Source organism: Adiantum capillus-veneris, chromosome 13 (genome assembly GCF_014529385.1).
Source record: "Adiantum capillus-veneris isolate H3 chromosome 13, ASM1452938v2, whole genome shotgun sequence".
NCBI classification, from domain to species: domain Eukaryota; kingdom Viridiplantae; phylum Streptophyta; class Polypodiopsida; order Polypodiales; family Pteridaceae; genus Adiantum; species Adiantum capillus-veneris.
The window spans coordinates 47,986,331-48,058,419 of record NC_140943.1 but is presented as its reverse complement, the minus strand read 5'-3'; the positions used below and the strand labels follow the sequence as shown (position 1 = coordinate 48,058,419).

Below are 72,089 nucleotides of genomic sequence, written 5' to 3'. Positions count from 1 at the left end.
AGGATTGGCCATGTCATGGCCAATTGCCCCCTCAACCGCCAACGTCCCAATCATGTGGCCCAACTTCATCATCTCCACACAAATACAGAACTCTACGATGATTGGACAAATGATCCCCCACCTACCGATCTCACTGCTGCCAATGCAACAGGTACTCATATCACCATACACTCTTTGTTGCGCATGAATACTTATATACATGATACAACAGTTTCTCTTTTGCACGACGACGGCAGCACACATGATTTTATTCTGAACGTCTTACACACAAATTAAATCTCACTAAAATAAAATCACCATTTAAAGTGAAGAGTGCATTCCAAGTCACATGTTTTAATGGTATTTACATGGTTAATGACGTTGAAATCACTCTAAATGCATACACCCAAAAGCGCAATTTTCTCGTTGCACCACTGCAATCCACCTACGTAATTTCAGGCATGCCTTTTTTTCATGAGCATAACCCCAACATTGACTACAAGACGCACACAATGTACTTCACTTTTAACGGTCAACATATCACTCTCACAGCCGACCCAAAACTTGATACACCCCCACTCCGTTCACACACTCAAGTTAAACGTGCACTTAGGTAAGAAAAAAAACATATATGGTATATGTGACAGACGTTGAGGAAGAGCAGCAACCCCCTCTCTCTCTTCAACAGAAATAGTTTTTGCACGCGTATGATTGTTGTTTTGCCCATGATTACCCACCTCACTTACCTCCCTCTTGCGGCGACATAGACCACACAATAGAGATCATCCCTCGCAGTCAACCACCGCACCGTCCACCATATCAGCACAGTCCCATGCACCAACATGAGAATCAATGGCAAGTGGCTGACCTCCTACCTTCTCTCCTTTTGGCGCACCCGTCCTATTAGTCCAAAAGAAAGATAAATCATTTAGGATGTGCATTGACTATAGGGCTCTCAACAAGGTCATTGTGAAGAAACGCTATCCCATTTCTCGTGTCGATGACCTCCTAGACAAGTGAAAAGGTGCCTCAGTGTTTAGCAAGATACACCTAGAATCTCGGTATCATCAAATTCATAAGCACCCAAATTATATTTTTAAAAGCGCATTTTGCACAGAGTTCGACCACTATGAATTTATTGTACTTGATTTTGGTCTCACCAATGCACCAGCAACATTCTCTCGCATGATAAACAAAATATTTTTGGAGCTCTAGTATTTTGTCATTGTCTTTTTCAATGATATTTTCATTTTCAGTAAATCACAAAAAGAACGTGAACAACATTTGCACATTTGTCTTTGAGCTTCTACATGACCATGATCTCTATGCTAACCCTAATAAGAGTTATTTCTTTTAGACAAAAATAGAGTACTTTGGTCACATCGTCTGTAGTGACGGTATTCACCCAGACCCCAATAAGATAGAGACCATCCAGACTTGGCCAACCCCCAAGACCGTACACGAAGTTATATCATTTCTAGGTCTCTCTGGCTTTTATCATAAATTTGTAAAGAATTGCTTTCGCATTGCACTCCCTCTCACCCTTCTCACACGTAGCATAGCGGGTGAACATAATTGAAGGTAACAACGTAGGCATAGCAATTAGTTAATTTGGCATGAATAATACTTTTGCAAGAGAGAGAATTTCAAGAACATGACAATAGTTGAGGACCGGATTTATGTGGCCCGGTCCCCCGTCCAACAGGCATTTGTATTATGATTTCTCCCATTAAGAGAGACTTTTTACAATACAATCTTTGTGTTCCTTGTGACCTAGGTGATGAAATGAAGATGGAAAGCTTCATGCATCAAAAGCATAACATAAAGTTTGAAGAAAGCTTTAACTATCACAAGCCTCAGTCCCAAGACCTCAAACACCTTCGGAGGTGGAGAGAGCTACCACAGAATGAGGGCAAGGAAGAGGAAGAAGAAACATTTCATAAGAGAAAGAATTAGCTCCTCACTTATCATAACTCTTCTTGCTAGCATACATAATAGCATAGTAATGAAGAAGGAGAATATGGCCAGCTTAAGCATTGAATCATGGATCTTGGTTGGATTTGCACTCCATAGCCAAGAGTGTTGGTGTAGGCTCTCAACTTCTACTTGCTTGGAGAAGGAGAGGGAGCTCTTACACTTTGCACATTGCATAATGAGAGTGTGTGTGACTGTGTGTGGGAGAGTATACCCCCTAAGCAACCCCCTAGCTTGCTTTGGTCGACCTCCCCTTGTAGCTCATGCTTGAAGCTCATTGGACCCCTCTAGGCCTAGCCAATCACAAGCAAGAGGTATTACAAGCAACAAGGGTAGCCTTGGGACAAGTGTCACCCTTTCCCCTTTGAGAGAGAGGACTTGATAAATGCAAAGATAATTAATTAAATCTCTTAAATTATCATTGGACCCCTTAGGTGGCCAACCAATAGGCTTCAAGCACACCATGAGGGCAACATGAGGAGGAACTTGACAAGTGTCCCCTTTGCTTTCTTTGTACCAAGTAGTCCTTGTGTGAGTGTGTGGGTGTTCTCTCTCATCCCCTCATGTAGGGCTCGCCCCCTCCTTGTAGGGATTAGATATATGACTTTCAACACCTCAAGCCCCTCAAGCTTAGGCCCAGTTCCCACCATGAGGGGCTTAGGCCCAGTTCCCACCACAAGCTTGGCCCTTAAGCACTTCAAGCTTGGGCTTGGTTCTCACCTCAAGTACAGCCTTAGCATCTCAAGCACCTTAAGCTTGGGCCGGGTTTCCACCTTAAGCACAGCCCTAGCTTACCTAAGTTGAAAGCACTTTTACACTCATTATTGGAGGTCTTCAATGAAGCCAACCCTAAGGTCTTATGCTCCATTAGTTAGCTTTGCTCTTTGATAGACCATCTCTCATTTGGGCCCCTTTACCATTGGCCCCATGTTGAGATAGGTCTATAAGCACATGTCTATATCTTAACCCTTGTTCCCGTTTATTCTCCCACATTAAGTGATCAGTTTAATATGAAAAAATCATTTGGGTGGGTTAGATATTATATTTTATGACATTACCTCTCTCTTGAAATCATAGTCGTCCTCGACTACAAGGTAGAATAGATAAAGCCTTAGTCATTAGTCAATTTTACTTAGCGGGTACAGGATTCTTTTTTACCCTACGACATCTTTCCAAGATGGATGACTGATCCATTTAATGCTTGGGAGACATAGCTGCCGCAAGCATGTCTGCTCTTTAGTCCATTTCATTCTCCCAAAGTAGAGTGACAAATTCTACTTGATGTTTGAGAGACTTCGTCATCACAAACATGATTCTAAGCATGCATACTATTTAAATTTGTGCACAATTAAAAACAGAACTAGTCTTATAAGACAAAAACATGGGTCATTTAAAAGAAATTTGTACATTTGCTTACTCTAATGTAGCATTGTAAGCATTGACAAAGTTCATACTATCCTTAAGTTGTATCCATCTAGCATCTTCAAAAGGATAATTTTTGAACTTATTAAGATATCGTCGGATAATCTTACCATGTCGTAGTACCTTGTCTTCATGCCGAAGGATAGCTTCGGGTTGTAGCACCTCTTCTTGGTCTTCAACTTTGGGAGGGTCTTCAATAATTGGTTCACTTGGTGGCTCTTATTTGTAGGGCTTATCTAGGCTCACATGAAAAGCATTGTGTATGAGCCAATCGTTGGGCAACTTGAGTTGGTAAGCCGTCTCATTGATGGGCTTCAAAATTTGAAAAGAGCCATAGTATATTTTTGCTAGCTTAGTATAATACTTTTGATGGCCCGTAGGATTTTTGCCCGTGCTTTGCCTTAATTGAGCCTTAGGAAACTTCAGCAAGACCCAATCATTTTCTTTGAATGTTAAGGCCCTTCTGTGCTTGTCAGAGCAGCTTTTTGCCTTTGTTGATAAATGGATATAGCCTCCTTAATCTTTTGAAAAGATTCTTGTAGGTCAGGGCTATACTCATCGACGACGAATATCTTCCCATGTACTTCAAATAGCAAGGGACTTTTAGGTCTTCCCTCAATGATCTCGAAAGGTGCTTTTCCCGTAGAAGTATGTATAGTATTATTGTACGCATATTCTACAAGAGGCAAGTATTTTTTCCATTGTGAGCGTTGATCTTGTAGATCGAGTATCGTAAGATTGGCTATCTCACTTTGGCCATCCGTTTGTGGGTGATAGGATGAAGAGAAATTCAATCTTATTCCTAGATTTTCAAAGAGATCTTTTCAGAAATTACTTGTCATTCTAGGATCTCTATCTCACACGATGGATGTTGGTAATCCATGGTGTTTGAAAATCTGTGATATGAAGAGAGTTGCCATTTGGTGTGCCTTAATAGTCTTTTTGACAGATATAAAGTGTGCTTGCTTGCTAAACCTATCGACTATTGTCCATATTCTTGTATTCCCATGGATAGAGTTGGGCAATCCAAAGATGAAATCCATGGATATACTCTCCCATGGATGGTTGGAGTAATCTAGGTTGCTTCCCTCTATCATATTTGGTCTTTTTGCATACTAACACCATTTTGAAACATACTCTTGTATGTCCACTTTTATGGTAGGTCAATAGAAGTATGTCTCTACTCCTCGAGGAGTAGGTTGAATCCCTCTATGCCCCGCATAGGGAGGAGCATGGGATTCATGCATAACTCTCTCAAGAAGGGAATGTGTAATTGCCGTGGAGAAGATAACCATCCTGCAAGGTGAATGGTTCCTCTTTCTTTCCCAAAGCAAGGGCTGACATTATGTCTCTAAAGTCGGGGTCAGTAGCATACTCATCTAGCATAGAGGATAAATCATTGTGAGTAGCTATAGACACCGCATTACTTTTGGTCGTCGTCAAAGTGCACGGCCACTTGATTATGCTCACAAGCTATGTGAGCAATATGCAAATTAAATTGCGAAGGAAAATTTGCCCACCTCATTTGTTTGTCGTCGGAAAGCTTGGTTTGCGTCATGAAATACTTGAGACTTTGGTGGTCCCTTCGTAGAATAAATGGAGTCCCCAATAGATAGTGCTTCCATCGCTATAAGCTCTTTCTCATAAATTCCCAAGACTCGTTCATCTGTATTGAGCCTTCGGCTCTCATATGCTATGGCATGCCCTTCTTGAAGCAAAACTGCTCCAACATAATCACCACAAGCATCACATTGGACCTCAAATGGATTTGAAAGATCCGGAAGCATGAGGACTGGTTGGGAGGCAAGTTTCTCCTTGAGCTTATCAAAAGCATTTTTCTCCTTAGCAATCCATACATACTTAACGTTGTTCTTAGTTAAGTCATGTAGTGGTCCTGCTATTTGAGAGAATTTTGCTATAAAGTGTCTATAGTATGCACACCTACCAATAAAGCTTCTTAGCTCATGTAGATTCCTTGGATTAGGCCATGCTTTTATTACCTCTAACTTCAATGGATCCATACGGGTGCCATCTTGAGAGATAATATGACCTAAGTATTGAATCTCTTGAAGCAAAAATTCGCTTTTCTATTGGTTGAGAAAAAGCTTTTCTCCCTCAATGCTTGAAAAATCACATGGAGATGTTGCTTATGTTCCTCCAAAGACTTGGAGTAGATGATGATATCATCAAAGAACACTCCAGTGAATTTACGATAAGGTCTAAAAAATTTCTCCATTAGACGATTGAACGTAGCTGGTGCATTAGTCAAGCCAAAAGACATGCCTAGATATTTATAAAGACCAAAAGTTGTGCGAAACGTGGTCTTTGGGATATCTTCATCCACTATCTTTATTTGATGATAAGCCACTTTCAAGGTTAATCCTACTGAAGTAGGTAGAGCCTTGTAGCTTATCAAGCAGATCTTCTACCCGAGGCACGGGAAATCTGTTTTTGATAGTGATATGGTTTAGTGCTCGATAGTCAACACACATACGGTATGTACCATCTTCCTTTAGCACTAAAAGGACTAGAGAACAAAAGGGAGAGAAACTAGGCCTCACTATCCCTTTGTTTACCAATTCCTGTACTTGCCTCATGATCTCCTCTTGTTGAGCTTGTGAGACTCGATAAGAAGGCTTGTTAGGAGGTGAGCTTCTTAGAAGGAGCTCAATGCGATGGTCATCATCCCCTCGTTTTGGAGGTAAGTCCATAGGGATATAATCGATGAACACATCTTGGAATCCTTTTAGAGACTCTTTGACAAAAATCATATACGCAAAAACTGAGCTCTTCATTGACTTATCAAAAGCAAGAGGATTTACAAGTAGAATAGTGCAACCACGCTCACTAGCATCTATATACATGTTCTTTCCCCTATAGGTGAAGTAGATTCTCCTTTCACGGAACTTCATATTTGCAGCCATGCGATCAAACCACGGCACCCCTAAGATAGCATCCTCATGTTGGAGAGGAGAGATGAAAAAGTCTTCTTTGTCGTCATAGCTTTGGACATGAAGCCTCAACCTTCCAATCAAGGGAGTAACGGAGGCTTGTTGTCCCTTGAAAGCTCTGTCAATTGTTACCATACCTCCCATCTCGAAAGCTTGAATGCCCAACTTGGTGGCCAACTCCGTTGATATGAAGTTGTGAGTAGAGCCAGGGTCAAACAAGATGAAGGCATCATGCTCTGTTACCTTTCCCAAAGCATAGGAAAGTGATGATCCTTTGCAATGAGCGTCCTCTTTTAGAGCTTCGATGGTGGAAGCCCTAGGAGTCTCATTGCGAGCATTCTTCTCGGGGCAAGAACGATAGCCATATTCTTGCTTCCCACACTTGAAACACTTATGGTCCTTGCGAAAAGCTTCAAGCTCTTCAGGAGGAGAGTTTGTTTTTACCTTTGTAAACTCCCTTCTCCTTGGACCGATTGTTGTTGTTGTTGTTGGAAGTGCCTTGGGAAGAATTTTGAACATTGGTTTTCCCCTTTGCATCATTTTTGTCTTTGTCTTCCATGGGCTTGACATTACGTCTAGCCCCTTGATGCAAATTGATGCGTGAAGCAACCATGGTGTGATGGATTACTTCGCTAATAGTACTAGGCTGTTGAGAGTTAATGTATTCGGCCATCTCTTCAAGTAATCTTGCACAGAATTGCTACCTTTGCTCGGCAAAGTCTATCTTTTGAAAGAAAGTAGCCTTGATATGGAAATCCCAAAACTTGTCTACATACTTGTGGATAGATTCATGAGAGAGACGCTTCAAGCTGCGCCATTCGGTAAGCACTTTGTCCTTTGCATCACTTACAAGGAATTGCTTCATGATGGAAACTCGTAGAGCTTTCCATGTCTTTGGGACTTTGCCATTGCCACGAAGGCTAGCGCACCATTGACGAGCTGATTTTTGAGAGTGCATAGCTACATGCCGTAACTTGGAGGACTCCGTAAAGCCCTCGTCTCCAAAGGCCCCATCAAATTGTTGGATGAAAGTCAACATTGTGTTGGTAGCACCAAAGGTGCCATGATAGGTGAGAAAAGAGATACTCTTTCCTCCCTCCTTGAACTTCTTTAGCTTTTGTAACCTTCACCATGCAGAGAATGATTTGCAATGTCCTCTCCTCTTGTATTCTCTAGGAGAATAGCCATAGCTTTCATCGGATGAAGAGGAAATGGAAGAAGAAGGAGAAGAGGGTGATCTCTTTCTAGCCCTTTTCTTCCTTTGTTTCCTCTCTTCCCTTCCAGAATGACGAGGAGAAGGACTGTGTGTTGATCTTTTCCTCTTGGGAGGAGTGGGCGATCGGCTAGACCGTCATCTTCGTAGAGCCACATCTTTAGAGGAACATAGATCTTTGGATTCCTCCTCTGGAATGGGAGAGTCTTCTTTTGGGGATCTCTTCAAGAGACCTCCGAAGCTCTCTCTCCTCTTAGAGAGGAAGGGAAATTCCATAAGCACGAAGTTGTTGAGTAACTTCGGCTTGCAAATCAGGGTTGCCCATAGCTTGCTGCAACCTAGTGATGAGATGATTCACAAACATTGAGGCATCATCATTACCAACTTCATCTCCAAAAAAAAAGCTATCAATGTTCATTCTACTCTCTTGATTATTGTCAGCAATCGTGACAAAATTTATATATGTACTTAGTGTATGCTTTGGAAATTCAAAACCTTAGTTGTCACTTCTCTTAGCCTTTCAAAATTGGCTCTTAAGTATCTACACTCACGGCTCGAAGTGATTAATTATAGAGAGTAGTGGAGTAGGTCTAACATAGCAGAGTTGCCAAAGGCTAGCTCCTTTCGGACTTCTTATGGCTCAATAATGGTAAAGCCGTAGGAAAATCTAAAAAGACTCGATTAGTAAGTCCAAAGCTCCCAAGATGTGCACCTATCCCACATAGTGGACTCAACAAAACCGATAATAATCCCAGTCTCACTTGCCCTAATATAATTAGCAAAATAAACCATTTATAGACTACTTAAGAACCTCTCTTCTTTAAGTAAGAAAAGAAAAACCAAATGTTCTCATACCAATGTAATGGAATTGGCCTATTAACTTGAGAGTAGCGGAAATTAATTAGAGTACTTTTGAGAAATTACTTTGTCAGCATAGCAGGTGAACATAATTGAAGATAACAACATAGGCATAGCAATTAGTTAACTTGGCATGAACAATACTTTTGAAAGAGAGAAAATTTAGAAAACATGACAACAGTTCAGGACCGGATTTATGTGGAGCCGCCCCCCCTCAAATAGACATTTGTATTATTATTTCTCCCATTAAGAGAGACTTGTTACAATACAATCTTTGTGTTCCTTGTGACCTAAGTGATGCAATGAAGATGGAAAGCTTCATGCATCACAAGCATAACATAAACTTTGAAAAAAACTTTAACTATCCCAAGCCTCAATCCAAAGACCTCAAAAACCTTCGAAGGTGGAGAGAGCTAGTAGGGATGAAAGTAGGGAAGAGGAAGAAGAAACATTTCATAGGAGAAAGAATTAGCTCCTCACTTATCATAACTCTTCTTGCTAGCATATATAATAGCATAGTAATGAAGAAGGAGAAGATGGCAAGCTTAAGCATTGAAGCAGGGCTCTTGGTTGGATTTGCACTCCATAGCCAAGAGTGTTAGTGTAGGCTCTCACCTTCTACTTGTTTGGAGAAGGAGAGGGAGCTCTTGCACTTTGCACATTGCATAATGAGAGTGTGTGTGTGAGTATGTGTGGGAGAGTATACCCCCTAAGAAACCTCCTAGCTTGCTTTGGTCGACCCCCCCTTGCAGCTCATGCTTGAAGCTCATTGGACCCTCTAGGCCTAGCCAATCACAAGCAGGAGGTATTACAAGCAACAACGGTAGCCTTGGGACAAGTATCCCCCTTTTCCCTTTGAGAGAGAGGACTTGATAAATGCAAAGACAATTAACTAAATTTCCTAAGTTATCATTGGACCCTTGGGTGGCCAACCAATAGACTTCAGGCACACCATAAGGAAGAACTTGACAGGTGTCCCATTTGCTTTCTTTGTACCAAGTAGGCCTTGTGTGAGTGTGTGGGTGTTCTCTCTTATCCTCCCTCATGTAGGGCTCGCCCCCTCCGTGTAGGGATTAGATCTTTGACTTTTAACACCTCAAGCCCCTAAAGCTTAGGTCCAATTTCCACCACAAGCTTGGCCCTTAAGCACTTCAAGCTTGGGCTGGGTTCTCACGTCGAGTACAACCCTAGCATCTGAAGCATGTCAAGCATCTCAATCATCAAGCACCTTAAGCTTGGGCCGGGTTCCCACGTCAAGCACAGCCCTAGCTTACCTAAGGTCAAAGGACTTTTACACTCACTATTGGAGGTCTTCAATGAAGCTAACCCTAAGCTCTTATGCTTCATTGGTTAGCCTTGCTCTTTGATAGACCATCTCTCATTTGAGCCCCTTTACCATTGGCCCCGTGTTGAGATAGATCTATAAACACATGTCTATATCTTAACCCTTGTTCCCGTTTATTCTCCCACATTAAGTGATCAGTTTAATATAAGAAAATCATTTGAGTTGGTTAGATATTAGATTTTATGACATCAAGAGACACCATGGTAAAACTCATGGACTTCTTATACCCCTACCTATTCCAAAGGGCCCTTGGAAAGAGATTTCTATGGATTTTATGACAGGTTTTTCACCCACCTCTTTGCACAATGATATGATATGGCCTATCATAAATAGATTTAACAAGCAAGCAAATTTTAATCCATGTAAAAAGACTCTCACTGCACTTCAACCTACAACAATGTTTTGAATATTCATTTTTCATCACCATGATTTCCTAGAGTATTAACTTGTGATCGTGATGGTCGATTTTGCAATCATTTTTTGTCAACATTGTGCATTAACCTATGCTCCAAAACGGACTTCACATCTACTTTCCACCTTGAAAGTAATGGCCAAACCGAAGCTGTCAATATTGCTATCCTTGACCTCCTTAGAGCCTACACGATAGACAATATAGCAAATTGGGACCAACACCTTCCTCCTCCAATTTGCTCACAACAATACTCCGCACTCTGCCACTAACAAAGCTCCCTTCGAGATTGTGTATGGTAAGAAGTTGATTGTCCCTATGACCACCATCACTAGTAATGTTCATGCGGCCAACACCCTTGCACAAGACCACGTTCGCATTTTGCAAGTCACCACAACTCTCCAAAAAGCTCAAGCATGCTTTACAGCACAAGCAAACAAAAGGCGTAAGTTCGTTGAGTTCACATGATTATGTCTGGTTGTGTATTGAAAAGCGTCATTTGAAGAACATTGAAAAGCACCGCAAAGTCAAGTTAGCCCCTAGATTTTATGACCCCTTCAAGATCATCAAAATCATTAACCCCAATGTATACAAGCTTGACATCCCAAATCACTAGTGCATACACAACACCTTCCAACCTTTTAAGTCACCCCACCTATTGCACCTGTTTTTGAAGACCCACCATTACTCGATGATGATGAAGAATTATTAATTCCAAAATCTATCATTGATCGTGATCTCACACTAATACACGCACCGGTACACAATATCACAGATACCTTGTTAAAGATAAGAATCACTCTGTTGAAGAATGTCAATGGCTTCCGACAACCACTTTAAGTCACATGTACCAGCACTTGATTTCGTCATGCATTTAGGAGTGACGAGGCACCACTAGGTAATTGCATAGCGTCAAAATTTGGTGAATGGTTTAGTTGTCAATGAATAGAATGGAATACAAAAAATGGACTAGATTGGTACATTGGTTGGTTTTTATGGAATTGATTCAAACACATGTTAGAGCTCCTACGCCTGAAAAAGGCCGATCTCTTCGTTGTACAAGTTGTTTTGAAATTTATTGTTGTTACATATGTGTGAATTAAAGTTCCTACACGTAGTGAGGCAAGACTATGACATTTTACATGTAGAACTAGCCCACCATTTTTTTTTCAATTGTTATGTTCAATTGAGGTCAATTGCTTTTGTACTCCCAGGGCATGTTATGGAATGGATGTAGAGAAGGTTGAGACTTAACATTTATGGTCATATGTGTATGATGTAGCAAGTCAAGGCAACTGAGTCGTGAGTAAGTAACTGACAACAATTAGCTGGACATTGAATAATCTAATAAAACATAGGTTTTGTAGTTAGGTCAATAAAGTCCCTTTATTTCCAAAGTGGAATGTAAATGAGCTGATCCTTTTTATCAATAAATATAAATACATACCTAAAGGAAGCCAGCTCTCTCTAGACAGAAGGCAATGATTGTACCCAATTCTCTCTCTCTCTCTCTCTCTCTCTCTCTCTCTCTCTCTCTCTATGCATGGCACCCTCGGTCTAGAGGGGTGTGCACACAAGTATGAGGTGTGTTCTTGTCACCACGACCTTCCTGCTCAAAAAATGCACTCCATTAGCTCCTTCAACCAAGATCAATCATTTTGGTTTGTGTGTGCGAGTCTTTGGTTATATACCTTTTCGAAGCCTCTCACAACAACCAAGCCACTTGGCTTCGTGGCTAGCCAAATATAGTCAAAAATCATCATGGAGAGGACTTAGTGTTCTTGATTCCTATTTTTGGAAAATAAGGGCGGTGAAATACATTTTATAAACGGGTGGATTGGAGGATTCCCATGGGTAGGTGGCATTTTGACACTACACTCAAATGTCAAGTCACTTGCAAGAGAGTCTTAACGACTGTGGCAAGCCTAGAAGCTAGGTATCCCATGGCCAACTTCATTGTGACTTTAAACGCCATGGCCATCCAACTCAAGGGGAGTTTCTCACTTCTACCACTAGAGCTACCCAACCAAGGACATATTCCAATAGTGTTTTTAGACAATTGTTTCAAGCATAGAACTAGTTTTTATACCGGGCTTCTAAACGTAAGAGCATTCACATCAACAAAGGTACGATTCCTTCACTAAGGGTTGTTTCACACACACTCTCTTTCTAAAAAATTTGTGATAAGCAACATTCAAAAATGTAAAAGTGTAAGTTACAATTCTCTTTGGAGATGATACGATATGCATGCCATTGTGACGAGTTTAGACACCATGACAACCTCTTCGAGAATCTCCAAGGCTCTTAAGACCACTAAATAAGGCATCATGGGGGAGGAGTGTTGAAGATTTTCATGGCCAAGTTTCCATACCTAGCAAACCAAAATGAGAGGTTATTTGATGAACAAGAACCTTTGGTCCATTGTGAAAGCTTCTCTAGATAAACAACCCGAGTTAAGTCCTACACAAGCTGGGGTATCTTCATCCACATTCACTTTTCCAATTGGCTACTAAGGATGAGAATATTATCACACAATTACACATATCCTGTCCACTTTGTTGATGAGTGTAGTAGTAGTGCACATGAAACATGGGATGTACTAGAGCAAAATTTTGGAGCCAAAACCTAACGAAGCAAAGTAAGCCTAACAAAACAACTTGATAAATTGATTATGGAAGATAGAGAGGACATTGTGAACCTTGTCAATAGGCTCAAGAGCATTGTCATGCATCTTTTTTATATCAAGTATGATGTAGCCAAAGATGGAAAATTTGTGATTTTATTAGGACCTCTTTCCAATCCATATGATCACATAGTCGTCATTAATGAAGAAAAAGAACCTGCACCTGCACTACAAAGTGTAATTAAATCTTTACAAGGAGTAGAGAGATAGCATATGTGGAAAGCTTGGAAACATCTCATAGGATCGCTACAAGAAACATCAATGACAAATTTCAGGACATGTGGGAAGCTTGGAAACATCTCAAAGGATTTGCTACAGAAAATATCAAAGATAAAATTCAACGTGGAAATCTTGAAAACATCTCAAAGGATTGCTACAGGAACAATAAGCGCGGCCATTGGGAAAAGATAGGTCATCCACATACCAACCAAAGAAGACGACCATCAACAACAACAAGAAGCACATGAAGGAAAAAGCAAATGTTGCGAAAGGACAAGATAAAGAAGGGCAAGGGAGCACACACACAGTCTCTTTTAACTCAAACTCCAACATTATGTATAGCATATTATGATTACTTTTTACCTCTCTTTTCTACCATCTTGGAGATGGCCCTCAAAATACTTGGTCTTGGTTGTGATCTTTAGGGGGAGGGTTTTATGAGTCATTAAATAATTATGATTATGAGCCTTTTTTAGGCACCTATGAGCCTCTTATTTGGCACCAGCTATCTTTGACATGGCAACCTACAAGCCATTTTGACGACTGTGAGTTGTTTCTGTTGTCATAGCCTAAACCGCAAGGGGGGGATTGATGAGAAGGGGCTTTAGCCTATGAAGAAAACTTCATAAACCCAAACCCCCCCCCCCCCCCCCCCCCCCCCCCGTTCCGGAGGACGGGTCACGCACTCGTATAGCTAATGTCCATATGAAGGATGGCCTGCCAATATCTATCTCTACACACGCTAGATAGAACTCTTAGATATGGCTATTTGTAACGTAAGGCCTCCCCTATTGCAAAAACATAAGACATGAAAGAAAATCTCCAAGCAAGAGGATATAAGCGAAGAGAAGGAGAGAGTGCCAACCCCAACTGCCCGGACTCCTGCTCTACAGCCCAAACAATGAGGCCAAACCTGCAAACAGAAAAGGCGCACAACTTGAACACACACAACACACATTTGCCTGATTCCTGAACACTATTTTCGAAGAAAAACTCACTCACAAAGTTTGGCTCTGTGCACGCAAGTGCATTTTTGCCTCTGCTGTCTATGAATAAGTTTCCACCAAAGGATAGTATTGTGAACAAATCTTCACAAATACTCTTCCCGAAGCATGAAGCATCAAGTACAAAACTAGCTGTTATAGTCATCAAAGCCCAGATCCCTCAAGGCACCAGATGCAGCATCTTTACAGCTAGGATGGGTCCGTTTAGCTTGCCGTATAAGAGGCTCTAATCCCTTCTCCAAAATAGCCAATCTGCCAAAGGAAACAGAGAAGAACATTTAATCAACAAGTAGAAATTCCAGTTTGCCTTAGTCACACACAAAAAACGCTGTGTATACGGGCGGCGGTTGGTGGTAACATTGAAAGATAATGAGCTGTGCCTTCTATGTCAAGCGTGAACATAATCATATAATAATGTGTTGTGTACATGTATAATTATGTAAGAACGTAATCATGTCATAATGTCTGTCCAAGTATGTTCAGAAAAATTGGTATATGTATATAATGAGCCATGTAGACATATGCTCTTAGCAATGTGTTTAAGCACGTTTACAATACTGTGTGTATGCATTAAGGATGTGGAGGTGTATGTATGTGTTAATAGTCGGGTTGCCTTTTGAAGTATGTGAATTCACCTGCTCTCAGGACTCCGAACAGCAAGGTTTCGTAGTAGAAAACAAGCTTGTCTTTGCATGCTTGCTGCTGAAGTATGACATTCCATAGCTTCTGCCACAAGGTCAAGCGTACCTGCTTGAACTGCCTTCAAAGAATTTTGTGCGGATCGCAACGAGAGCACTGTGATGACAGTGAAAGCCTGCAAACATATATATCAAAGCATTCATTTCACATTTATGGCAACTTCAAACAAGAAAGGGCTACCTCCTGGAGTACAGATGGATCGTCTGAAAAGTTTGACATGATGTTGATCAATCTCTCCAGACCCCCTTGACTAATGATAGATTCTTTGTTTTCATCACTTCCTCCCAGCTACATTCACAGAAATAACAAGAATCATGAAATAAAGGGACGTGGAAAATAGTACTTCTGTAGACAAATGCCTGCCTTTTTGTTCTACACTCACACAACAAGAAAGAATCCCTCAACAGCAAAGGAAAGTTCCTTGATGGTATTTGTCAAAGCATTGTTTAGCGTCTAGACAATGTATAAGAAAGAACCCCTCAAAGAAATAGGAAGGTTGACGCCCCATAAAACGCATTACAAACAAAGAACAAGAAACTTCCTTGTATGATACACATCAGAAGCAGTGGTAGCTATACGAGTGGGGCATCACAGACAGATTCCTTTTAAGGAATTCACAAAAAGATGAATATTGTCCTCCAGACATAATGATGGGGCAACTACCAAAAATCCCGAAGTCTCCAGAAAATTGTGCACACATATTTGCACATCCACAAGCAAGCCACTGCAGATTTCAGAAAAGGGCAATGCAGCTCACATTCTCGTTGCTGCCAATGCAAGCAAATGAAGTTCTTGAATCTTTATGAACAATGACACAATTTTTAGTATTTGATAGTGAGACTGAGAGATTCATTCACATGATATGTTTTACATAAATTCTTTAAAAAGTCGGTACTTAAAAGACTGGTCAGTCCGAGGTGAATAAATGTATTTATATTCATTGTGATATATATAAAACAAACATGATGACTGTACAAAAGTTCACAACTACAAACATGCTGATTCCAACCTACCGAAACGTGAGATGCATAAGTCAAACTGACAATAAGTGATTGATAGATCGATGAATCTACGAGAAAATTGGAAACTAGAAAGTCGAACACAATGCCTCTATCCCTTCTTGACAAGAAAGGAGGGGAAATTTTCAAACTAAACCAAAGGGGCTCAAAGCACTACAAAGTAAGTGCAATGATAAGAGTACGTTTCTTGTCAAAAACGTAGAAAACAGGGAATCACAAATGTAATTCTAGAAAACAGTACAGGACTAAGGATTGACATTATTAGGCAAAATAATCAAAAACATGCACTGTAGAACACCTGTGATAATAAGGAGCATGCACTTTTGGCCAAAGGTTTTCTTTCAATCTTTATACATTCAGTTAATGCTTGAAGAACGAAATCAATTCCTCGTTGCTCAGAAATGGATTTGCAAATAGCCTCCTGCAGAGAAACATACGAACGTAAAAATATGGAGTTTCAACCAGTCAGCAGTATTTCACATGGCTAAAATCTTAAATACTTCAACCATAGCATGACCCATACGTTAACTGCAAGGCTCTTAAGGGCCATGCAAAGGGATGCAACAGCTGACGAAGAGCATTGTAGCTGAGTGCTTGCTAAAAGAAGAGCCTCCACCATACCACGTTCTGCAAAAGTCCTAGCATTTGTGAAAGCCTGCATATAAAACCATGCTAAAATAAGATCCATGTAAGGAAATAATCAGTACTTAGTACCATAATTTCATTGAGCTTACTGAGACAACAGGTTTCAAGACTTTTCAAAGTGCTTTACCACAGCCAACCACTCTCAGCAATATTCTGGGTCATGATTCCCGACCTTCCGTTTTTCAGTATTATTAGTTCATGTGTTTAGTTAGGTCTACAGGAAACTGCACATTGCTATAGACGGGTGGCAAATGAGCCTATCCTATCGTATCACGCCTGGAAATACAACAACAAGCTGGAGGGAAATGCCATTCAGGAAACCTTTGATGCTACAACTCGATTGTCATCGGATGTCACCAATGCTTTGAAAGCATTACAAATGAGGATCACCAAGCTTTCGTCATTTGTGCTTTCTTTCAATAGTTTAGAAAATTCTTGAGCAGCATTAAGGTCCATGAATTGCTCCATTGCGATCTCATCTCCTGTTGCAGCAGCTGATACCAAGCCACATGAAAGTCGTATGTTATCATGACCTTTGTTAGCACGTGTCAATATATCCATAAGCATCCTTGCTCCGCCAGCTCGTTTGAACTTGTCCTTGTTTTCTGCATCTACATGCAGAAATACCAAAATAAAGAACAAACGCAGCATGGAAACACTACTTTTACCACCCCATAAACACAAGCTTCCCCTCAAAAACGTGCATCAAAATTCGATGAATAATTCCTTTGAATTCAGTTTGAACTCGAAATATCATGTGGCCACCAGCTTCATACAAAATGAGAAAGTAAAAGTACTTAATCCTGTGGCTCATTAGAACACGTGTTATTCAATTCAATGAAACCATCAGATCTATCACCCATGAAAGAATTTTCTGCAAAATAGTCTGGTAATTAATCTGTATCTGTGAAAAATAACCTCTTCACAACTTCAGTGAGGTAGTAAGTCTCCTATTTGAGAGAGTAAAAATTCTTTCTTGTCACCATTTGATGGCTATCAATTGTGCCATATAAGATCAACTGACATGATCCAAAGCTTAGGCCCTTTTCCAAGATTTGACTACATCATGACCATCTCTTGCTTAATTGCTTGTGCATAATCTATATACCTTCATAAGGAATAGTCTTAACTTACTAATTATAAGACGGTATAAAACACTCCCAAAACTACAAAAGCAAGGGACACAAGAAAACCAGAAAAAAAAAACTTGTTTTCTAAAACCAACTAAATCACTTGATTTGATACTAAACAAAACTAGATAAAACAAACCATTGTTCACTTAAAAATGTTTTTAGAAAAGGCATAAGCAAAATAAGTCGAAGCAACTTAATTGTCTAAACTTGAAACATGTACTCAACTTTAAACTATTGTCAAAGGTGCACCGGAAAAGGGTGAATTGGGTGATGAACTTGTTTGCAACCGCAAGCAAACCTCTTGTCGGGACCAGGCAGCTAACGGATCTCCGATCTGTCACGATAGATCTCCTCGTACTCAAGCTCCTAGCGCAAACCGCCCACCGTACGGGCACGGGAACAATCTGCAGGCAATGCCACACCGTAGAGGATGTGTACATGGCGAGGGAAGGGAGCGCTAGCAAGGGAAAGTGAGATCGCAAGGGAAAACAAGCCAATGAGAGTGAGAGTGATGGTGCAGCGAGAAAACGCTAGAGAGGGAGTGAAGCCACACACACCAAAACGCTAGAGAGAGGGTGTGTACCCAAAACGCTGGATCTCTGCACTGAACAACATGCCAAAAGTACAAGGAGGGGGGTTGCAAAAATAGGCAAGTTGCCAATTTGCACGCTCCTGATAAATGACCCAAAAAATGCTAATAAATATGTAAACTCACTAAAAATGACCTGCCACGCATATTTAGTAGCAGAACTACAGAACACTCAAGACTTTGATCCCGGGAAACCCTAGGAACTAGGGTGTCAGGTGCCGCAGAAGTGTTTAGGAATTTAGCTCGGATCTAGTACTCTGCACACAAACACAAGGTTACTTTACTTCACTTGAAAGAACTGAACTAAACTGAATGAAAGAGAGAGAGAGAGAGAGAGAGAGAGAGAGAGAGAGAGAAGAAGAAGAAGAAGAAGAGGATTTTAACGTCGTAGGAAACTATCCCAAGAGACCTTAAAGATCTATCAGACAAGGAGAGTTGAACTCAAGACTTGTTATTCAAGAGGGAAATGGCATAATCAATCTGCCACACTTGGGTGATAAAGAGAGAGAGAGAGAGAGAGAGAGCACATCACATGTCGGGTCCCAAACACCCTTAAGGGCCCCCGTGCTCTGGCAACAAGTACGTGCTTTATTACTTGCACAAATGCTAATACAATGATGCTAAATGTTGAGATGCTAATGGGTACTTGATGCAGATGCTTGGTACTATTGAGATACTAGAGGGTACTGTGATAGATGCTGAGGGGTATTGTGGTGGATGCTTGGTACTTGAGAGGCTAAGTGTTGGGTATTGTGGGTACTTTGGTGCTTGGTATTGTGGGGTACTGAAGGTACTGGGGTGCTAAGGACACGGAGGTCCTGATGATCCCTATGATGATCCCTACGCTGAGCTAGGCGAGAGCCGAGCCAAAACGCAAGGTGTGCTAGATGTTGGGGTACTGCGACGACAACGATGACAGTGATGAGGGGTACTTCTGCTGCAGTGCTGTTAAGGTACTAATGGGTACTGCCGGAGATGCTTGGTGGCGACGACGACGACGCTACGGACTGATCTGCTATCGGCAAGGACGGCAATGGGCTGAAAACTGAAAATGCTGAAGATGAGGATGGCTGAAATCCGGAAACATTGAGGTGCTACTACAGTAGATGCGAGGGGCTGATGTCGTTGGTATGACGAGGCTAACGGCTGAATGCTGAGCACAAAAATCTGGTTGGTTGATGTGCTCACGGCTGAAAATGTTGATGTACTGCTGGGGAAAACGCTGGCTGATGGCCGCCCAAGCGCTGGTATTGCTGAGAGGCTCTTCTACTCTCCTCTGCCTTCTAGCGGTGCCCAAAGGATTTCTTTAATAGGTCCTTTAGCCATTTGCCCTACCTACTTTTAATAAATGTCATGTCAAAGTCACTTATTAATAAATGACTCAAGTGACTGTTCATATGTCTATATGCTTAAGTGACTTAACTGTGCAAGTGAGGGTATGCGACTATGACCGGCCTGGACATGCACATCTTGCTAGAGGCTCACAAGGATGCAGGTGCCAGGCTAGGTCGTAGCACAAGTGCAGTGCACACGTGACATAGGGTCCCGCCTCGTGCCAGCCTACTAGGTGATCAACACCGTGGAGTGCATCGCCAAGAAAAAGGCACGTCTACCTCAAATACGGCCGGGCAAAGCCACAAAACAACCCTCACTCCTGATCTGCTCCTGGGAGATACTGGAGCCATCACTAGACAGGAATCTGAACTCTTAACACTTTAAACGGACAGGATAAGACATCTCAAAGACTTAATCCTAGATATCAAACTCCATACATCAACTTCTAAAGGAAAATATTCTTATACCTTAATGTGAGCTAAATACTAGAAGTGAATTCTACCACGAATCTACGAAGAAGAGGCTGAAAATAACCAAAGAAGTACAAAGTTCAAAACTTGACAAAATGCAACCTCAACTTCGCTGCTTGTCCAAACAGAATGAATAAGATTATCACCTTTATCATGCATAGCTTAGACAATAGCTATGACATCCCTACTCACGTCATCGGTGCCTCGAACCTAGCAGACACTGGTTGTGCTCATGTGCAACCAGAGGGTATGCGACTAATCTAAAGTGCCTCGACATGCAGGTCTTGCGTACAAGCTCACAAGGGTGCCATAACACTTCCTAGGCTGTCCTAAACCCTAGAAATAGGAGTTAGCTTGTCCACGTGTACACCTGTGAGATGTGCACGTGACGGCCATTTCTCTTCCAGTTGGCTCACCATGTCATCACTTTGTGATAAAGTGCTTTCTCAAACCGAAGTAGCATCCAGTCATTCTCCTTGAACTCCAAGTCACGTCGATACTTGTCCGCTGCCTTCTTATGCCGTGCTTGACACTTCTGCAAAGCCTCCCTTACTGTAACCGGCCTGTTAACTTCAAAAAGGGCGGTAGACTTTACTTCAAACCTTGATTTAGCTTTCACCCGTTATTAGTCGTCTATTCTACCTGTGCTATAATGACATAAGAGAGGGGAATGGGATACAGATGCTAGAATGCATCTGTATGCGAGTCAGGCACGAGATTGGCCCCTAAATAGGCGCCCCTTTCGGTATTTCTTTATTCTTTAACAGAGGGAATAAAACCTGTGATTTCCTACAAGCTGTCCCGCATAATCCGGGCTGAATTCCATCTGTTCTGGCCCAATTTCGGCAACATAATTGTACTAAGACCCTTCACAGTCAGTATTCCCACGCATTGGATGACTTTCCCGACGCATACAGACACTTTGCAAAACCTGGCGAGAATCTGCAGCACACTGAATTCTCTGTTTTCTACCCCGAAAATGCGCCAGATCACATGTACAACAGTCCCCTTCCGTCCCCGAACCTCTTGGGGGTATTAGGGTCCGTTTAGGGCCAAAACCCTAAACCTGCAAAAATACACAGCAGGCTGTAATTCACTGTTTCGGGCTCCGTTTCGCGTGCCGGTCGCATCCGTAGCAAGTCCTCGAGCTCCCGCACCTGTAGGGCTACTTGCCCTTTGAATCGGACGAGATTTCGCACGTGAAACCTCTCCGAATCACTTGTACCTGCGAGGGATTAGCCGCTAGCTAATCCAGTACCTGTGCAAGAGGCTCTTGCCTCGGCAATCGCGCATGAACCCACACAACTGTACATGATCAATCTGATGAGCCCACTAGAGGGGCATAACCATAAAGAATAGGGGGGAGAGGGAGCAGTGAGAGGTGTGCAGGTCATGACATCCTGCACCTCACTGTACATAGAGGGTAAGCCAGCACTCCATTGAAGCTCTTCCACCTGACAGCACTCAAAAACGAGCTCCCAACTGAAAATCACGTTTTTGCCTTCTCTTTAAGTAGTAAACTGGCCTCAGAGTGCCAAGTGTCACTCATTTGTGCATTTTCCCGCTTTAGACCCTCGGGTCTAAAAATATCTCACCTGCAGCCTCTGTTGACTTGGCCACAGAGTAACAAAATGATTCCCATGTCAAACTGCACGTAATGACGCGAAGACATTTTGCCGTCCAAAAATAGCAGTCCCTAAAATTTACGAGTTTCTGCCATTACATTCTTCTAGGTCATCTGACCCTCTTTATACACTGCAGCCACACCCAGAACTGAAATGTAGCCTATCTAGCAAAGGATTCCGCTTTGGCTGGCCAATGACCCCACTTTGGCTAACCATAGTCCTTGTCCAACCTTAGTGCTCTTTAGCCCTCAAGCCTAGACTCTCTTTGAACAGTTCCACACTGGCTATGCAATGCAAGGCAGTTAGATTTCCAGAGGGGTGTTTCCAAAAGGTAAAACAAACGAAATTCCCCAAAGAAAGAGAAAATAAACAAAAATGGAATTGCCACTGGCTGGTGACATACCCCCCTCTTGAAATCTCAAACGTCCTTGTTTGCACCTATGTCGTACATGCTTACAACCAGCACTCGGGTGTCCGGACACCGTGTCGACACATGTACGACATATACATGCTCACAGTCAACACCTCGTTGACACATGTATTGCCTGCGTGTGAACCCTGTCCCAATGACATAGTGGAAGCGTCACACTCTGCCATTGCTTTGAGTCCATAACTTTCCAATGACAAAATGGAAGCGTCACATTTTGCCATTGTCTTTTAGTACACGTTGGATCCAGTAACCTTTCGAGCATACCCAAACCGACACTTTAAGAATGCAGTTACACATGTACTCTTCAATAGAAATAATTGTTGCATACCCAAATCGACACTTTAAGAATGCAGTTACACATGTACTCTTCAATAGAAATAATTGTTGTACCCTTGACAAACTGACAAGAAATACCGTCACGATTGTGACTATGTTAACAGCAATACATCTACTCCTAGTTGCAGATACGCGAAGTGCCATGCCAAGGAGGACCCTTGCGCTTGGATGGTCACACCCCTTCGCCCAAAGGACGTGTCTCTTCGCCAAAAGCCACACTTCTTCGACGACTGGTCACACCCCTTCGCTCTACGGGTGCGACTCTTCGCCCAATGGTTGCAACTCTTCGCCAAAAGGATGTGTCTTTACATCTAAAGTCATGTCTTTTCACCAGGAGACGTGTCTTTTCATTTATGTCTCTTCGTCTCCTATATAAGGAACCCTTGTATCACACATTCAATCAATCAAACACAGAGTCTACTAAGTCTTGTCTCGAGTACAGTTCAAGTTTCTTAAGTCTTAATCATGAGTTTAAGTACTTAATTAAGGATTAGCACGTAGAATCCTCACAGTGGTATCAGAGCAAATTTTTTCCGGGACCCGAAGGTTGTGAGCCTCTCACCCTCGCCGCTACACTCTACCCCTTCCCGGAGTTGCATGGAAGCAAAAGAAAGATGGTACGCATATGCATACAAGCATGAGGTAACCTGAATTTTTCTGTTCCAATTCTATAAATAAAGACAGAACACAGATGTGGGTGCGTAGCGTACCCTGAGAGCCTCGTGTACCTTTGCCCGGGTTGTACTCCTTCTAACCCGCCCTCGCACCCCTTCCCGTGAACGAGCACACGACAAACATGCCCTTTTTCTCCGTGCTCGCACCTTTTCCAAGGGTTGTGCCCCTTTGAAGTTTGTGCACCATTTCCCCAAATCATGCGCTGCTGCCATGGCTGAATGAAGGGCTGAATCGTTGGCGTGCTGGCTGGGCTGAAACACTGCATGCTCTTCACGCACCCCTTCCCCAGGCACCCCTTGGCGCATCATGCTGAAACGCTGAAACGCTACCATGCTGACACGCTTAATCGAATTCTGGAAACGCTCTACGCTGCTGAATTTCTTACGCTGGGCAGTTTTTTTAACGCTGGCAGCTTGTCCAATCAACGCAAGGGTTTTTATTAAAAACACCCGGCCATGCACTTGATTTAAGTTGGCCGCCCAAAACTAATTTTTTAAAAACCATGTGAAAGCCCCTTTTCACTTGAACCCTTCAATTAAAACTTACTTAATAAAAAAGTGAAGAACCCAGCAGGATAGTTAGCGAGAGTTTCCAGATTTGCCACCTTGCCTCCCCCTGGCTCCTCCTCTCAAACTCGCCCTCTCCTCCGTGCACCATCGGCACCGTATCCATGGCATACGTTGAATTCAAAGTGGACATCCCCTAAATTCCATACAAAGAGGAGATTCCGGACAGGGTTCTCGCGGAAATTCCTACTACACCGAAGTCATAATTATTCTGGATACTCCAAAACCGGAAGTTATTGAGATTCCCGATTTGTCATAACCGGACGTGATAATTATTTCTCATTCCTCGACTCCAGAGCGCTAACTTTTTTCCTCCTGAAGAATGTGTTCCCAACCCAGAACTTGCACCTGGTCGAGAATTCCCTTTGAGGCGTAACCATGCCGAATTCTCAGACGGAGATGGTCAATCTGACGATGCCCTTACTCTTATTAAGGAGCAGATGACCACACTTTCCATAAGCCTCGCATCACTTCACACTCGCTTGGATGAGATGCACACGGAAAACACTTCTCGAAGTCGACCTGTTGTTTCTCGAACTACAAATGCAACATCTTCAACACCTTCTTCCGAAGCTTCAGTGGATGAACCAAACGAACCAGATCCAACTGAAGAGGTAGACAATCGCGAACTTCAATTACTTTATAAAATTTTTAATGCTGCACAGAAGAAGAAGCTTGATGTTAAATTGCCGGAACCGTACAATGGTCGCCGCGACAAGCGCGTGTTGGACCATTGGCTGTTCAAAATGGAGGTTTACTTATCAAACACAGACTTGGTCGAAAGTAAAAAAGTTGCACTTGCTAGTTCTCTGCTCAAGGATACAGCATTTCTTTGGTGGCAACGACGGGTTGCTGATGGTAAACACACACCTTCTTGGGATAAATTCCGGCGTGCTATTCGCAAGGCGTTTGAACCTGCCAATGCGGATTTTCATGCCCGGTCCTCTCTTCGCCGCCTGAACTAGACAGGTTCCTTGGCCGCGTACATCACAGAGTTCCAAAGGCTAACTCTGGAGATAGAGACCCTTAGTCCCTCTGATAAACTTCACAGCTTTATCGACGGACTCGAACCCAACAGGAAGGAAAATGTGCACAAATACAACCCTACCACCTTGGATGCTGCAATTTCCTATGTGGAGCATCTTGGCGATAATCGGCGCCCTACACGGAATTTTCTCCCTGGTGACAAATCTTCAAACAACGCTCGCTTTTCACAGCGCGATCGTAGAGACAGCTATAGCCAAAATCAGCAACATCGGTCTCAGTTCAGACAGCAAGCAACGCAACCTTATTCAACTTCAAGGTTCTATTCTCAAGATCGACAATCTGAAAGCAGATCTTCTTCACATGTTCCTCCACTTGATTGAGGTAAAGAACATGATTTTTCTCAAGATCGGCATTCCAATACTCAGCAAGGCTCTTCGTCAAATGCATCTTCGACTTCAAAGAAGGAAGGATTATGTACAATTTGCAGTGGTGACCATAGATGGTATCAATGTCCAAAGAGACCAAATCCGTCTAATTCGAAAAGAAATTCCAACCCAGAAACATCATCGAATCTTGAACAAGTAGATTCTGCTAAGGATAAAGGAAAATCAGTGGTCAATACAATTCGTGTCTCAGAGGATACGACTATTCTTATGAAGCATGCTCAGTGCAATTCTTCAGTTTTGGAGTCTCTCTCAAAGCAAGTTTTGAGCCTTCTTGGACTACTCGATGGTCGCTCCATCAATATTTTGGTGGACAGCGGATGCTCGAATAATTTCGTCAGCACTCAGATAGTTCAACAGCTTGGCTTACCAACTCAGAAGACATCTCACTTATATGATGTGGAATTAGCAGATGGATCAATTTTGACTTGTGATCAGACAACTCGACAGTTGCAATTCGAGATTCAAACTTATGCAGATCAACTCGATTTTGAAGTCGTGCCTTTATCTTATTACGACATAATTCTTGGTCAGCATTGGTTATTCCAATATGATCCAGCAATTAGCTTTCGAGGACATACTATCAATTTGTTCAAAGATGGACGAGAATTGACTTTATACGGGCTTTCTCATGCGGAAAGAGTGATTCAAGCCTCACGTGTACTAGTCAAGCGGCATGATACAGTGGATTATGAAGAGAATATGATTTCTAATACAGATGCAGATATTATTATTGATGAATTTTTGAATTCATTAACTTCTCCTGAATCAATTGATGAAGACAAAGATAAAGATATAGCTGCAGATTCCGAGTCTGAAGACGACTATGCTTTCTTTGATTGTTTACTGAATGATGATATGCCAATTACAAGTCATGAAGTTACAGTTTCAGAAGATGATTCTGAAAATTTTGGGATTCGTTATTGGAAGATGATTACAGTCGCAAGCCAAAATCCTCTCCAGTGATTACTAAAGTTGAAGTTACCCCATCTGAAGAGTACCTTGAGAAGATTTCCTCTTCCCCAAATATTTCGCAGTTACTGGAAGATTTTGAACTAGAAATCTTAGATCACACGAAGGATTTTGAAGATCAACCTCTTGTTGCAGTCAACTTGATTAAACCAGATTCCTCTAAAAAGTCTTTGAACAATGCAATGATATGGGACTTAGCAGTCAAAGCAAAAAGGTTTCGCAAGAAGCAAAGGTTCAAGACAAAGGTTTCCGATAACTCAAAGATTGAAGATTTTCGAAGATTCAATGCTTTTTCAGAGTTCTATCAACATCAGAAGTCATTTCTTTGACACGGGCTCTCATTTTAAATGGGAGGGAATGTCAAGATTCTGACTATGTTAACAACAATACATCTACTCCTAGTTGCAGATACGCGAAGTGCCATGCCAAGGAGGACCCTTGCGCTTGGATGGTCACACCCCTTCGCCCAAAGGACGTGTCTCTTCGCCAAAAGCCACACTTCTTCGACAACTAGTCACACCCCTTCGCTCTACGGGTGCGACTCTTCGCCAAAAGGATGTGTCTTTACATCTAAAGTCATGTCTTTTCACCAGGAGACGTGTCTTTTCATTTATGTCTCTTCATCTTCTATATAAGGAACCCTTGTATCACACATTCAATCAATCAACCATAGAGTCTTCTAAGTCTTGTCTCGAGTACAGTTCAAGTTTCTTAAGTCTTAATCATGAGTTTAAGTACTTAATTAAGGATTAGCACGTAGAATCCTCACAAATACTCACTTCTATAGCACTAAACAAACTTTTGGACATTCCATAAGAGCAATTGCAAAACTGACAATTTGTACAGCTCTAACATTCATGTAACACGCACTTCATTTGAGCTCACTGTAAGTAACATGTACATCATTTCTTTCAGAAGCCATTGTCACACTGACAATCCATGTAGCTCTGAATCTCAAGGGGTCAAGGTAGGTTGCAAACCAAGGTTTTAAGTTCCCATACTTTTAGTGACTCTGCAAGTTCACTTTTTTCCATCCACTTGACATCCAGAGGTGAATAGCTTTTGAACTTTACCAAACAACACCTTGCAACCTTGTCTCTTCTTTTCTTTCTTTATGTGCCAAAAGCTGTTCCGGGACCAAGATCTCGTCAAGTTCCTCGACTTCCGGCTGATCTTCAGTTGGCATATCCTCTGGCACATCACCCACATAGGGTCTGAGAAGACTAACGTGAAACACATTGTGAATCTTCCAACTCTCAAACAATTTCAGCCTTTATGCAATATCACTGATTTGCATACTGAGCATCGAAAACAATCTTTCTCTGCTCTTCATCTTGATCTTTGGAGATTAACATGTGATCTACCCTTATGCTGTCACTTTTATTGGGCTGAGAATTCTCTTTTTGACCCAATTTTGGCAGCATAATTGTAGTAGAAACCTTCACAACCAAAAATCCACATATCCAAGTGATTATCCACGCATAATAGAGCACTTTTGCAAACCTGTCCTGGAAATTCAGCACACTGAATTCTCTGTTTTTAGCTCCTAAAATGCTCCAAATCACTTGTATTACTGTCCTCTAACTTCCCCGAAGCTCTTGGGACAAAAAGGCATCAAATAGGGTCAAAACCCTAAATCTGCAAAAAAATACAGCAAGCTGTATTTTCTTCTTTCGGGCTCTGTTTTGCATGCCAATCGTACCAATTCGTCGCCTTTGATCTTCTGCATTAGGAGGACTACTTGCCCTCTGATTTACACGAGATTTCTCGCAAGAAATCTTGTTAAATCATCCTGTACTTGTTTTGAATTAGCCTTTAGCTACTTCGGTACCTGTATAAAATCATTCCAAGTGGAAGGAGTCTGTCCTTGTAACAACAGTGTATTCCACCACTGACTTGCATTTTTTTTTTTTTCAGAAAAGTGGCAGCTTTTCTGACTTTAAATGCTCCTTCCAACAAATGCTTTGTCAAACTATTCGAGGAAAGAGAAAACCTTTGTCCTCTCATCAAAGCCATTGAATGTGTCAATGGACTCACTGATCATCTTCTTTGTATGGCTTTAGCTTATCCATTGACTCCAAATTGTCAAAAGAGACAGTTTGCATAATGGGTACACCTGTGGGAGCCATCTGTACTCCCTGGCCAGTAACATGTTGATGTCCAGGTGTTATATTCACTGATGGGATTGAAAAACCAGCCATACCCAAGTTGCCTTGTGACACCCCAAACTGACCTTGTGTGCCCTGAAATCCTGGGTGACCAATGTTTGCATACATGGGGTTGGGCACCATGCCTTGCATACCCCTAAACATTGTTCCTGGCATGCCAAAACTGCCTTGAACTTGATGTGCTATTGATGAAGATTGTATGAACTCCATAAATCTTGGATTCTCCATCAATTGCTTGAACATGGTCACAGCAGTAACAACCTGCAAAGCTTTCTCTGCTTGGCCTGAACTCTCGCCAATTTCATGTGAAGTTGGAATAGGCTGTCTATCCTCTGAAGAGGAACCCTCTTCCTTGTTGCCAACCATCCTGTATCCAAAGAAGAACTCGTAGCCTTTCTCACCTGTATCCAAAGAAAGACTCTCGTAGCCTCTCTCACCTGTAAATCCAAAGAAAGACTCGTAGCCTTTCTCACCTGTCTCCAAAGAAAAACTCTCGTAGCCTTTCTCACTTGTAAATCAACTCGATCTACTTTCAAACTCTATGTTTTCAAGGTCATCCCAAACTCTCTCTGTGTCTTTAACCCAAACTGACCAAGGCTCACTTTTTGAGGAAAAAGTGATTTAATCCCGTCGATGGAACCATGTAACCGGCCTATTAACTTCAAAAAGGGCGGTAGACTTTACTTCAAACCTTGATTTAGCTTTCACCCGTTATTAGTCGTCTATTCTACCTGTGCTATAATGACATAAGAGAGGGGAATGGGATACAGATGCTAGAATGCATCTGTATGCGAGTCAGGCACGAGATTGGCCCCTAAATAGGCGCCCCTTTCGGTATTTCTTTATTCTTTAACAGAGGGAATAAAACCTGTGATTTCCTACAAGCTGTCCCGCATAATCTGGGCTGAATTCCATCTATTCTGGCCCAATTTCAGCAACATAACTATACTAGGACCCTTCACAGTCAGTATTCCCACGCATTGGATGACTTTCCCGACGCATACAGACACTTTGCAAAACCTGGCGAGAATCTGCAGTACACTGAATTCTCTGTTTTCTGCCCCGAAAATGCGCCAGATCACCTGTACAACGGTCCCCTTGCGTCCCGAACCTCCTGGGGGTATTAGGGTCCGTTTAGGGCCAAAACCCTAAACCTGCAAAAATACACAGCAGGCTGTAATTCACTGTTTCGGGCTCCGTTTCGCGTGCCGGTCGCATCCGTAGCAAGTCCTCGAGCTCCCGCACCTGTAGGGCTACTTGCCCTTTGAATCGGACGAGATTTCGCACGTGAAACCTCTCCAAATCACCTGTACTTGCGGGGGATTAGCCGCTAGCTAATCCAGTACCTGTGCAAGAGGCTCTTGCCTCGGCAATCGCGCATGAACCCACACAACTGTACATGGTCAATCTGATGAGCCCACTAGAGGGGCATAACCATAAAGAATAGGGGGGAGAGAGAGCAGTGAGAGGTGTGCAGGTCATGACATCCTACACCTCACTGTACATAGAGGGTAAGCCAGCACTCCATTGAAGCTCTTCCACCTGTGACAGCACTCAAAAACGAGCTCCCAGCTGAAAATCACGTTTTTGCCTTCTCTTTAAGTAGTAAACTGGCCTCAGAGTGCCAAGTGTCACTATTTGTGCATTTTCCCGCTTTAGACCCTCGGGTCTAAAAATATCTCACCTGCAGCCTCTATTGACTTGGCCACAGAGTAACAAAATGATTCCCATGTCAAACTGCACGTAATGACGCGAAGACATTTTGCCGTCCAAAAATAGCAGTCCCTAAAATTTACGAGTTTCTGCCATTACATTCTTCTAGGTCATCTGACCCTCTTTGTACACTGCAACCACACCCAGAACTGAAATGTAGCCTATGTAGCAAAGGATTCCGCTTTGGCTGGCCAATGACCCCACTTTGGCTAACCATAGTCCTTGTCCAACCTTAGTGCTCTTTAGCCCTCAGGCCTAGACTCTCTCTGAACAGTTCCACACTGGCTATGCAATGCAGGGCAGTTAGATTTCCAGAGGGGTGTTTCCAAAAGGTAAAACAAACGAAATTCCCCAAAGAAAGAGAAAATAAACAAAAATGGAATTGCCACTGGCTGGTGACACTTACCTTGGCAAAAGCAGTGTCTAGATCCTATGTGTATTGATCTACTTCACAGATCTTGTCCTTGGTGCTCGGAATTGGTGTAACCTTTTTGACACCCTCGACAATCTCAAATGGCACCTTCCTCATAGATGTGTAAATAATGTTGTAAGCAAATTGCACCAGAGACATACTTCTCCTGCCCAGTCTTGTGATCAAAGATATAGGACTTCAACAAGGCCAAACCCACTGAGTTGGCTATCTCCAATTGCCCATCTATCTGCGGATGAAACGAGATTCAAGAACGAGAATTTCAACTGAGTGCTTATATTCTGCACTTCAAAACAAGCTCGTAAATTTAAGGTCTCTATCCGACACTATAGATATACGCATGCCATGTAATCTGAAAAATTGTGAGAAACACTTTGACCAAATGATCGCCTTTGACTACTTTCTTTATCGGTTTATTCTGCTTGCTTAATCTCTTAATCATGATCCAAATACCCATGCCCACTCTGAGTCTTGGAAAGATCGAAGATGAAATCCATTGCTATACTCTCTCAAGATCGATCTAGAATAGGTAACGGTTGTAGGACTCGTGCCGTTTTATGCATGTCAAACTTGACCTTTTGACAAAAAAGGAAACTCATCCTAACTGAGGCCAACAAAAGTAGTTTTCCACCCCTTTCAAGGTACTCTCGATGCCTCGATGACCAACAAAAGGTAGGTTACGGTACTCCATCAACACCTTTTTCCTCAAATCCTGTGTTACACACAGCATGGTCTCTCATCAAATAATCTCCCTTGAACCTCAAGACCCCCAAGAACCTCAAGAACCCAAGAACCCAAGACTTCAGTGGATGGTCATCACTCGAAGCGGAATGGATACTTCACTTGGAGGTGGTGAGCATGGGAGTGGCGAAGAAGAGTTTTCCTCACCAGAAGGTTTTTCCAACCCTTCCCTATCTACGCCAAAGATTGCACCAGATCCTATGGAGGCTTTCGACAAGATGATGATGGACAGGGAGCTAGAAAGCGACGACAGTATGGCAGCCATAGAGCGTAAATACGAAGAAAGAATGGCAGCCATAGCGCGTGAGCACGAGCAAGCAGACAGAAAGTACAAAGAAAACCTAGCCGAATTGGATCGCAAGTGCGAAGAAAGACGGTTAGCGTATAAAGCACAAAGTGCACAACACATGAAAGAGTTGTTGCGACTTTTTCCTATTGTGCAGGCGCAGTTTGAAAATTAACAGGCGAAGGGGACTCTCTCAGTCTCTTCTTTTCCAAAGCATGACACACATGAAGATTTGCATGATGATAAGCATGATGATTTGAATAAGAATGATAAACATGATGATTTGCATGATCAAGAAGTGATTTCTCACAAGCATGATTTGCAGGAAGATATGTGATTGTTCACAAGGATGACGTGTTAGTTGATACTTTTTCTAGTGAAGCTAACCTCATTGCAGAGACGATCAATCACGAAGCACTGATCTTGGCTCTCGAGTCGAGGTCCAAAGAACCCCCTCAGGAAGAACTACTCTTCACTCTCGAGCCTAGGTCCAAAGAACCCCCACAGGAAGTATTATGTGTACGAATGATTTATCAGTACACATTGCTCGAGTGTTTCATTCGTGATGCTTTCCTATATTTTAGTCACCGTCCTTATGTGATCCCTTTTCATAGGCATGACATCTTGTACGTTGAAGACGATTCACTCATGAATGAGCACGGATGTATGCGGATTTCTCATGAAAAGCTGAAAAGTATGCATTCAAGTCACATTCCATGTCTCTTCCTTGGCATGACACAGTTTCCGAAAGAGCACAAGAAAGATTGAGCATCAAGCATAGGCAATTCCATTGTGATTTGCCACAGTTGATTGATTTAGATCAGAAAGTCAAGATTCGACCCCATTGTTTGCGTATGTTTGATGAACGGTTGGGCACTCCGTCACTTCGTTCATTTGCATCGCATGCACAGTTTTTTCGAAAGAATAGTATTTTTCCAGTCACTTTACATGGAATGGGTAAGTTCATGTTTTTGTGTTGGAAGTGGTTTCAAGAATTTTCAGCCTCGGAGATTCTTGAAGAAGGTAGACGCATGACTATAGACGAAGTTGAAGCATTGAAGGAGCCACGAATGACTTTGTGTCGCTTTCGGCGTGGCCCAAAGAAGCAAGCTTTGCAGACCTTTATGAAGTTCAAGTATCGCATGACCCACGCATCAGAGTGGGCCGACGCAAAGTCCTTTCCAAGATTCCAGATCCTGTTGGCGATCTCCCTCGACGCCATACAGTTCGGTACCAGTACCTCACTTTGAAAAGGAGGGGATGTTACGTGACACATCTAACCCTAATGAGTACGTGGACAAGCTACTTCATGACAAGGGTTCAGTTCAGTTCAATCAGTCTAGAATAGGAAGTGATCTGGCACTTTTGTGAGTGTTCGCAGACCGTGCATGTCCAGACACTTAGAATAGATGCATATCCTCTGGTTGCACACAGCATGATCATCAGATTTCCATCAGAACCCATCAGGAGCATTTTTACAGTGCATAGACCTATTTTTCCTATTTTAGCCATTTTTCACTTATTATTTTTAAGTGACTTTTGTTGGGAACTAGGTAGGGCAAATTAGCAAGTGAAGTATATAAGAAAACCTAGCGCTACAACTTTTTGGCAGAAGAGGCAACAAGAACCAAGGTTCAACAAGCACCTTCTCAGAAAGACCCCAAAGACACCTAGCGTTTTTGCATCTGCAAGGACCTAGCATTTTCATCCACAGTCAGCCTGGCATTTTGCACAGCAGATCAGCCCGGTAGTAGCAGAACGGCAGAACCAAGCGTAGCGTTTTTGCATGGCAGAACCAGCCCTGGCGTTTTGCATTGCAGATCAGCCTCGCATTAGCAAAAGCATCAGATAGCGTTTTTGCATCAAAACCAAAATCAGCCTTAGCGTTTTTGCATCAGCCTGTCATCTCAGTATTTTGCAGATCTACCGCGACGGAACCTCAAGATAGACCAGCGTTTTCAGTTTTCAGCAGTTAGATCCCGCAGTAGAAGTCCCGAACCTCGCAGATCTCACCTCCCGCAGCAGATCCTCGCCGCACTGTCAGTTCCAGCGTAGTTTGCAGATTCAGCCTGGAAAACGCAGATTCAGCGTGTCGCCGTTGCATCGTCGCCATCGACATCGTCACCGACATAGAGTCAGAATTCAGCAGATAAAGTTTTGCATGCAGATTTCAGCCATTAGCGTTTTCAGATTTCAGCCCGTCTCGTCATCGACATCGTCGGCAAGTCCAAGCATTGTAGAGATTTGTGCAATCAATAGTAGACCGCTCTCGCCATAGAGAGTGGGGCCTTCGGAGGAGGGTTTGACAACATTCTGGTGTCGTATTCTTCTCTCTCTATCTCTCAGTTTCATGCACCTTCATTCACAGTGTTTACCACTTTGTTTGTGTCCATTGCACTCTCGCACTAAAGGAACGGAAGGCTCTCCCTTCCGTAAGTAAAAGGAACCCTTGAGCACAGTTCGGAGCACTCATCTTGAGCAAAGTTCAACATTCACTTCCGTTGCACCTTACAATTTTTCCTCGTGATGATCTCACTCTCTCATAGCTTGCGCATATGAGAGAGGTAATGCCAAAGATTACGGCGGCAAGGGAGAAGGGAAAGATGGCCTTTTACAGAGATGGTCGGGTGGTGATTGTAGAGCGGCGCTCTACATGACGGTGTGAGACCTATGGGACCACACTGAAGATGGCTACTTGGAATTGTAATGGATCTATGAGGTTGGACGTTGGTGCCTTTGAGAACAGTTTCAGAGACATGAAATTGTTTTCTTCTCAAAGATGCATCAAGCCCCCAGACAGCTTATGCCACATGTGGTGGGATACATATGGGAGACAGCCCAGGACAGTCGCGAGATCTAAGCACGGAAGTAGAGGTTTAGGAGGAGTAGCAGGGCTATTTAGGGAGGAGTTACAGCAACTACTACATATTGTACGAGGAGATATCATGCTAGATACATGTGAGTGAGGCTGAGAGCTGACACAGGCTGATTCCTATACATTGCCATATGTTACTTCCCTCCCAGTACATCAGTATATGCTGCATCCAGAGGAGAGTCGCCTTTCTCTATACTAGATGATGATATATGGGAATTTTCTAGGGATGGTGATATCATCCTCCTAGAGGACTTCAATGCCCGAACGGGCAACTCTCAGACAGTCTTCTACGACACTTCAGATGAGATGCTTAGAGAGCTGGATGTGGGTGAGTTGGGGCTTGACAGATGCTCACATGATAGAGAGCAGACGGAGTATGGGAGATACCTCACGGAGATAACGACTGCACATAGGTTAGCCATACTTAATGGCTTACGGCAATTTCCTGGAGCAGCCAGTTTCACATGCTTTCCACACAGACACGGGGCCAGTACAGTGGACTATGTTATGGCACAGACGAGCTTTATTCCTTGTATTCAGGATTTCATAGTGGGAGCCAAACCAGTGGGCATAGCAGTGGATCATGCACTTTTGACATTTTTTGTTTCATTTTAGTATAGTATAGCCCAAAAATCAGGAGGTAGGTCACATACCCGTTATACATTTACACCAGAGACTGACTCAGTTTATACAAAGGAAATCTATAGCCGTCTATGCACAGCTGGTCTGGCCTCTCAATGGAGGAGTGGACCACTTTACTGACTGAGACACTGCATGGTGCAGCATCAGAGGCATACCCACACACTCAGCCGGGTGACCGGCCCAGGTCGGAGGCGATATTATGGGAGCATGCCCCAGAATAGTTGGTATGATGAGGAGTGCAGAGAGATGAGAGCCCAGCTTCAGAGGGATCTTCTTTTAGGAGTCATCACTTATAGACAATCTCAGATTGCTTCTCGGCTTGTGCGACGGAAGAAACGAGCTTACTTGGCCCAGATGGAGCGAGACTTGTGTCAGTTGTTCTTGAGTAGAGACTCAAGAGAGGCATGGCGATCTTTCATGAGCACTCCCCTCCCCCAGTGATTACTTCTCCTGATGTGTGGGGCCAGTATGCCTCATCGTTATATACGGTTCCTAGACAGGACCCCCTTCCAGATCCTACAGAGCCATGCCCACCTACCAGCACCTTCTTTACCACTAAGATGGTAAAGAGAGCCATTGACACGATGAGGACCAGCAGGGCATATGATCATGATGGTCTAGTAGCAAAGCACTTTACACATGCTAGAGATATGTTGGTAGAGGTTCTTGCAGTGTTGTTCGACGTGCCATGTGTGAGGAGTTACCTGAGACTTGGAGATTGTCTACTATTGTGCCTATCTTCAAAGCAGGTGATCCTACAGAGACTGGGAATTACCGCACTATTATGGTTGGGCACACATTGGCAGGGTTGTATGCATCCATTCTTGAGCAGCAGTTAAGTAATTGGGCAGAGGGTGAGGGTGTACGAGCAAAGGGCCAGGCCGGTTTCAGGAGGGGTTTCTCCACTCTTGATCATATTCTGACACTCAGAGCCATCATTGAGGAGGGCAGGTCACATGGGAGACGGATTTATTGTAGCTTTGTGGATTTCCGCAAAGCATTTGACATGGTATCAAGAGCTCGATTGATGCGCAGACTGCAAGAGATGGGGGTGCCCATAGTGTTGATTTGGGGGATTATGGCTCTATACAGATCAGTGATGGGACATGTACGCACTCCGGAGGGGATATCTGATTTAGTTCACTCCACCATTGGGGTGAAACAAGGTTGCCCATTGTCTCCTACTCTATTTGGTATGTATGTTGATGAGATGTCTGATTACATTGACAGAGAGGGTGCACCACACCACAGTGGATCAGGAGATCAGCACCGACTTTCACATATGGTCAAGAGATTGTAGAGTATACAGATGCATACACTTACCTTGGGGTTGTCTTCACTGGGCCAAGGTTTTCTTTGGGGAGAGCAACAGAGACTAGACTGACTAGAGCTTTTACGGCCTTGGGAGGCTTGGAGAGGATGTGTTCGTAGGTTCGGTTCCACGAACCTCGGACAAAGTTATGGCTCTTTGATACCTTAGTAGCCTCAGTTATGTTGTATGGGGTGCAAACATGGGGACCTTCTGTAGGCCAGGATGGTTGGAGACGTATGGAGAGGCCCTTGGTATCTATGATCTCTCGATTGATCAAATCCAAGGCCTCTGTACCCCACGCTATCATTCGAGCAGAGCTAGCTGCCCCTCCTATGGAGATTGAGGCGCTTACTAGATCAGTCTCCTTTGTGCACAACTTGTGGGATACTACTAGAGACAGATATGCTAGACTGGCCCTTAAGTCTTCCAGACAGTTAGCTCTTCAGGGGGACACTTCATGCTGGTATGCACAGATGACATCATGGTTTCAGACGCATGGTTTCACCATGGACAGGCTGCCCCCTTTCCAGTACTCTCTTCAAGCCCCCTCGATATCTCTTACACGGGTGGAGATTACTAGACTCATTCGTCAAGACCTAATCCAACTGGATACCAGGAGCACATGGATAGAGCCGCCACAGGAGTTGGGCACGAAGATGGCTTTCTATAGAGAGCATCTTCTCCACCTCACAGGAGATGGGTTTGTGATTCGACCCAGCTACATGGACACAAGTATGTCTCATGGTTTGCGGTGTGCCATTGGTCAGATACGCACATCCTCACATCAGCTGGAGATTGAGACTGGTAGATTTAGAGGGATACCAGCAAACAGCAGGATATGCCGCTTATGCCAGTTAAAGCCAGAGACAGAGCTACATTACATCTGTCATTGCACAGTGTACTATGAGATATGGGGCCGTTTCCATTGCTTATTTCAAAGAGGGTTTCGGTCCTTTCTCTAGGGTTATGAGTTATGAGGATGAGAGATGTCTTGGGCTATATCTACTTGAGTTACACAGATATAGAGACACCTTATTGGGGAGATATAGAAAGAGACAGTCCCAGAGATAGATTACAGATTTCTTTTCACTAGATATGGGACAGCCAGAGGAGCAGTCATCATTGCAGAGCTCGGCCCACACTCATTCGGCCACTACCGGTACTCTCATCGACCGAGCACTGGAGCTACGGAGATCCAGACGGCCACAATTGAGGAGGGGCTACACAGCCATACACTCTCGATATCCAGAGTGCATATGAGGATGGATTCTAGTAGTAGTATCTAGTTTTTTTGTACCCAGACATGGTATTAGATTCTCCATTTTGTAACAGATTGGTCTCATTTTGGCCTTTTGTCCTCAGTCTATCGCGCCCCCCCCCCCCCCCCTCTTTTTTCAGTCTATCGCCCCCCAACCCCCCCCCCCCTTTAAATCTGTCTTAGCTTTAACTTTTAAGTTTTTCAGCTATTCCCCCTCCCCCTATCTATCGCCCCCCCTCCTCCTCAGTCTATCGCCCCCCTTTCCCCCCCATCTGTCTATCGCGGCGCCCCCTCCTCCTCCCTCTTCAGTCTATCGCGCGCCCCCCTTTCCCCCCCATCTGTCTATCGCGGCACCCCCTCCTCCTCCCTCTTCAGTCTATCGCGCGCCCCCTTTCCCCCCCATCTGTCTATAGCAGCGCCGCCCCCCCCCCCCCCCAACCTCTCTCTCTCTCTCTCTCTCTCTCTCTCTCTCTCTCTCTCTCTCTCTCTCTCTCTCTCTCTCTCTCTCTCTCTCTCTCTCTCTCTCTCTCTCTGTGTGTGTTTCTTTGGGCCTCACCGTAATGGATCCACTTGAAGGAGACCCTGATTCTTTGGGCCTCACCGTAAGGGATCCACTTGAAGAAGACCCTGCACAGGACACGGAAGCCGCCAATGTCTCACCTGTTTGCAAGCCGCGAGCAAAGGCAACCTTCGTGCTCACGAATAAGCGGATGGCGCAGATGGAGAGGGGAATGAAGGAGTGGAAAACAGAGATGGAAGGATGGTGGAAGGAGAAGGCCAACCTACTTTAGATGGTCTTCAATGAGGGCGCATAGTGGAAGAAGGAGAAAGAGAGCCTTAACGCAGAAATACGGACACTCAAAGAAGAAGTCTCAACCCTCAAACAGGAGAACCCAAACGTCGAGATACGAGTACTCAAAAAAGAAGTCTCAGCTCTTAAACAGGAGCTTGCTGATAGAGTAAGCAATGGACTAGAGGAAGGCGAATTTCAACCCTCGGTAATAGATGAAATCAAGGAAATTAAGGAACAAGTAAGGATGATCACAGAGGAAGAGAAACTGAGTGTGGCAAAGACATCTTCATGGGCGGAGATGATAACAAGGACACAGAAAAAGGCGGACGAGGCTGAAAAATGGATTGAGGTCGCCAAGAAAGGGAAAGGTCGAGAAACTCCTTGTACAACGACGCTTATCAACATGACTCTCGAAGAGGAACAAAGAAGGCGGATGCGAGCACTGCATGTGAGAGTGACCGGTCTCAAAGTCATAAACAATGTGAAGAAAGAGGTCACAAGCCTTACATCCATGATGGGGATGGAAAAGTCTTTGCACACAAAGGCATGGAGGGTAGGTAAGAAAAGTGATGGCACGGGTGAGTCTTCAAAGGAGAGAGCTCTCATACTACGCTTTCCCTCGTTGGAAGAGAAGAAGGAATTCCTGAGGAAGAGGCCTACTCTCAAAAAGACAGGTATTTTCCTCGGTGATGACCTGACTCTCTCACAGCTCACACATATGAGAGAGGTAATGCCAGAGATTACAACGGCAAGGGAGAAGGGAAAGATAGCCTTCTACACAGATGGACGGGTGGTGATTTTAGAGCGGCGTACTGCATGACGGTGCGAGACCTATGGGACCACACTGAAGATGGCTACCTGGAACTGTAATGGGTCTATGAGGTTGGACGTGGGCGCATTTGAGGAGAGTTTCAAAGACAAGGATATTGTGTTCTTCTCAGAGACTCATCAGGCCCCTGGACAGGTAATGCCACATGTGGTGGGATACAGATGGGAAATAGCTCACAGGACAAATGCGAGATCTGAGCACGAGAGTAGAGGTTCAAGAGGAGTAGCAGTGCTATTCAGAGAGGAACTACAACCACTACTGCATATTGTACGAAGAGATGATCAGGCTAGATATATGTGGGTGAGACTGAGACCTGACACAGGTCGATTCCTATATATTGCCATATGTTACTTTCCTCCCAGTACATCAATGTTTGCCGCATCCAAAGGGCAGGCGCCTTTCTCTATCCTAGATGATGACATTTGGGAGTTTTCTAGGGATGGTGATATCATTCTCCTAGGGGACTTCAATGCCCGGACGGGCAACTCGCAGACAGTCTTCTACGACACTTCAGATGAGATGCTTAGAGAGCTGAATGTGGGTGAGTTGGGGCTTGACAGATGCTCAGATGACAGAGAGCAAACGAAGTATGGGAGATACCTCATGGAAATGACGACTACACATGGATTAGCCATACTTAATGGCTTACAGCGATTTCCTGGAGCAGCCGGTTTCACATGCTTTCCTCATAGACATGGGGCCAGTACAGTGGATTATGTTATGACACAACTGAGTTTTATCCTCTGCATTCAGGATTTCACAGTGGGAGCCAGGCCGGTGGGCATAACAGTAGACCATGCTCTCTTGACACTGTCCGTTAAATTTCAGTATAGTACAACCCAAACATCAGGAGGCAGGTCACACACCCGCTATACATTTACTCCAGAGACTGATTTCGTTTATTCAGAGGAGATCTAGGACCGTCTATTGGAAGGCACAGCTGGCACAAATGGTACAGGTCTCTCAGTGGAGGAGTGCACCACGCTACTCACTGAGACATTGCACGGGGCTGCATCAGTGGCATACCCACACACTCAGTCGGGCAAGAGACGACATTCTGGGAGCATGCCCCAGAATAGTTGGTATGATGAAGAGTGCAGAGAGATGAGAGACCAGCTTCAGAGGGATCTTCTTTTAGGAGTCATCACTTATAGACAGTCTCGGATTGCTTTCCGACGCCTTGTGCGACGGAAGAAGCGAGCTTACCTAGCCCAAATGGAGCGAGACTTGTATCAGATATTCTTGAGTAGGGACTCAGGAGAGGCATGGCGTCTCTTCCATGAGCACTCCCCTCCCCCAGTGATTACTTCACCTGAGGTGTGGGGCCAATATGCGACATCATTATACACGGTTCCTGGACAGGAACCCCTTCCAGACCCTACCAAGCCTTGCCCAACTACGAGCACTTTCTTCACACCTGAGATGGTACAAAGGGCCATCGACAGAATGAAGACCGGGAAGGCATATGATCATGACGGTCTAGTATCAGAGCACTTTATACATGCCAGGGATATGTTGATGGAGGTTCTCGCAATGTTGTTCAATCGTGCCATGTGAGGGATTACCTGAGACTTGGAGATTGTCTAATATTGTGCCCATCTTCAAGGCTTGTGACCCTACAGAGCCTGGGAACTACCGCACTATCATGGTTGGACACACATTGGCACGGTTGTATGCATCCATCCTGGAGCAACACTTGAGTAATTGGGCAAAGGGCGAGGGGGTACGAGCAAAGGGTCAAGCCGGCTTCAGGAGGGGTTTCTCCACTCTTGATCATATTCTGACACTCAGGGCCATCATTGAGGAGGGCAGAGCACATGGGAGACGAATATATTGTAGCTTTGTGGACTTTCGTAAAGCATTTGACATGGTACCAAGAGCTCGATTGATGCGCAGACTGCACGAATATATTGTAGCTTTGTGGACTTTCGTAAAGCATTTGACATGGTACCAAGAGCTCGATTGATGCGCAGATTATGGCCTTGTACAGATCAGTGATGGGACGGGTACACACTCCAGAAGGGGTATCTGATTTAGTTCACTCTACCATTGGAGTGAAACAGGGCTGCCCATTGTCTCCTACTCTATTTGGTATGTATGTTGATGAGGTGTCTGACTACATCGATAGAGAGGGTGACAGAGGTGCATAGCTGGCAGGGACGTGGATCCCATTGTTGCTATATGCTGATGATATTGTGCTGATATCTGACTCACCAGAAGGTATGCAACGACAGTTGGATGCACTACGTAATTTTGCAGAGGATAGTGGATTGTGTGTAAACCTAGGTAAAACCAAGGTTATGGTGTTTAACACCACACCGCAATGGGTCAGGAGATCAGTACCCACTTTCAAATATGGTCAGGAGATTGTGGAGTATACTGATGCATACACTTACTTGGGGGTAGTCTTTACTGGGCCGAGATTTTCCTTGAGAAGAGCAGCAGAGACTATACTAACTAGAGCTGGTGCGGCTCTGGGAGGAATGGAGAGGATGTGTTCACAGGTTCAGTTTCAAGAACCTAGGACAAAGTTATGGCTCTTTGATACTTTGGTTGCCTCTACTATGTTATATGGGGTGCAGGTTTGGGGACCTTCTATAGGCCAGGATGGGTGGAGGCGTATGGAGAAGCCCCTGGTATCTATGATCTCTCGGCTGATTAGAGCCAAGGTTTCTGTACCGCATGATATCATTCGAGCGGAATTAGCTGCCCCCCCTATGGAGATTGAGGCACCCACAAGATCAGTCTCCTTTGTACACAGTCTGTGGGATACTACCAGAGACAGATATGCCACGGTGGCTCTAGAGTCCTCCAGACAATTAGCTCTTAACGGGGATACATCATGCTGGTATGCTCAGATGACATCATGGTTTCAGACACATGGTTTCACCATGGACACGTTGCCTCCTTTTCAATACTCTCTTCAGGCACCCTTGAGGTCTCTGACACGGGTAGAGACTAATAGACTCATCCGTCAAGATTTGATCCAATTGGACACGAGGAGGACATGGATAGAGCCATTACAAGAGTTGGGCACAAAGATGGCTTTCTATAGAGAGCATCTTCTCCACCTCACGGGGGATGGGTTTGTAATTCGACCTAGCTATATGGACACGCATCTTTCGCATGGTTTGCGTTGTGCCATTGGCCAGATACGCACGTCCTCACATCAGCTCGAGATTCAGACTCGCAGATTCAGAGGGACACCAGCAAATAACAAAATATGCCGCTTATGCCATCTAGAGCCAGAGACAGAAGTACATTACATATGTCATTGCACAGTGTACTATGAGATACGAGGTCGTTTTCACTGTCTATTCAGAGAAGGTTTTGGGCCTCTATCTAGGGTCATGAGTTATGAGGATCAAAGATGTCTTGGGCTTTATCTACTTGAGTTACACAAGCATAGAGAAACTTTACTACTGAGGAGAGGTGAAGAGAGACATCCCCAGAGACAGATCACAGATTTCTTTACACTAGATACTATACACCCAGAAGAACAGACAGAGGAGCAACCAACGACGGTGGAGAGGTCTACCCGCACTACTGGCATTCTCATAGACCGAGCTTTGGAGCTAGGGAGATCTAGACGACCCCGAGGGAGGAGAGGAGCTCCACAATTTCGAAGGAGGCTATGGAAAAAGATTCAAGCCATACTCTTTCGTCGTCCAGAGTGCGGATGAAGATGGATCTCTACTCCCCTCCCATATTGTCTTCACATTGTACTGCTTAGTTTAGGATCCCACAGTATTTATATTTATATTTTGTTATCCTAGTTTAATTTATTTTGTTAATCTGACCTTGTATCAGATACACCGCATTGTAACTTTCTGGTCTCATAGGTCATTTTGGCCTTTTGAAGACGTTAATATAACATTTCATTTCATCTCTCTCTCTCTCTCTCTCTCTCTCTCTCTCTCTCTCTCTCTCTCTCTCTCTCTCTCTCTCTCTCTCTGTGTGTGTGTGTGTGTGTGTGTGTGTGTGTGTGTGTAATTGCTTGCCCAGATAATTGCCATAGGTTGTAAGAAGGAGCCCTGGTTTTTCAGCTGCTAACTCCTTAAGGAGAGATAACATAAGGTTACGGAACTGTATAAAAGCCATTTGAGCCAGCACTAGCTCTTTAGCTTGACCACCTAGCCAAGAGCAGAACAGGGAGAGGTAATGGGCAGAGGGTGTATCTGGGAACATTAGATCTAAGTAGCGTGGTCAAACCAAATTATACTCGATTCGCACGAGGCTTTAGGATCCAAGAATCGACAAGCACATTTGACGTAGGGCCTGTAGATGTTCCAGATGGACTCTGTATAATAATCAGAATTGCTTTTTGAGAACTCCATCAAGCCTTTAGTTCGGACATATAGATTTGTGTTAGAACCGCACTTTTTCCCATCAAGGAATTTCATTGTAAATGGTGCTTTTATGAGATCCCCTTTGTCAAGGCATTGAGTACCTCTTAACACTTTGAGACGAGACTCTTCCATAGATGAGGCTCGAAGGTTAGCCAAGAAGACCCAAGTCTCAAGGGAAATGGGTGTAAGGAAACCTTTATTAGGGAGGGCCCACAGATGATGGTCTACCCTAAGAGACTCAATTTCAACATGTTTGGTAGGTAGAAAAGGAAAAACCTTAGATACTTTAGGGACCATCTCCATGAGGGAGTTCTCACTGAAGAGCACATTTCTTTTTGGAAAGCTTTGACAACATCCAAGGCCAGGGGGTCCCTGCAAAAAAGACTCTTGGAGACTGTTTGAACCGGAACAGAAGGAGCAAAGACAAACCCGGGTGATAAACCACACAGCTTGCGTAGGTAGTTGACTAGCTCCGCACCCTCAGAGGAGAATTTGGCTAACTCTGCTTTATGTACAAGAGTAAGAGCAGGGATGTGTTCAATGAATTCTGCAATTTCCAACTACTCCATCTTTAGAGTAATTCGCAAGTTGTGCCAAAGTGTGGACACACTTGTCAAAAGACATAGTCTGGACCAAGGAGTTGGCCAGATTTGCCGAGGCACCTGCAATTAGTTCAGAGGCAGCCGGATCATGAATACACCTGAGGACCTGCAAGGAGGCTTTAGAAAGAGGCTCTGAAGGCAACTCTAGTCCTTGAGAAAGAGCCAAGCTCTGCAAGTGAAAAATCGGTAGTCCCTTCATCCTTCAACCGACCAGGTAGACCACAGAGGTCGTGTGAAGGAAGCCCCATCCTAAAGGAACTTTCCTAGGCCAAAAAGGTCCTAGAAACGAGACAATAGGACAAAATACAGTAACTAGGTCTTTGAATGGTCAAGAAACCACTCTTGGTGTTAGGTGTGTGTGTTTCAATAACATAACAACATATACACCAACGATCTTTGACAAGATACAAAAGACACTTAGCTACTATGTCAGTGAACAAGGTGTATAAATCCAATTCATAAAACAGAAACGGTCTTATACAAAGTAGAAGAGAGAACTAAGAGCCTCTCAGTAGGGTGAAGAAACACAAGTCCGTCTTCTTCATCCAAAAAGCAAACTTTGACAACTAGAGTTGAGAAGGTAACCTTCACTTGCATCCATAGAAACAATACAACACGTAGTTAGCATTAGGACCGTATGCAGGTGATGCGTGGGTATCCCACATGTTATAGATGTCACCCAACTAGATTGCAGTCAAAGTTTTTATTAAAAAATCATCATATGTACCAAAGTTTCAAATGAACAAGCGACAAGAAAACAACAAAGTTTAACTGTTCATTCCATGGAAAGTTGGTGGAATATTCTTAGCTTTACAGGCCCTAAAGAGAAAGGGTCGGAGCCGAGTTTTAGGGACCATCTTTGCCCGAAAGTGGGCAACATATTCTTGTTTCTTAATCTTGCAAAGTTTGGCATTAATAGCAACTACTTTTACTGGATCAATGATGGTACTCATACGTGCCGTCAATCTAAACCTTGGTGTCTCCTGAAGCACGCAGATAAGTAAGTCAAATAAGTGTACTATCATTAGAGAACAAAGGGAACACCAGCAATATAAGCACCATTATAAGCATTTGTGAGGCTTCCAGCAGAGTTTTATTGAAAAATAAGTCTACTAGTTGAAAGCATATTCAGCATATATAAAGATCACCACACCTTGTAGCAAGTTAAGTGTCTCTAAACCACTATTATATCTTAGTATGATCACAATGAGACCTATGTATGCATCAATATCAAAGACTAGCAGCAATAAGCCTAAAATGCATATGAAATTATCATTCCAATTACCCAGCAAGCTATCAAAGCTTACAAGAGTTTACCAACCAATCTTAACACCAAACCATAAGGTAAACACAATTTCAGTAGCCTAGTTCTCGACCAAAAATACAAGGAAATAAGCCTATCATATCAATACCATAAGCTCAGCACCTATATATATATCTTATGATGCAAATATAACATAACAAATGTAAAAGAGATTGATGTATGAAGTATTGCTACAACATCAAAGGAGGCCAAGGAGGCCAACAAACCAGCCAGTGGAATTGAAAAACACTAGTAAAGAGCTCCTTTTAGTGTTTAAATCATAACAAAGGCATCAGTCACAAGGCTGATGTCAAGAGAACAACCTAATAAGCCAATCATTGGTTAGTCATAGAGAATATAACACTAAGCAACAGCACCTGCAAGATTTATAACCTGTCCAGCGACAGCAAAGTATACCAACCACTATCCAGTATGTTCCAATGTATCCACAATAAACCAGGTAGCAGCCAAAAAATCCAATCTGATGTGTTACCATAGAACTTCCACTTGCATAAAAAAGATTGCCGCTGTTACAGTATCTACAGGGCTATAACCAAACCCTTCACCATCAAACTAGACACCATACATCAGAGAATAGGATCAGCCAACCATCCAATAGCCACCAAAGGCTAGATGGCAGTGAGAGATTTTGGCAACAGAACAATATGATATACTCATCCATACATCAATTAGACAGCTAGTTTATGAGAGAAATTCACGGCCATACAATGCAGGTTATTTCCAAGCTAAAGTCCCATACAATGCAGGTTATTTCCAAGCTAAAGTCCCATACAATATCAAAACAGTATGAGCAACCAAGAACCATGGCTTCATAATGACAGTACCAATTAGCATAGTCCTTTTAAGCCATAAAAGTAAAAAAGGTACATATTCCATCAGATTCAGAACTTCAGCTACCTGAGATTGAGTTGGAGCTGATAACTCTACAATGGCCTACTTGTCCTTTCCTTTAGCCATTTTCTTATAACACAGTGAACCTTCTCTCTATACCACAAGATACACACACAAGCAGATGCAAAGGTAGCAATGCTAAGTGAGTTTGAAGACTCACCAGTTATATAGAGGACGACCATTCACTAGAGAGCATCCCTTTCTGCTCCACGGGTCCACAGTCGTGAATGGCTCGCCGTCTCAGAGCCGCCTCCACATCAGTATTGTCGGGTGGAGCCCAAACAAGCAAATGTGTAATGTGCATCAGACAAACACGCCGCGAGAGCCCGGCATGGCAAAGAGTCCACACCCAAATGCAAGTGGCCACCAACCCTTAAGTGGCTAATAAAAACTTAAAAAGACCCCACCACACCCAATAGAAGAAAGTATCTAATTTTAAAGGTTGTGGCTGAGGGCACCCCAAATGGGCTGAGTACAAAGGATCAATTAAGTAGGTTCAGTTTCAAAGTAGCCGAAATGAGAAAAGGGAGTCAAATTGACTCATACATCTTCCACATGGAATTCACCAAGACTATGCCAACAAAGGGTAGTTTTAACCCTACTTAGATAAAGTGCACCTTTAGGTTGGAACTAGGGGTTTAGTAGCATTCCATGCTCCAAAGAGACCTTATCACAAATCAAATCAATCTTACCTCATTCACAGGGGAAAGAAGTAAAACCAAAAGACTTAGACAGAACCAGAGGATGGTTTTTCCAAGGGAGGCTCTTTTAGGGGTCTAACTAGAGCATCAGAACCAACTGTAAGGAGACCAAGCATAGGTAGAACAGTTGAATTAGAGTAGAAGTGCCTCAATGGAAGTAAGTGTGGGATTTCATTAGCCAAACCCACCAAATGAGCAACCAAGAGTGAGTGTGTGTGTGTGTGTGTGTGTGTGTGTGTGTGTGTGTGTGTGTGTGTGTGTGTGTGTGTGAGAGAGATTTGCAGCTGTCTCTAGTTTGTAACAGATTGGTCTCATAGGTCATTTTGGCCTTTTGAAGACATTAATATAACATTTCATTTCATTTCATTTCTCACCATCTGTTTCCTTTGACATCGCCCGGCAGAAATCTAGCCGTGCAAAGGGTGTCTAGCAGCTTGGGGCTGATTGACACTCCAAACCATCTCTCTACATAAAGGCTACTCAGATGCCAAAATTCCCTAAGACAAAACATGGCCAGCCTCGCACCAAAAAGGTACTGAACAATTCGATCAGTCAAAAAAACTGTGTGAACACATGGCTGTTTGTCTTACATAACCATGATAAATGTGTGAAAAAATCCATTTCCTTAAAATAAGGTTTACATTATTTGTTCACAAACCAAACCTCTCAAACAAGGTCTCTACAAGTCCAGCAACAATTGCAACAATTTCCAAAAGTAGTATTTGCGCCCGCTCAAGGGCATCAAAATAGTGAAAACTTTGATGTTGGCACTCCTTATATCAAGACACAGACACACACTACCCAACCTGAATGTGATTTTAGCAGAATTTTCTTGCTTTCTATTGTATTGAACAACTTAAAATCTTTTGTCGGTCTCAAAGGCCAACAAAAGATAGAACGAAATACCATACAAGCTTTTAACAACAAGAAGCAATGAGAACTCAAATCACAATTCGGTTTAATTCCCAAAGTTATGACAACACAAACTGGTTTTATCAACCAGCATTTTGCAGGATAACAAGTGTTCCACAGACAAAACTCACCTTCAACAAGAAGGCTCAAGATCTTCAAGATGAGGTTCACAACAGATTCACTGTTGTTTAAAGCTGTAAATGCTGACATGCTGGCTTCTACTCCACCATGTCTTCCAGCAACAGAAATGGAATCAATGCCTCCTTCTTTGCACAAACAGTAGAGCTTCTCCAAGACCTTGGAAGTGTGTTCAAGTGTTATTCCTCTAATGTCAGTGCTTGCATGCTCCACCTCCTTGATTACCTCAACAAGTGGATTGGTGCCATTGTCACCTCTTGAGCCATCAGTAATTATTCCTGAAACAATTTTGCATTAGGCTTTGAGATTGATTTGCTCACATGCTGTAAACATTTATCTTTTGAAAGCTCGCTTTCCTATTAAGGAAGTAATTTGAGTTGATTGAAGGGCTTCACAACAAAAAACTAGTCTAAGTTCGTGCAAGGCTTAAGATGCTTGGGGTGGCTGCTGTAAGCAATTCACTCCGATTGGAGTAGAAAAACTCTTGCTCCTACAAAAATCCATGCAATGGCGAGTGTCACACAAGTCTAGAGAAAACAAGTCGCTACTTAAGCTGCCTTATTAATCAACACATGAGCAGCCAGTTGGTGGCATGAACCCATTTGCCATGTCCAGATTGGCCCTAGGTTGTGAAATGGCCACCCGTCTATTTTTCCAAATGACATCCCATATATACAACTACTCTATCCCTTGCATATTGACTCACAGCCCCACTCTCCAATAAGTGTGGACCAGTACCTCACTCTTGAAGACACAGCAGGCACAGGGCCATGATTGTATCACACTTTACCCTCATTTATTAGTGGCAAAGGCCATTATTCTTGACATTCCCTGTCACTACTTTCGGCACAAGATGACGCTATATTGAGGACAGCTGAGCATTTGTTATTGTCGTCCTATGTTGCAGCAGAGATGCCTCCAAGCGACCTACGGTCCATAGTCGCAGAAACAAATCAGAAGGCCTTCTAAACACTCATAACAAGGGGAAAAGCCTCATATTCATTCTTAAAACCTTCAATCAAATCAATGAGAGCATTGTTTCTCTCCCACACCAATCTGAGGCAACGGCAACCTCTAGCTCATTCATCCCGGATTTCCCGTTCACATGCTGACGTGGCAGCTGTACGGACGCCCGCAATTTACGATGATGATGTGGCAGCTGTACAGATTTCTGCTAAACGCCTTGACAGCTTTTAAAGCAGTTGCTTTTGAGTTTGATGCTTTATGTAATTGCTTTTCATAGGACAAGGGCCTTTAAATATGTCCACAGGGTTCAGTCTCTGGCACGCTTCAGTGTGAAGATAGGGTTTGGAGTACCAACAATGTGCTGAGTTCAGGCAATATAAAGAAATACCGAATGGGGCACCAACGTTTGGGGCCAGTGCTCTCTTGGGATGGAGCTCCGCCACTCTCTCTCTCTCTCTCTCTCTCTCTCTCTCTCTCTCTCTCTCTCTTATCCAAGGTTACACAGGCAGCACAGAAGGTTACACAAGCAGCATAGAAGGTTACACAGGCAGCATAGAAGGGAATTGACAACAGAGAGCAGCAGCGTAGGTCTCTCTCTCTCTCTCTCTCTCTCTCTCTCTCTCTCTCTCTCTCTCTCTCTCTCTCTCTCTCTCTCTCTCTCTCTCTCTCTCTCTCTCTCTCTCTCTCTCTCTCTCTCGGGGTATGCACCAGTTTGACATGAAACGTTTCGTGGTTTCGATCGTTTCGGGGTTTCGAGGTTTTGAAACGTTTCGTTTCATAGCGTCAAAAACATGAAATGGGTTTCATAAACGACATTAAATTATATATTAATAAAATATGATAAATACATATACAATGTAGCACACCTGACTCTAGACTTTAATGTACACAAGAGAGAGAGAGAGAGAGAGAGAGAGAGAGACGTGCTCACTGCTCAGTGATCACTGCTTAGAAGCGACTTCAAGCGAGCACGATCAAAGAGATGTTCAGTATTGATGAAAGTTAAAACATAGCCACTAGTTTCATGAATCATAACTGATGCATCATTGATTCATTTAGCAAAGTACTTCTATTGAACAAAGTTCAAACTTAATTCAATGTCACAAACCATAAGTTTTAGGGACCACAATCATCTGTTAACTGGAGCTAAACCTCAAAAAAAAAGAAAAAAAGCCCCAATTTTAAACGTTTCATAAAAAATGCCTGTCCGTTTCATGCGTTTCGGCAAAACGTTTCATAGGTTTCGGGGTTTCGAGGTTTCATCTGCATGAAACGCGTTTTTATGTCACACTGGTATGCAGTAGAGTGATATGGATCGTTCGGACCCTGAGGGGCATCCTGACACCCCCCCCGGTATCCCCTGTGAAGAGAATTAATCTGAACAATGCATTCAGTCCTGACATAAGAATGCCATTCAATAAGTATGTACGGAGAAGAGCGAGAGAGGTTGGCCAAACGCCTAAGTCAGTCAAGAGATTGTCAAAGGCAACCCGCACACGAGCTGCACCAGTGGACAAAGATGAGATGTATGCTTATGTGAAGGAGGAAATGACAAAGGTTGAATCCCAAATGTATGACTGCATTTAAATCGGAGATTAGGGGAGAAATGCACACCCTTGGGATCTCTATGTATGCAAAATGGAAGGAGGAGATGCAAACATATGAAGGCAAATCATGGAAGGAGATGACAGCTCAACTCAAGGCTAAATTGGTCCCTCTTGAGGGAAAGATACACGCTTTCATGACCAAGGACATATACCTAGATGAATCCAAGATATACCCAAGGACATGTTTAAATTGTTACAAGAGGGGTTGAAAGCTGAAGGCAAGGCCATGAAAGAGGCATGCAAGCAAGAGGTGTCCATGGCAATGGAAAATGAGATTAAAAAAAGCAAGGAGGCAATTGCAGCGGTGGAAGCAAGTGTGTCAAAAGTGCAAGAGAATGTTGAAAAAAAGGTACACACATGGGCTGAAATGGCGAAAGATGCGGTGGACAAAGAGGTGAAAGAATGCGCTCCTTGGATTGAGGTTGTCAAGAAAAACAAAGGCATGCCCTCTAATCAAACGGAAGTGATGAATGCTACACTTGAGGAGGAAGCCAAGCGCAAAGTTAGGGCCCTCCGCGTTAGAGTGGTGGGATGGGAGGAGGCAAAGACCGCCAAGGAGGATGCCGCGGCTTTATGTAGCAAATTGGGAGTTGGGTCGTCATTAGTGCTGGATGCATGGCGGGTTGGGGATGTGGCAGACAAAAGGGGTCGTATCCTTATGCTGAAATTTGAGGACATGGGGAAAAAGAATGCATTCCTGGCCAAACGATCAGCATTGAAGGGTGAGAAAATCTACCTGGATGAGGATCTTACCCCCGCCCAAGTTGCACACCGTAAGGAATGTATGCCAAAGGTATTGGAAGCCCGAAAACAAGGAAAGTTTGCTGTTTATAGAGATGGACGGGTGATCATTGCCGAGCCGAAGGCTCGTTGACGGTTAGCCGCCCATGAGACATTGAGATGCACGGTGTGGAATTGTAACAGGTCGCTCAGGTTAGATGCAGGATACTTTAAGGATACATTCAGGGAGGTGGACCTAGCTATCTATACAGAGACTCATCAGTGTGCAGGGAGACGACTACCAGACGTCCGTGGTTATAGATGGGAATCCGTGTTCCGTCCGCAACCCCGGACGCCTGGAGGTACTCGAGGCTCAGGAGGGGTGGCAATATTATATAGAGATGCCTTGCATGACAGAGTACATATTGTACATAGAGACCCTGAGGCACGCTACATGTGGATTCGAGTACGCAGGAGATGCAATAGGGACTTGTACATTGCAGCATGGTATTTTCCACCGGCTCATTTGCGTTATGCTTCTCATGGGGAATCACCGTTTTTGCCATTATATGAGGATATTGTGAGATTTGCTAGCATGGGAGACATACTTCTAGCAGGGGATTTCAATGCACGCACTCGCACGGAGCAAGTGGCAATGTATGATACTCATGACGAGATGCTCCGCGAGTTGAACCCATGTGACTTGGATATGCATAGGATGGCACAGGATGCTGGGGATGTGACAGAGTACGGCATGCATTTTCTAGCTTTAGGCAATGCCCATGGGTTGCTTATCTATAATGGCCTTCCACGATGGCCCAAATCGGATGCTCTTACATGTTGGAACCCCAAAGGGGGGTCGAGACGGTAGACTACTTGATGGGATCACATGCACTGATTCCGGACATCAGAGATTTTACTATTTCAGGGCGTCCCCTGTCTTTGGCAGCAGATCATGCATATTTGAGCTTCACATTGATGGTGGTGGTGATGCAGAGCTGCAGGGAGACCCATCCCCTAGACATCCACATTATCAGTTTACTACGGCAACTACTGACATCTATGGGGCCACAGTGTCGGAAAGGCTGTATGTATTGGATCTGCATCGCACACTGGATGAGCTCACCCAGGGTATGGCACATGTGTTACATGCATCAGCGGGATTGGCCTTCCCATGTACAGTGGCATCAGCAGCCCCTCCGCGTTGCACTGCTCCGTGCAACAGTTGGTATGATGATGAGTGTCGGGAGACCCGGAAGAGGCTTCAGAGAGAGGAGGCTTGTGGGGCATGTAGCCATAAGCATGCACAGACGATCTTCCGCCGTCTTATTCGGCGGAAGAAGAGGGCCTACCTGATACGCCTGGAGGACGAGATATACCAGTTGTTCTTGAGTCAGGACAGCAAGAGAGCATGGAGGATGTTTCAGGAGAGACAGCCGGGTACCCCATTACAGCCCCAAAGGCATGGAGAGCGTATGCAGAGGCACTATATGATATCCCAGGACAGCCCCCCATTCCACAGCCAGGGGACATTAGACCGCACATGAGCGACTTCTTTACTGTACATATGGTAGCAGAGGCCATCAGTAGATTACAGCATGGGAGAGCCCAAGATCAGGATGGGCTAGTGGGTGAGCACTTCATCTATGCATGTAGGGAACTGGCCCCCCTTTTGGCCACATGTTTAACAAGGCGGTTTGTGAGGGCTTTCCAGCCAGTTGGACGGCCAATACCATAGTCCCACTTTTCAAAAGTGGGGATCCGATGGTACGGGGCAACTATAGGACCATTATGATTGGGCATTATCTGGCCAAGATTTATGGGTCTATCGTAGAGAGAGAGCTCACTGTTTGGGCAAAGAGACATGGCCATAGAGCTAGAGGACAGGCTGGTTTTCGGCGAGGGTTCTCCACTTTGGATCACATATTGACTCTTCGGGCATTGATAGAGGAGCGGCGGGCAGAGGGAGACAGGAGGAGACTATATTGTTGCTTTGTGTACTTCCGCAAGGCATTTGATTCTGTCCCGAGATTTCGTTTGATGCAGAGGCTACAGGATATAGGAGTTCCAGAGGCTATCCGATGGGGGATTTATGCATTGTATGAGTCGGTGACTGGGAGGGTGAAGGCCCCAGGTGGACTTTCAGATGCTATTGAAAGTACCATTGGGGTGAAACAGGGATGTCCACTGTCTCCCACTCTCTTTGGGATTTACATCGATGAGCTCTCAGAGTATGTGGATACATATGGTAATGCAGGATCCAGCCTGGCAGGGGTGATGATACCACTTCTTTTGTATGCAGACGATGTGGTATTGATTTCGGACTCTCCAGAGGGGCTACAGAGACCGTTGGATGCTCTCCAGAGATTTTGTGCAGATAGGGACTTGACAGTGAACCTTGGGAAAAGTTAAAACCAAGGTTATGGTGTTCAACACCACACAGGCATGGGTCACTCGAGCAAAGCATCAGTTCACATTTAGAGGGGAGATGGTGGAGCAGGTACGGTCTTATGTATACTTAGGAGTGACTTTTACAGGCCCGCGCTTCTCATTGAAGCAAGCAGCAGATGCTAGGTTGGACAGGGGCTTTGCAGCTTTGGGGAGGCTTGAGAGGCAGTGTGCTCATGTACAGTTTCAGGAGCCGCGCACGAAGCTTTGGTTGTTCGATTTGTTGGTCACCCCGGCATTGTTGTATGGATCCATGGTGTGGGGGCCTAGCCTCAGTACAGAGGGGTGGAGGCGTATGGAGAGACCACTAGTTATGATGATTGCACAGATGATCCGGTGCAAGGCATCAATACCACATGCTATTGTCAGAGCTGAGATGGCAGCATCCTCCATAGTGACAGAGGCCATATTTCAAAGTGTGACAGGCCTACATCGCATATGGGAGCTCCCCCCAGAGAGATATTCGAGATTGGCACTGGATTCCTCCAGACAGTTAGCAGAAGATGGGGTTCATGATTGTTGGTATGCACAGATGCAGACATGGTTTGGGAGACATGGACTACAGATGGATGCACTTCCACCCTTCCAATATAGCTTGGACTGCCCGCACCTCCAGCTTACGCGCATTGAGCGCAACCGGGTGATCAGATCAGATATTGTGCAGCTGGAGACAGAAAGGACCTGGCAGCGACCTCCAGAGCCATTAGGCACGAAGATGGCCCATTACAGGGACCACTTCTTGCATGTTTCGTTGGAGGGTTTTGTGATTCGGCCAGCATACATGGATGTACATCTCTCACATGGGTTGCGCAGTGCCATTGGGCAGATTCGTACCTCCTCCCATCAACTATGCATCGAGACAGGCAGATACATGCAGATGGCCCAGACAGATAGGACATGTCAGCTATGCCACCAAGAGGTGGAATCTAAGGAGCACTACATTTGCCGTTGCACAGTCTATTACGAGATCAGGGGGAGATACCACTACCTTTTCAGAGAGGGCTTTGGACCATTACGTCGGGTGATGGATTATGAGGACCAGAGATGCCTCGGACTCTTTTTACTAGAGCTAAGGAGGCACATGGACAAACTATTACAAGACAGTTCTCCACCAGCAGATCGACAGCGCACTATGCGTGACTTCTTCAGTAGAGAGGGAGAGGACCCACACCCCCAGGACCACGTCCATCGAGGACTAGAGGAGTCCGTCTTGATCAGGCCACTGCACAGGGTCGTACTCGCCGTCCTCGACCACCCGGTCCTCGACCCAGACCCTGCCATTTGCACCAAATCAGAGCCATCATCGCTCGACATCGGAGACGAGTGCCACCTTTCAGCGGCCTCTCTATACTAGATCTACCCATTTGGGATATCCTGGGATAGAGGACAGGGAGATAGAGAGTTGATGGTCAGATTTGGATGGGATCAGTCATGTATTTGTACACATTCTCACTTTTAACTTAGTTTTAGCTTTGTAGACTCAAACATCACTATGATGTTGAGTAGATCTTTTTTTCTGTTTCAGTAGACGAGAGATGTATTACCAGATGTATAGTTTCTTGTCTCATGGGCCATTTTGGCTCTTTCGAGATGTTAATATTTCTCTCTCTCTCTCTCTCTCTCTCTCTCTCTCTCTCTCTCTCTCTCTCTCTCTCTCTCTCTCTCTCTCTCTCTCTCTCTCTCTGCACCCCTGCCCTGCTCGCGCAGCCCCGCTGCACCGCGCTGCTCTGCCCTGCTCGCGCACCCCCGCTGCCCCCCCTCCCCTGCTCGCGCACCCCCGCAGCCCTGCGCTGCTCTGCCCTGCGCTACAACCTCGCGCCCGCCCTGCCCTGCACCCGCTACCGGCGCTGCACCCACGCGCCCGCTATCCTGCCCTGCTCGCGCGCTCTCGCCCCCCCCCCCCCCCCCCCCCCCCCCCACGCCCGTTGCACGCTGCCCTAGCCCCCCCAACTTTCTACGCGTAGCATGTCTTCCCCCCCTCTCCTACGTGTAGATGATAATCTACCCCCCCTCTTTCCCTTTCACGCGTAGGATGTCCATCCTCTACGCGTAGGAAGTTTCCCCCCCCCCCCCCCCCCCCCCCCCGCCCCCGCCCCACCACTTTTTAACTTTCGGGCCCCATAGGTCATTATGGCCTTTTGAGGACTTTAGTATAACATTTCATTTCATTTCTACCCCCCTCCCCCTCCCCCCCTTCACTTTTGTTTTCGAGGCGCGCGCACACACAGCTGAACATATTGAGGGCACTGGGCCACACCGTCTCGCGCTCCGTCACTCGTCGCGATCGCCGCCAGTGTGGGTGCACACGTACATCCAGTGCCGCGCCCGCTGCTAGAGTGGGTGCACACGAACATCTAACCCCCTTGCGGACGGCGATCAAACATGAGGAAGACGAACGAAAAAGCCAACCCCCTAGAGGATGCCATTCGAAAATGCAAAGAGGAAATGACGGAGACCGTCACCAAGATGAACCGCAATCTCTGGGGCACAATAAACATTCTCGAAGGACGTGTACTGATCCAAGAGAGCAAGATAAGCACGCTGGAAGACCGAGTGACGACCCAAGGAGATCACGTCACTCAAGAAAGAACTCGCCGAAGCCCGATCAAGAAACACACTGGAAGAGGGTGAACTGCAACCCTCAGTAATTGAAGAAATCAACACGATCAAGGAACAAGTACGGGCCAAAAGAGGGAGAAGAACAGCACAAAGAAATGACGACTTCTTGGGTGGATGTTCTTACCAAAACCCAACAGAAGGCAGACGAAGCCGAGAAATGGATCAAGGTGGCCAAGAAAGGAAAAGACAAGGAGATAACGCCCACGTCCACACCCAACAACATCATTAACCAGACACTAGAGGAGGAGCAGAGGAGAAGGGTGCGCGCTTTACATGTGAGAATTTGCGGTCTTAAAGACAAAGGCAATGTGGACGAAGAAGTAAAAGAACTCACTGCCTTGATGGGGATTCATGAGCCGACACACACAAGGGCATGGAGAGTGGGCAACATAAAGAAAAATGGAGGCAGTGGAGAAACCTCAAAAGAAAGAGTACTCATCCTCCGTTTTCCCTCCATGGAAGCAAAGAAGTCATTCTTGAAGAAAAGACCAACTCTTAAAGAGACTGGCATCTTTCTTGGGGACGATCTCACCCTCTCCAGATCGCTCATATGTAGGAAGTAATGCCGGAGATTAGAGCGGCAAGGGGAAAAGGCAAGATCGCTTTTTATCGAGACGGAAAAGTGGTAATACTTGAGCGACGCTCCACATGACGGTGCGAGACTTATGGGACCATACTAAAAGTAGCTGCCTGGAACTGCAATGGATCTATGCGTCTTGATGTGGGTGCTTTTGAGGATAGCTTTACTGGAAGAGATATCATCTTCTACTCTGAGACACACCAGGCCCCTGGGCAATCCATGCCTCACATCAGTGGATATAGGTGGGAGACAGCCTACAGACAGGAGACACGCTCAGAGCATAGAGGGCGGGGCTCGGGAGGAGTGGCGTTATTTAGAGAGGATCTGCAGCCACTGATACACATAGCCCGCAGGGACGAGCAGGCTAGGTACATGTGGGTGAGACTGAAAGCAGAGACAGGCAGACACCTCTATCTAGCTATTTGTTACTTTCCCCCGAGTACATCAGTTTATGCACCACCCAAAGGACAGTCCCCTTTCTCTATTTTGGATGATGACATATGGGAGTTCTCTAGGGACGGTGACATTATCATCCTCGGGGACTTCAATGCTAGGACTACCCATCACCAGGCAGTGTTTTATGATACTTCAGAGGAGATGCTAAGAGAGATAGATGTGGCAGAGACAGGCCTTTCCAGACTATCACACGATATGGAATATACTGAGTATGGGCGACACCTGATAGACATGGGCACTGCACATGGATTGGCCATCTTGAACGGCCTACAGAGATTTCCTGTTGCGGGAGGCTTTACATGCTTCCCACACAGACATGGAGCCAGCACGGTGGACTATGTCATGGCACAACCGAATCTCATCTCTAGTATCGAGGATCTCACAGACCGGTCGGGGTGGCGGTGGATCATGCTCTGGTGTCAATGACCATCTCCTTCCATTTCAGTGCAGCACACAGGCCACGAGTAGCAATCCCTACTCGCTACACATTCACAAGGGAGACGGACTCTGTATACATGGACGAAATCTACAGACGGCTATGCACTGAGGACCCGGGGCGACCTTTGGAGGAGCTAACTACTATACTGACACAGACATTACATGAGGCAGCAGCTGACGCATACCCACACACCCAACCTGAGCTGAGCCGCCGATTTGGGAGCATGCCTCAAAACAGCTGGTACGATGAGGAGTGCCGCCAGACTAGAGCCAGACTTCAGAAGGAGGTGTTGTTGGGGGACGTCACTCACAGACAGTCACAGATGGACTTCCAACGCCTGGTGCGGCGGAAGAAGAGGGCTTTTTTGGCTAGACTCGAGCAGGATCTATATCATCTATTCTTGAGTCAAGACTCGAGTGAGGCGTGGCGGCTCTTTCATGAGCAGTCCCCCCCCCCCCCCTCTGCTATTTCCTCCACAGAGACCTGGGGTCAGTACGCATCATCTTTGTACACAGTACCTGGACAACCGCCCCTCCCCAACCCCCCCGACCCATGCCCACATACATGTGTCTTTTTCACTACTGAGATGGTGAAGAAAGCCATTGACAGGATGAAGACTGGGAGAGCATATGATCATGAGGGCCTAGTAGCTGAGCATTTCATGCATGTCAAAGACCTACTAGCAGAGCTTCTAGCAGTTATGTTTAACCGTGCCATGTGTGAGGGCCTACCGGACACTTGGAGCCTATCTACAATCGTACCTATCTTCAAATCAGGAGACCCCATGGAGCCCGGGAATTATCGCACTATTATGATTGGGCACACACTGGCACGGCTGTATGCATCCATTCTTGAGCAACAACTGAGTAGATGGGCAGAGAGGGAAGGAATACGTGCAACTGGGCAGGCAGGATTCAGGAGAGGCTTCTCTACTCTTGACCATATCCTAACACTCAGGGCCATCATCGAGGAAGGCAGATCTCATGGGAGACGGATCTATTGTATCTTTGTGGACTTCCGCAAAGCTTTCGACACGATACCCAGAGCTAGACTGATGTGCAGATTACAGGAAATGAGAGTACCCACAGAACTCATTTGGGGGATCATGCCATTGTACAGATCAGTAGTAGGGCATGTACGCACCCCGGAGGGACTTTCTACACCGGTTCACTCCACTATTGGGGTGAAGCAGGGTTGCCCGCTCTCTCCCACTCTTTTCGGTATGTATGTGGATGAGATTTCTAACTACATTGACAGCGATGGAGATAAAGGTGCTCATTTGGCAGGGACATGGATTCCACTTTTGTTATATGCTGATGACATAGTGTTGATCTCCGAATCCCCAGAGGGAATGCAACATCAATTGGATGCTCTGCATACGTTTGCCCACGAAAGTGGTTTGTCTGTCAACCTGGGTAAAACCAAGGTTATGGTGTTTAATACCACCCCACAGTGGATCAGGAGGTCAGCACCTACACTCACATACGGCCAGAAGACTGTGGAGTACACAGACGCTTACACTTACCTTGGAGTGGTTTTTAGCGGACCTACATTCTCACTCAGAAGAGCAGCAAAAACCAGACTTACTAGAGCCCACGCAGCATTGGGTAGATTGGAGAGGATGTGTTCGCAGGTTCAGTTTCAGGAGCCCCGTATGAAGCTCTGGCTCTTTGACACCTTGGTGGCTTCAGCATTGCTCTATGGAACCGAGATATGGGGACCTTCACTGGATCACCACGGGAGGAGGGTCGCTCAAACGGATGGGGGAACATGGAGAAACCTCTCGTCTCTATGATCTCGCGGCTCATTAGAGCCAAGGCATCAGTACCACGGGCCATTATCCGAGCAGAGCTAGCGGCCCCCCCACTTGTGGTGGAGGCGTTCACCAGATCAGTCTCCTTCATAAACCGCACATGGGCACTTCCTAGAGACAGATATGCTCACATAGCACTTGAATCCTCTCAACAGTTAGCCATACAAGGAGATGCAACATGCTGGTATGGGGAGATGACATCATGGTTTCAGGCACATGGGTTCAGTATAGACCGGCTGCCACCATTCCATTACTCATTGGATGCACCATCTCTCACCCTTACACAGTCAGAGATCACCAAGCTCATACGCCAAGACCTGACCCACCTAGACACCAGAAGGACATGGATACAACCAGCACAGGAATTGGGCACGAAGATGGCTTTTTACAAATACCATCTTCTCCAGCTTACGGAAGATGGTTTTGTGGCGAGACCCAGATACATGGATACCCACTTGTCTCATGGGATACGATGTGCTATTGGCAAGTTACGCACATCTTCTCACCAGTTGCGGATTGAGACGGGGAGATACAGCGGAGTACCAGCAGAGGACAGGACATGCCCCTTGTGTAACATGGAACCTGAGACAGAGCTACACTATACATGTCGCTGCCCCGTCTACTACGAGATACGAGGCTGCTTCCATTGCTTGTTCAGAGAAGGTTTTGGACCACTCTCAAGAGTCATGGGATACGAAGATCAAAGATGTCTGGGTTTGTTCTTGCTCGAGCTGCGCAGACACAGAGATAGCCTGATGAATGGCGAGGCTAGCCAGTCTCAAAGACGGATCACAGACTTCTTCAGAGCAGACACGGGACAACCGCAAGAGCCACTCCCACAGCAGAGCTCCCCCTCGTCTCACACCAGAGGCACACTGATTGACCGAGCGATTGAACTGGGGAAATCCAGGCGCCCGCGACTGCGAAGAACTACACAGCATCGACGAAGGCTACGACAGAAAATTTGGAGCACGTTGGCCAGGCATACACGACGCCCGGTCAGACTACTAACCATGGAGGAAATTGATGAGATTCGCCAACGACCGATGCTAGATCTCTTGTGATTCAGCTATCCCAACAAGCCGCCCATTTTTTTGCTTAGTCTTTTGCTTGGTTCACATCGATCAACTTAGGACCCCATAGTATATATCTTTGTTTTGTACTGTTGTTAGGTTATTTTGTTACTCTGACTTTGTATCAGATCCACCACTTTGTAACTTTCGGGTCTCATAGGTCATTATGGCCTTTTGAAGACGTTAATATAACATTTCATTTCATTTCATTTCTCTCTCTCTCTCTCTCTCAGTTCACTGTTATTTGAAGTGCTAAAAGTGTTCAGTCTGTTCTTTTCTGTTGGCATGTAGTGCCCGTCCTGTGACACAATGCTCCCAAGCTAATTTGAGTGGAGAGCAAGCCCTAGGCACACTTCTAAAGGCCCTTGGCCAACTCAAAAGCAATACACAAGAAGCTGCAGTTCTAAAAGCTCTTGGCTCCAAAAAGCAAGCGCCCCATGGGCTGTCTGTACGCTGCTGACACATCATCAGCTCTTTGCAATTTGCAACGTAAATCAGGGGCGTCTGTACAACCTGCCACATCAGCATGTTTACGCAAATTGGGGATCCTTGCTTTATTTAAAAAGGTTTTAGGCCCCTCAATCGGGTCCCATAAGTTGGAAGGATTGGGTTTTTAAAACCTAACCTCTTTGGATCCCTCGACAGAAACTTGTAAATTGAAACAACTTCTGCTTCATTTCACTAGGGCTTCGAACCCTCTATCGGGCTCTCTTCTTTAGGCCATGCCACATCATCACTTTGTGACATAACCCCTTCTTGAAAGAATTGTGATCGCCCTTGATTACGCCTGCAAAAACAGACATTGGACAAAAACTAGTTCAATAGACACAGACTCTAAGTACCGACATACTAGACTACAAATGTCATGCACTTGCACGAAGACAACAATCACTAAACATTCACATCACTATTCTTGTTGAGATCTTAGATGAAAATCATGATCATCGTAACTTATTTAGCAATCACATCTAGACCGCGCTGCTATTTTCACAGATGTCTTGATCTACCAAATCTCGTTACTATCACATCCCATCACCCCTCAGGTGACTAAGACAAAATGTTGCAACCTTTTTTCTTTCAGACATGTATTCAAACACTACACACATGAGAGAGCACATGTAACAAATCCATTTTAAGAATTCCCATTTCAAAGTCATTTAGCAGAATATTGATAGCCCGTCAGTATCCTTGAAATCTCAAAAGAAATCATTGACTTTATTCCCATCAAGGCAACCTGTGACAAAGGAGCAGAGTAACTCCCCTCTTGTGCAAATTCAACCTACCGATTCATCGATAGCTCTTGGAATAATCGATGCTAAACCAAAAGCCTCAAGGTAAAGCTCTAGTAAGTGAGGAGTGTCTGCTAAGTCCTCCTCCTCTATCCACTTGGCATCTAGAGCCGAACAACTCCTGAACTTGACCAAAAACCATCGTGTCAGCTTACCTTCCACTTTCCTTTCCTTGTGAGCCAGGACCACTTCGGGAATGAGTATCTCTTCCATCCCTTCCACTTCTGGTTGCTTGTCTGGCTCCCTGTCCACTAGCACTTCACCTTTGAAAGGTCTCAATAAACTCACATGAAATGCATTAGGAATCTTCCAAGTATCTAGTAATCTCGGTCTGCATGACACATCATTTATCTTTTCTTGTATCTGGAAAGGCCATAGTATCACATACTTAGCTTTGGAAAAAGCCTCTCCTTACCCTTCCGTTTTTATAATCGTGCTTTCTCAAACCTAATAGCACCCAATTATCTTCCTTCAACTACAAGTCACGTCGATGCTTCTTTGATGCCTTCTTATATCGTGCTTGAGACTTCTCCAAAGCCTCCCATACCTTGGCAAAAGCAATGACCAGATTCTCTGTACACTGATCTGCTTCAAAAATCTTATATTTGGTTCTCATAATGGGTGGAACCTTTCTGACACCCTCGGTAATCTCAAATGGCGCCTTCCCCGTAGACATGTGAACTGTGTTGTTGTAAGCAAACTCCACTAAGGGTAAAAACTTTTTCCACTCGGTCTTCTTATCAAAGATGTAGGACTTTAACAAGTCTAAAACCACTGAATTGGCTATCTCCGATTGCCCATCTGTCTGTGGATAAAACGAGGATAAGAATTTGAGCCGTGTGCCTATATTCTTCCATATTGCTCTCCAAAACAAACTTGTGAAGCGGGAATCTCAATCTGAACTATAGATTAAGGCATACCATGTACTCTGAAAATCTGTGAGACAAACAGCTTAGCCAAATGGTCGGCTTTTATTGTCTACTTTACCGGATTAAAGTGGACATGTAAATTGAAGCGGTCGATGACTGTCCAGATGCCATCACGCCCATAGAAAATATTACAAGTGGTAACTCAGAAACATTCAAAGTAGAGCTCGTAATGAAGAGAGAGGAGCTCCTCCAAATCATAGGCAACTTTGAGAGACTGCCGAAGAGGTTTTTTGAAGAAGGGTACATACTCCACTTGAATCTCCTGAAACATGAGGAATTACGTGCTCTCCACATTGTTCATAGCACCCAAAATCTAACCCATTCAAAAAAGTGTGCATACGGCTTAAGCAGTGGCGGCAACACCGCAAAAAGCCAGAAATATCAACCAAAATGTACTCCAAGAACACACACAAAGAGATGTAGAGATACAGTCTACAAACTGTTTTGTATGAGAACAAAACCACAATAAATGTGGAATATTCTCAATGCTGACACCGCACTGAACTCATCACGAGGAAGCTAATCCTCTAGAGTGCAGAAACCTGCCAGTTGGGAGGACCCAATTATGCATCTCCACATAAACAATCGCTCCTTTAAAGGAAGCTTGGCATGCCACACTTTTATAACTTTATGTCGCCACCTTGCAGCACCTTTGCTCATATTCCCTACCTTATTACAGTGTTCCTCACACACACACACACACACACACACTATGTTCAGTTCTCTCAATTAAGTAAAGTAACCTTGTATTTGTGTGAAGTACTAGATCCAAGTTAAAATCATTAAACCATTTCAATACACCTGACACCACCTCAAGGGGCTCAGACATCTACAAGAAAGCTTCGCTCCTACTCTTCAACATGGACTGGCTCCCGCATCAAGTTGGTTTCTCTGTATTGGCCATCCCATTGAGAGTTTCTACATAGCAAAAGCCTCTATTCCCGAGTAGAAACAACCACCTTGTCCCCCTTCCCATCCACCCAACCGGCCAACTTTGTCCTACAAATGTGGTATGCGCATAATCAAAGCAAGTGTTCTATTCCTGAAGGTCCCCTCAAGCCAAGGATCACTCATACTCTGAAGGAAGAGGTAGAGAATGATCTTGCCTGAGAGTACAATCTACAGGTTGACTCTTATCCCAAGGAAAGAGATAGAAAATATACAATTCATGCTCTTTTGTACCCCCTCTCACTGCTTGGCCGAAAACTTTATCTCAAAACGACACCACATGCTCATCAATATGACAACCATACCCAAGTACGTAAACCTCATGCCATAGTTTTTTTCACATGCGTACAGTTGAGCAGCTGTACTGCCATACAGGTCTGGGTACGAAAGAGTATGGAATAGGATTCCGTACTCCCCAATGGTAGGCAAAAAAAATTGGGGCAAAACTTATTCGGGTTGCACGTTTATTGTCGCGCGAGCATGCTCCAAAAATGTTTTAGCAGGGAGGGCTCCATGTGAGAGATCTAGGCCAATCACCCCCTGAACCATCACCCATCTTCCTCGCTAACCCACCAGTGGCGCGGCTCGACTCTTCCTCATGAGGGCCAAGACACTCCAAGCTCCATCTTCCAAGCCGAATTCTTTGCAGATGGGCCGAACCAAGCGTGCAAAGTGGCAATTGTGCACTGAGTGAAGGCAATCCTAGACTTGCACATGTATTTTTTTTTTGGCACTCATGGGACAATGGTCCCTTGTGTATTCGTGCGCATATATTAGGCTGTCACGTGACACATCCAACCCTATGTGTCCGTGGACAAGCTACACCATGATCAGGGTTGAGTCAGTCCAGGCAAGTCTAGATTAGCAGTGATCTGGCACTTTTGTGAGTCTATTCGTAGACCGTGCATGCCTAGTCACTTAGTGTAGATGCATATCCTCTGGTTGCACACAGCATGATCATCAATATTCCTTTCAGAATCCATCAGATTCAGTCAGGGGAATTTTCCAGTGCATTTAGCATATTTTCCCTATTTTTGGTATTTTTCACTTATTATTTTTAAGTGACTTTCCAACAAAAGTAGGTAGGGCAATTTTGCTAAGAAAATATATAAGCAAACCCAAGTTAGCACTTTCTGGCAGAAGAGGTAGTAAGAGCACATGCTCAACAAGCACCTTCTCAGCAAAACCCCAACAGTACCCCCCAGCGTTTTTGGTTTTCCTTCATCGCCAGACATTCCCTCACTTGGCGTTTCCAGATTGGCTTCATCGCCATAGACTTCAGCCCAGCGTTTTGCATATCGCCACACCTCCCCCTGAACCCTGGCGTTTTTCATCTTGACCATCGCCAACACATCAGACAAGCCAGCGTTTTTCACTAACGCTAGCAGTCAGCCCAGCATTGTTGGTTTTCAGCCCTTATCGCAGCAGATGGACAGCGTTTTCAGCATGCATGATTAGCATCAGATTCAGCCATAAAGACTTGCAGATATCAGCCATTTTCAGCCCTCGAAAACGCAGCCAAAACAGTCATTTTCAGCCACCCAAAACAGCCCAAAGATTAGCAGATTTTCAGCATGAGCAAAGCGCAAACAATCATTCCGTTGCACCTAACATTGGTATCAGAGCTTTGGCAATGTTCTGTATCACTCAAGGAAAGAACCACAAAAAAAATTTTGCTTGTTGAGGTCGCACGAACCCAAGTTCGCTTGGCCGTGTCGATTCCTAATCATGTTTTGTTGAAGAGTGACAAAAATCCCAAGAAAGAAGGTCTTGTCCAACCTCCCCTTGTGTCTCTTTTCACTCATTGAGAGCGGACCGTCCACTTAGCGGCCGGCCAATCGACATGAGGTGGGAAAAAGCAACCTTGGTGTGAGCCCAAGGCCGCCAAGGGGTGCGCCCGTGGAAAAGAGTAGAACTCGGGTGAAGAGAAGATCCTTCTCAAACGCGATTTGCAAGCGAAAGAAAACCTCAAGAACCTCAAAATCCTCAAGAACTCAAGAACCTCAAGACCCTCAAGAACCCAAGTTCCTCGTGAACTTAAGAACCAAAGATCATAGTGCATGGTCGTCACCCGAAGCGGAATGGATACTTCGCATACAGGTGATGAGCATGAGAGAGGCGGCGAAGATTTTTCCCCACCAAGAGATTTTTTCGACCCTCCCCCTTCGCCATCTACGCCACGAGTTGTACTAACTCCTATGGAGATGATGGTCAAGTCGATGTTGGACATGATGGCACAACAACAAGAAACGAATCGAGTTGCGTTGGCACAACTCGTAAGCAAAGTAGAACAGCAAGAAGCTAAGGACCGTGAGCACGACGAAAGAATTACAAGACTTGCCGCAGAACAAGCAGCTAAGGACCGTGAGTGCGACGAAAGAAACGCAAGACTTGCCGCACAACAAGAAGACAATTGCCTTGCTTTAGAACACGAACGCGACGCACGAAAAGAAAGAAAAGAACTAAGAAAGGAGGAAGCGATAGCACGAAGCGCGGCCTTAGAGATTGAGCGTGAGGCTCAACGAGAACTACGCACTCAAGAATTGATTCGACAAGTACTTGCCTCGAAGACCGAACCACCCAAAGATCGTGGGAGTTCATCAAGTGGCGCAAGCCACGATACGGATTCCAACCATCCAGTCATAGAGAAGTTGACTTTCAGTAAGTATGACAGTAAGATGGATGCTACGGTTATTCATTCTTGGTTGCATCAATTTAATGGACCACTCTCGCCGACGAGAGTGGGGCCTTCGGAGGAGGGTTTTACAACATCTCCGGTGTCGTGTCTCTCTTCTCTCTCTATCTCTCAGTCTCATACACTCGCACGCACACTGTCCATTCACTTTGTTTGTGATCATAGCACTTTCCATTAAGAACGGAAGGCTCTCCCTTCCATAAGAACTAAAAGGAACCTTAAGCACAGTTCGGAGCACTCATCTTGAGCAAAGCGCAAACAATCATTCCGCTGCACCTAACATAGGCATTGTTGGCCATGGTGTGGGAGGCCCATGTGATGAGGCACGCGCCAACAAATATTGTATAGATTGTCAAAAGATTGCATGCAGATGCAAGGCCGGAGGGAGAAGACAAAGGTGCTTTTGTGGATGCATTGGTCAACGATTTGGGAGGAGATGCCTCTCAAGCTCAAGGAGGTGCTTCAATGAGTACGCATGTTGAGGGAAGGACTAATGTAAGTGGCTCTTCTAAGTCCAATGTGAGGTCCTCGAGAGGAAGAAGGGAAAGTTGCATAAGGAGGCTTGGCAAGTGCATTTGGTTTGCAAGCAAGCAGACTAAGCCTTGTGCAATTTTTTTCATGTTGAGGATGTTCGTACATGGAAAGTGCATGGACCATGCAACCAATTGTGTTGGCGCTGGTTAGAAAGACGCGGAAACACATTTCTTTTACTCGATGTGCTTGCCATTGCTTGAACCTTTTGTTCGAGGAGATTGGTTGGGTTACAAAAGTGCTTAAAAAAGCAACACAGGTTGTCTGACAAGAAAGTCTATTGTGTTAGGCATTGTTTCGACAGCTTAGCAAGGACTTGGTGAAGTCATCAACCACACGATTTGCGTACTGCCTTATTATGTTGGCCAATCTTGTAGATGAAAGATGCATGTAAGGTGTGTGCAAGCTTATGATTGATGAAAATTTTGAGAAGATGAAGACATTCAAGACTGCAAAGACTAATGAGGTCTCGAACATTGTGTTTATGCATCCTTTTGGCAAGAGGCCTAGCTGATTTTGAAAATATGTGCTCCCATTTTGAAAATTCTCCGTTTGGCTAATAGGGAAGGCGCCACCATGGGACTTATGTACAAGCTTACGGGTCACATGGTAGAGCAAATTCAAAACATGAAAGGCATTGATGTTGCAAGGATGAGAGAGATGAGGAATCTATGCATTAGAAGATAGAATATGATGCAAGAGGGAGTGAAATGGTAGGAAACTTTTGGGGCTTGCACACCCGCTTTTGCAAGCTCTTTCTATAAGGGTCGTTTCTCGAGGGACATGTACCTCTCCATGTAAGAACATTGGAGCACCTTCTAACTTTCATACCAAGAGAAGAAATAGGTTGCTCCCATCTCATGCAGAGAAGCTTGTGTACATACGCACAAACTTGAGGCTCGTATCCAAAATCGAAGAGCACGGCTATGAGAGAATGGAGGTCAAATTGGAAATGCTCGATAAGGCAAAAAATGACGAACGCTTACTTGCCTTGCAAGAGATTCAAGAGGCCATTGTAGAGAGTACATATGATGCGATAGAGCCTATTCCCATTTTTGGTGCCAATCATATTGGGACATCATGCTCAATTAGTGATGAGGATGAGGATGACAATGGTGGTGATAATAACACCACTTATGACGATGAGGATGTGAGCTATGATGAGAGTTAGAGCCCGCTGCTATTACTTCCAGCCTCGGCCCTCCTCTACCCTCTACTTATGGTATTGACTATCTACTTATCTTTTTTCTCTAGACTATAGTCTCTACTTATATTTTGGATTCAGAAGCCTGTACTACTTCAGGATTTTGCTTGCTTCTACAATCCTTTTTGCTTGGAGTCTACTTCATTACTTTGAGGCTCCATCTTCCACTTTCTATTCTTTGTCTACATGCCTTTGGCCAGTCACATTTGTCTAGTTATGATGGTTATTGACTGATCGGTGTATCGTGTGCAAATTGAGCAGCGAGTTAGTCTCTAAATTGGCTAAAGTTTCTACGGTATTGTGTTCCTGTATAAATTTTTAAACATGGTGGTGCAGTATGTAGGCTTTTAAGTATCAAATGTAGAATATCCAACGTGTGGAATTCTAGGAGGTCTGATCCGTGATTTTGTACCCACGTGTGTGCGACTTGTGGTTGACGAGTGGAAAAACATTGCCTCATGCAACGCCAAGAGATTAAATCACGGTCAAGGAGCATACAGTCTTTGCAAGATATGCAATCTCCTCTGCCTCAAGGAATAAGCTCCGTAACCCCTCCCCAGACATAAGGACCAATGAGTTGTCTTCCCCAATTATATGCCCTCACCAAAATCCTCAATCCTACCTATTGACTGATTTTTTCAGACATTGGGGGCTCTTTTCATGTCGGATCTCCCTCTGGAACTCTGAATCGGAGTGTGATGAATCCATTAGACAATTGCAACAACAGTTTTCGTTGATGTCTGACCACTGTGATGTTCAAGCCTTCATGATTCGGGGAGAGAGAGAGAGAGTGAGAGAGAGAGAGTACCTTTGAGATCTGCTCCTTGCAATCGAAACGTATGGATGGCATCTTGGAGAGCTTCTTGCAGGTCCATCCCAAAGTCCTCCATGTTCTCCTTAACGACCCCATCGAAGGTCTCCTGAGAGATCTGCACGCTCTGTCTTGTAGAACTCATGGCTGTGACAAAACCAAGCACACCAGGAGGAGGGAAATGGAGTTTAAACTTGATACATAATTTTCGGCGAACAGGGCCAACAATGTCTGGCCGACCACCAAAATCTTAGGCCCCTGGCCTCGACACTGAAAGGGCACACGGGCAACTAGGGTAGAGGAGCCAGTAGGGGGCGGGTAACTTGGGGAGCTTCAATCTCTTTCCTCCTAGCTCGACTTCTTGCGCTTAGTTGCTCATTTTAATCGCCTTCTCACAAGCTTTTAGGAGAATTAATTTGGGGCTTCTCACAAGCTTTAGGAGAATTAATTTGGGGCTGGTTGGATTTGCGAGCCGATGGTTGTGACTAGGTAGAGGAGCCAGTAGGGGGCGGGTAACTTGGGGAGCTTCAATCTCTTTCCTCCTAGCTCGACTTCTTGCGCTAGTTGCTCATTTTAATCGCCTTCTCACAAGCTTTTAGGAGAATTAATTTGGGGCTGGTTGGATTTGCGAGCCGATGGTTGTGGCACCATTTTCGAAATCATGTGTATAAAAAATCGGCATGAATAAGAAGATCAACAAAGACCAAAAGAGGTAAAATGTGACCACGGAGGCTTGAACCCACACATTGGTCAATGAAATGACATTATTTCAAATCAACTAGCCGTTTTGGCTGCCCTTTTTCGTGTTTCTTTTGGTCATCAAGTGTGTTATATTATGGTTTTATTTGTCCTTCCTCTGGGGGCCGTACCACAACTGGCCCCTCTACCCTAAGACAAAAAAAAGGTAAAATCGGACACGCCAAGTAAAAGCAGACACTTGAGCCGACCTCGCATCGCACACACCTAGTTCCCCGTCGTTGATACCATCGCGGAGTCTTCGTTAAAGGACTCGTACCCTTCAGTCCTAAGGGCTTGTGGTGACCGAACAATGGTTGTCTAGCGCAACATCCATTGTTGCTTTTTCCCAACATAGATGTGAGCAAAGTACTCTTGATTGAAGCGGTCGTAAAACAATAGCATTTTTTTTGCAGCCAAATGAACCATATAATAGTTCCCCTCTAGATAGATGGCAACAATGGAGGTTTGTTGTCCCTAAATTCTACCAATCCTTTAGAATTTTGATGAGGGATCTAATCTCTTAGCTCTATTGCTATGGGGCTTATCCACCCGCCCCCCCTCCCCACTTGTGGGTCGTTTTTTTTTTTTTTTTTTTTTTTGAGAATTACCTACAACTTTGAAATTACAACACACACACCCAACCCCCGTAGGTGGAGGCAACCCGACTCTTAAGGTGAGTCTTCCCAGCCGGGTAAGGATGGCCAACCCATCATATGGACTAGGGGAATAGCCCCTAAGGGTAACATGTCAAACGAGCTGTCAAGGGGGTTTGAACCCAAGACCTTTGACACAAGGGGCTATTGCTCTACCAACTGAGCTAGCACTCGTTGACCTTGTGGGTCGTTTTGTATCTTTTATTGCATCCTTTATTAACACAAACTCCACTTTCTTCAAAAAAGAAAGTACTCTTAATTGCATTTCCTTTTGTGAATGTTACACCTCCAATTGCAAGGGCAAGAAAGGTGGTCATAGTAACTCTTCTGCAACCTAATTGTAATTTGTGTGCAAGACGGTCAGAAATAAAATCATGTGTGCTGTCATCATCGTGCAAAAGAGAAGCTGTCATATTTTGTATAGAAGAAATCATTCGCAAGAAAGAGTGTATAGTAATAGGAGTATTCGTTGCATCGGCAGCGTTGAGATCAGCAGGTGAGGGATCGATACTCCAATCATCGTAGATTTATGTATTCGTGTCAAGAGTATGTAGCTAAGCCACTTGATTGGGATGTTGGCAGTTGAGAGGGAAATTGGTCATGACATGGCCAATTCTATGGCAGCGATGCACACTATACGAGGACGATTGTTTGTGGGAGGTGGAGTGGTGGGTGCAGCCGGTGGACATGCAAAATTATGAGGTGTTTTCCCAAATGTAGGGCATCATGGACCAAAATTAAAGACAATGCGTGGAGGTGGTGTAGTACATGGAGTAGTCATAGCACGTGCAACTGTAAAATTGTGAGCGTGTGGTGTCTCATAATTATTGGGGTTATACCTGCGATTATTGTTGAACCACGAGAAATTGTTGAAAAGAGGTGGTTGGTGCCGCGGTGGATTAACTTGCAGCATATGTGTGATTGAATTGATCTTCTTTTCAGCATCATGTGCATAATAAATCGCTTTGTAGAGAGTGGATGGCTTCAAAGAATGGAGTTTGGCTTGAATACCGCATTGAAGTCTGTCTTCATACTTGATTCGAAGCGTATCTTTGGGAACATCCTCCATCGTGCGCATGAGCAGTAGGCATCACCAAAATCTGTCAGTGTACGGGCTCACTATCTTGCCTTCTATCCAAGAGAAAGCAGACCAGGCACGTCAAGCCTGCAAGTGGAATTGGGATGGGAGAAAGTTGTGTTTGATTTGGTCTTGAAATTCGAGCCAAGTGACTGGGCGGTGTGCACTGTTGCGGGTGACGTTCCACCAAAGCGAAGCCTTACTGGTCATGTAATTCGTCACACTTGATTTTGTCCTTCTCGAAGAAGGATTCGTCAGCAAAATAATCATCAAATTGACTAAGCCAAGAAAGAACAACATTACCAATTTTACGGCCATCATAGCGGGAAAAAGTGAAAGCGCGATGACTAATTTTTTGTTCTTTACGGTCGGCTTGGTTGTCAAAGGTGGCTTTGAGAATTTTGGCAAGTCGCTCGTCGCTGAGCACGGCATCGCAATCACATTTTTCACGTTCAGCAAGTTGACGTTGAAGCTCTTGGACATCTTGTTGGAGAAGCTCGATCTACTGGTCGGTAGAGAGTGGGTCAAGAAGGAAAGAATCATCGAT

The 72,089-nt window shown here is 44.6% G+C and overlaps 1 protein-coding gene across 5 annotated transcripts; it reads right to left on the bottom strand.

The window, feature by feature from the left end:
• Positions 1-12,329: 12,329 nt before the first annotated feature.
• Positions 12,330-69,455, bottom strand: LOC147443943 (ARM repeat superfamily protein). 5 transcript variants are annotated; one of them, XM_086526731.1, is made up of 11 exons: positions 69,071-69,453; positions 47,939-48,223; positions 16,742-17,031; positions 16,299-16,430; positions 16,074-16,196; positions 14,937-15,044; positions 14,693-14,871; positions 14,052-14,309; positions 13,919-13,966; positions 12,850-12,997; positions 12,330-12,522 (listed from the first exon to the last, which is right to left on the bottom strand). In XM_086526731.1, the coding sequence occupies exons 1-8, from the start codon at positions 69,216-69,218 to the stop codon at positions 14,186-14,188; spliced, it is 1,389 nt and encodes a 462-aa protein (XP_086382857.1). In that variant the 5' UTR covers positions 69,219-69,453; the 3' UTR covers positions 12,330-12,522; positions 12,850-12,997; positions 13,919-13,966; positions 14,052-14,185. The 5 variants fall into 5 exon arrangements, with proteins under 5 accessions (XP_086382857.1, XP_086382855.1, XP_086382856.1 ...); XM_086526729.1 differs by having other exon boundaries at positions 12,331-12,522; positions 14,056-14,309; XM_086526730.1 differs by lacking the exons at positions 12,330-12,522; positions 12,850-12,997 and having other exon boundaries at positions 13,004-13,966.
• Positions 69,456-72,089: the final 2,634 nt, after the last annotated feature.

What these genes read in the sequence shown, in the direction of transcription:
- LOC147443943 (XM_086526731.1), bottom strand. Translation starts at nt 69,218, where the DNA reads ATGAGTTCTACAAGACAGAGCGTGCAGATCTCTCAGGAGACCTTCGAT. An exon ending in TTAAGAGCCTTGCAGTTAAC is followed by an intron (nt 16,197 to 16,298) that starts GTATGGGTCATG and finishes GTTTCTCTGCAG; the next exon opens with GAGGCTATTTGCAAATCCAT. An exon ending in ATCCATCTGTACTCCAGGAG is followed by an intron (nt 14,872 to 14,936) that starts GTAGCCCTTTCT and finishes ATATGTTTGCAG; the next exon opens with GCTTTCACTGTCATCACAGT.